Raw genomic sequence first — 57,609 nt, 5'->3', positions numbered from 1 at the left:
TTTCTAATATTCTTCTGACTAGCAAACATGAAAATAGCTGTAAATTTTAAAGTCTCTGAAAATAACATTTTATACGAATCTGTACACATCAATGACTTTAAGGACAGATTTACAATTTAAACACAAGTATCCATATTATATACGAAGAATAAACATAAGGTATTTTGAAAGTTTTATGCATTTTATTTTACAATATCACTATCTCTTCAACAGAAATTAAATATCTCTCTCCTAGGTCCAAAACTAATCACAATATGAAGTTTGCTTAATCATACAAAGGCTATGCCACCAGGGCAGAGGTCCAGCATAATGATTAAAATGTAACACAAAAATAAAGTAAAAGAGGTCAAACAAAAATAAAGCTATCAAAACTATTGGCAATTAGAGAAAGATCTTCAGAACTTAGTTATAGACAAAAGAAACAAGATATTTAATCTCATGGAATGTGAAATATTACAAATTTTATTAGCTCTGCAATGTGATGTCTCAGTTGTTTCCACACAATAATACGAAAGATAGATATTAACCTGTTGAAGTCTGTATTTGCATGACTCTATTGCCTTGTTATGTACGTACTCCATTACTCAGCAATACTGTACCATAGGTGCTAACCCATCAGAGGAATATCTGTGGAGAGGCCAGGTAAACATGGTGTTCCTGAAGAATGCCATAAGCCTTTTCAGTAATTGCAGGGACAACATTCTGGATGAGTGATGAGTCTGGCGTCGTAACGTTAGCCAACATAGTCTTGCTATGCTGGTATTGTAGATGGCTGAAAGCAAGAGGAAACCACAGCTGTTGCATTTCCTTAGACATGCTGATCTAGTGTATGGCTTAATGATGGAATCCTCTTGAGTAAAATATTATAGAAATAAAATAGTTCTCCATTTGGATATACAGGTAAGACTACTTAGGAGGAAATTCTTATCAGGAAAAACAAACAAATCTTGTGCTCTACAGTTTGGAGTGCTGAATTTTAAGATATCTTAATTGGGTAAGGTTAGAGAGAGTAAAAGAGAAATGGACTGGTTGAAGTTAGATATACAGGGAATGGCAAGACGGAGTTTGTGAAACCAGATATTAAACTGAAAAATACTTCCAGGGGCAGATGTGTACTCTAACTATAATTTATTTATTATGAAATGCAGAATAAATTGAAAAAAACTGCAGAAATATGCAAAATTAAGGAGATGGGACCTAGATAAGTTTAACAAGCAGATGCTGTTGATGTTTCAAAGACAGCATTATGCAACTGTTAACACAGCAGAAGACAAACTGGTAGTTTTGAGTCACGGTGTAGTGAAGGCAGCAAAGGAGGAACAACAGAATGAAGCAAGGCCACACAATAATCAGTGGTTATTACATAAGAAACTGAATTTAATTAGTGGAAGTAGACTCTATAACAACATCACAAGTGAAGCAGAGGATACTGAATACCAATGTACACAAAAGGAGATTGACAAAGTGCAACATGGCAAAGCAGGAGGAAAGGTAGATAAGAATTGCAGATATGTTTTGAGGCATGCATGATTCTGGGAAAGATAGGTTCGGCCTATTAAAAAAAAATAATAAATAAATAAATAAAATGAAGAAACGTTTAGAGAAAAGCAGCTGTGTGAATGTCAAGAGTTCTCCCGGCAAACAAATAAAGGAGGGCTATACAAAGGACAGAAAATTGAAGATTGTATTACGGAAAGGCAAGAGGAAGTAGATAAAGATAAATTGACAGATGTAATACTGCAAGAAGAATGTGACAGATCATTATGAGACCCAAGAAAACCTAAGGGAAAAGGATCAGAAGTACACAACATTCCCCCCAAATTATTGATATTCCTGGGAGAACAGCCATGGTACACTACATAGCACACAAGATGTACGAGACAAGTGAAATGCTGAAAATATTATGAAAAGAATACATTGCTACTCACCCTACAGAAGAGACACTGAGTCACAGACAGGTACAATGAAAAGACTGCCATACATTCCGGCTTTCAGCCGAAATGCCTTCTTCTGCATTAGAAAACAAACATTCACACAAGCACAAATCAGACACCCAGTCACTGTTTCTGGCCACTGAGGCCAGTGTGCGGACTGCAGCAGTGCCTCATGGGAGGAACAATCTCATGAGGGTGGTGGGGTATGGAGGAGGCGAGGGTGACGAGGTGGAGGGATAGGAGGTTACGGGTGAGAGAAGTTTAATGCTACTTGTGGAAGTGTGCAGGGATGTAGTGGAGAGAGTGTCATGCTGCTGGATGCGGAAGAAAGGAGAGAAGGGGACAAGTAGAGGAGGGAAAAAAGATTGGTGGGTGCGTTGGTACAACAGAAGGCTGTGTAGTATGTGGTGCTTGAGTTACAGCTGTCTCTTGGCCACAGTTTGTCAGTTGACACTCATACACGCAGACACCTTGTTGTTTGTCATGCCCATGTAAAAAGCAGCATAGTGGTTGCAGCTTAGTTTGACGATCACATGACTGCTTTCACAGGTGGCCCTACCTCTGATGGAATAAGAGATGCAGACTGGAGTAGATACTGGTGGGAGGATGTATGGGACAGGCTGTGCAGGTAGATCTACTACAGGGATACAGGCCATAAGGCAAGGAGTTGGAAGCTGGGGTGGAGTAGGGATGGGCAACGATATTGCCTACTAAATTTGGTGGGCTGCAGAATACCAGTGTAGTAGGGATGGGAAAATAGTGGGTAGGATGTTCCTCAATTCAGAGCTGAAACCCTGGTGGAGAATATGATCAGTTGCTCCAGTCCTTGGTGGCACTGAGTCACGGGAGGAGTGCTCCTTTGTGGCAGGACAGTGGGAATGCGAGAGGTGACTTGGAGAGATAAGACATGGGACATCTGTTTCATTACAACAGTGGGAGGGTAATTTTGGTATGTTTATTTGTTATATTTCGAGAGGGACTGCCCATCACTACAGATGCAATGGCCATGGGTGTCTAGCCTGGGAAGGGACTTCTTGTATGGAATTGGTGTAGCTGCCGAAGAGGAGGTACTGTTGGTGGTTGGTAGGTTTGTAGGTTTGCTATGGACAGAGGCACTGACAATGTAGCCATCCTTGAGGTGGAAGTCAACACTAAGGCAGGTGGACTCTGTTTGACTGAGGACCAGATGAAGCAAATGGGGAAGAAGGTGTTGAGGTTCTGGGAGGAATGTAAAGAGCATGTCCTCTCCCTCTGTCCATATCATGAGGTTACGTTATGGGCAAAGGGTTGAAGGTGCTGGTCCAAGTGAACAGAGATTCTCTCAGTGGGACACAGTAACTAGCCACAAGAGGGCATCCTGGGTGGTTGGTTTATGGACTTCAGGAAGCATGTAGACGATAGGAGTGCAGGGAGCAGCAGGGGTGCAGAGACAAATAGACTCAGGGGAGAGGTTCTGGGGTGGGCTTAAGAATCTAAGAAGGGACTGGAGATCCTGTTGGATTTCTGGAATGAACAGCAATTGAAGGGAAGCATTACCTATCCAAAACACTGAGACTTCCACTGACACTTTCTTGTAAGATCATCACTTTTTTCTCCTAACCATTTGCATCCCAGAAGTTGCTTTATATTAATATACTCTGTTCCATTTTTCCACCTAGAAGTCAATATTTAGTGATGTACATTACTCTTGCATGGACTTACCACTGGAGTATACAAGTCTGTATGCAAGAGATGTGGGGTAGAGGAGAGGAGAGTACACATATATTCCTGTGTTCATATATGCATAGAAAAACTTAAGTCTTTCACTTATATGGTTGACAGTCATTTTACACTCTTTCTTGATGTTAACAAATCAATGTCTAATTGATTCAGTTCTTTTAAAATCTTATAAAAACATGCACATAAACATGTACAAAATGTGCAGCTTTACACAGAACACAAGTATAGTAGTAGACATACAAGAGAAGGAACGAAGGTCATAATGTTAACAGGAAATTGTAATGAAAATCAGCTTTGATAATGAGCATATTAACTAACTATCATTACATACAATAACAAAGTCAATTCAATTATTGCCAAACCAACTTCTTCAAACATTATTTCATAGCTACACCACACTAAGATGTTTGACTGCTGCTCTTTGTATCAAGATTTATCTTTCTAACTGCAAACATGAAAATGCACTTACGAAATATGGCAATGTATCAGTGAGATAAGAAGACATCTTACATGTCACAAGAACCACCTTCTAGGGCTTTTGCACTCTGAATCTCAAACAGATACAAATTTTGTTTATAAAATAGTTGAAAAAACAGTTTAAATCGTGATGGTTATTTTATTTAAAATGACCAGTTTTGGCCTAGTCTTAGGCCATCTTCAGAACAGCACCATCAGCTGAAGTTGACAATGTCCAGAACAGTCAGTACACGTCAGTCGCTGAAACTGTTCTTTGTTTGTTGATAACATTAAATCCCTTGATATAATTTTATTGCTCATGCTCATGCATCTCCAAAGTACATGGAACATTTAAGTAACAGGCTAACTCAGACCCTTGAGGAAATTATATTCTTTTCATTGAATCAATGCTATCTTTGCATGATTAAGGTTTACTTCATATTAACTTACTTTCTCAATACCAGCCTTGTTATCTCAAGAAAAAATGTTATGGCTTCAGGAAGTATTAATAATGAGATTATGTAACATAAGCAATTAAGCCCTGGCTCTTTTTCTAACTGTTCCAACCAGTAAGTTCCATTATCATTAATAACAACATTAAAGACATAATGAGCTACTAATTTGTGCACTGCAGCAACAAATCTGCTTTTTAAAAACTAATTTATTAATGCTTCCTCCTTCTTCATTGAACATAAAATCACTACCTTGCAGATTCAATGCTTTCGTTACCTTTGCAGTACATTATACTTTGTGGTTGTATTTTCCTTGTGATGTCTACCACTTACATATAAACTTATGTCTTTAGGCAATGTTGCATTCCTGTGCTTTCTCCCCTCCCCACATTTTTCAGGAGGAGCTTCATTAGAAAATTTCACCACAACAGGAAACTAATTATTTATACAAAATGTATCAGGTAGTTACATAATGTAAAATATACTTACATATCCTTACCATACAATTACCTCAACAATAACATAACTGATAGGTGAATATTAAGGATAATTACAAATAACTGTAAAATAAAATATGCTGTTTACCAAAATATATTCATAGATTATGTACTGACACCAGCCTCCTATAAGTAACATAGCGAACAAAATGAAATGGCTGTACCAAAAGAGTAATTTTGTACTGTTAACAAATGCTGTAAATAATGCACAAGTAACTCATTTCCATTGTTAATATAATAATAATACATAATAACAGAGTGCAGATATATTCATTCTGTACAGTGTGTGCTAAATGCATTAAACCTGCAATAGTTTTCAACAAGATAGAAACTATAGTTAATAGACAAGTTGCAACAGTAATGGAGGGAAAAGTCTGTTGTAAGATAGATGTCTCTGTATTGTCTTAAAAAAGAGGATATCACAAAGATATTCTTTAATACCATGCACACACCAAACTATTCCATCTCTCAAAGCAGTCTGGTACAAATATCAGCAACAATCCAGACAGGAGATCAGTACGTGCTTATAAAGGAAAAGTAATGGAGAAAGACAAAGTAAAAAAGTGGCATGAGAATAAATTAATCTGTGTAGAAATAACAAGATGTTCAGTGTAACTGTTTCTAACAAAATGCCACATTTTAATTTTTGCTTTACTTTTCCCCTTCTTACATTTCATTCTAAAATTCTTGCTGCCATGCCCAAAGTGGGGGTTCAGTATATTTTTCCATTTGTGCTACTGACAAATATTTCTGTTTTGGGACTATTCTTTTGGCACTCATCTCCTGTTATTAGCAAAATCCACTTTGTAATTACTCTGTTTTGCTTAATGGTAAGCGCTTCATCTCTCCACAAGCTGAAAGCTGGAAACTTTTATTCATGCACAATTGATAAATCATGGGCTGCACCACCACCACCACCACCACCACCACCACCACCACCACCACCAGTCAGTCAAGTACATGTATATTATGGAGATTCAAGAGCATTTCCAAACACAGACACCAACATTACCACCAAAAAACATGTACAAAAGATTCTTGCACTCATAAGATATTTCAAAGCCATAGCCTTCACCAACAACAGCATGCCAGGATGGTCCAAACTTTTTATCCATTGCCTCCTTAATCATGCGAGCAGCCATCTATAGTCAATGATAAAAGAGTTCTCAGAATGTGTTAAACAAAAACAATACATGATATGCAAAATGGAAAACAGAGACAACTCCACTAATTATGAGTTAATTAGTTTTATCAAAAGATAGCACAAAAGTGAACACACATTATACTGGAAATGCATCAAAGCATAAGTTATTTTCTAAAAATTTATTTCACACTGCACCGAGGAACACACACTAGAATAAAACTGAGTTATGCAATTGCTTGGTTACGATGTCATGTTCTGCAGCTCAAATCTAAACAATTACAAGAAAAACATGTTGGCAATACTCTTAACACATTTACAAAATGGGATCAAAAAGATTGATGAATGGTATGACTGTCTCTTCAGAAGCAGAATGACTATTGGCGTAACTGAAATGTATCTCAGCTAGCCTTACTACACCTTTAAACACAATCACAGCTATGCTGAAAGAGTTCAGTAAGATTTACTCTGCTGGTAAGAAAGAATAACACTAATATAAGTGTTGAAGTTTAATATCTCACCAGCATAAAGATCATTGAGGAGGTGGGGCACTAGCTCAGCTGAAAAAGGAAGAGTTAAGATATAACCCATGGTCTTTTTACATGAGCCATCCAATCATTTTCCTGAAGATATTTATGGATATGGGCATTCAGTTACTCACAACACAGGTTATGAAGCAACAAGGAAAGGAAAACAGGGAAGGTAGCATGGATGGAGGCCTCCATCCTTGCTACCCTCCCTGTTTTCCTTTCCTTGTTGCTTCATAACCTGGGTTGTGAGTAACTGAATCTACTTTCCCTTCTTCCCTTTCTTTCCCCTCTCCCCTCCCTGATGAAGGAACAAAGTTCCGAAAGCTAGGAACGTAAATTTTCTGTTCTGTTTTGTGTATCTATCGGCTGTACTGAGCTGAGGTAAGTACTGGCCAGCCCCTCTATCTCTTTGTTAGTATAAGAATAGTGTTTGTGATGATGATGATGATGATTGGTGTTTTAGGGCACACAACAGCGAGGTTATCAGCGCCCGTTCCCAAAAGTTCAATTCCGAGCCAAATGGTGAGGAAATTGGTATCGTTCAAATGGCAAGATTGGACACAGCACAGCAAAACAGGGAGATAAAACTAAAAATAAAATAGCAGGACAAACAGGTAAAAATAATTAATGGTGGCTGAGTGACCACTTACAAATAATGGGTGACCAAACCACTGGGCAGCACATTAAGGCTTCAATCCCAATATTTTGGGAAGAAGGCCAGACATCACACAAAAACGTAAAACTCTAGCGACACTCGCCTCATTATTAGTTAAAATAGAGGGCAGGTCTGGTGGTAAATTTAAATCTTCCCTCAAACCTACATATAAAACACACTCAGTTAAAATATGTCGTATCGACAGCTGTGTCCCACATGTCTGACACGTTGGTGGCTCCTCACGACGTAACAGAAAATCATGTGTCAAAGGACAATGTCCAATTCTAAGCCGTGTAAGGGCTACTTCCTCAGCTTGTCGTTGGCGGAAGGAGGTGAGCCACGGTCGGACAGAATCCTTCACCGCTCGCAACTTATTATCCCTCACGTCCAGCCACTGAGCCTCCCACCAACGCATGACCTTCCGAGTCACGAAAGACGTAATGGCCTGCAGGGGGACGGAACAGCGAGCAGGAGGTGGGATGGAGCAAGCCTCCTTAGCAGCCGTATCTGCAAGTTCATTTCCAGGAATCCCTATGTGCCCTGGAACCCAGCAGAAAATGACATCCTTACCCTGCTGTTGCAAGAGCAGGAGTGCGTCCTGCACCTCTTGCACCATCCGATCTGCTGGGTACATCTGTTCAAGAGCGTGTAGAGCACTTTGGGAATCAGAGCAGATGATGAATTTCGTGCCACGATGTCGGCGCATATGCTCTAATGCTTGCAGAATGGCAAACAGTTCTGCATAGTAAACTGAGAACTGCTCTGGGAGCCCTATCCGATGAACAATATCGGGAAACACAGCAGAGCAGCCCATCAAATCCCCCTGTTTAGACCCATCCGTGTAAACAGTAATAAAATCGGAATGGCGTTCTAAAATCTCAGTAAGTTTAATTTTAAAAAGGTGGTCCGGGGTACAATACTTCCTGTAAGCAGCCAATAGTGTTTGTAAGATATTCTGTCTTGTCATTACAATTGGGGAAATGTGCGTTGAAGGTCGCCAGGGTGGAGTAAAGCATCTAGTCAGCCTTAGTAAGCTGCCATTTAGGTGTGCACATAGGTGGGGTAGGAGTCAGCAAACGGATAGCACATGGGAAATAGTCGCTCAAGTATGTGTCAGAGAACAGGTCACTCAAGGACAATGGTCAAACTGGGCGGTGCAGAAGGATAGGTCCAAATGGGAACAGGTGCTTGTGGAGTCTGAAAGGAATGTGGGTGTTCCTCTGTTAAGACAGAAGAGGTTAAGTTGATTGAGAAGATCAGCCAAGAGGGCACCTTCGGACAGGGTCTAGAAGAACCCAAAGGGAATGGTGCAGATTAAAGTCACTGAGCAGCAGAAAGGGGTGAGGTAGCTGCAAAATAAGTTGGAGGAAGTCTTCCCTGGTAACACTGAATGATGGAGGGATGTAAGCGGTAGAAAGGGAAAAGGTCAAGTGAGGAAGGAAAAGGCGAACTTTAACAGCTTGAAGGGGGATAGTCAGGGAGATGGGTTGATTATGATCATCATCCCTTATGAGCAGCATGACTTCCCCGTGAGATGGAATGGCATCCTTGAGGGGGGAAAGATCAAAACAGACCAGGAAGAATTGCAAGAGCTCAGAGTGGTCATGAGGATCCCATTTTGTTTCCTGAAGGCAGAGAACAAGTGGATGCTGCGATTCTAAGAGCAGCTGTAAATCCTCTTTGTTGGATCGAAGACTGTGAATGTTCCATTTGAGGAGAGTCATAATGAGGAACAAATGAAGGGGTGTCACCTCGGCAGTTGAAGAGTGCCAGCCTTCAAAGACTCGCAGATGCAAAGTGCCAGCCTTCAAAGCCTCGCAGATGCAAAGTGCCAGCCTTCAAAGACTTGCTGCTACAGGGCACAGAGGCAGGAGGTTCCTGCTTCCCGAGGTCTACAGAAGCGTCAGCATTCTCATGCTGTCGGCCTGTGGAGTCCAGGGCAGAAAAACGGTTGGTGGTGCACACCACCTACACAGATGTCGCCAAGGTGAGGATATCACATGGTGACACCATCAAAGAGTATCTTCAAGTCAGAGAGGGAGAAGACTGTTTGCCTTTGTTTGACTTCTTGGACCTTTCCGGCTGGCAGAGAGAAGCTCAGATGGTGATTGGCTGGAGGGACATAAGAAGTCTTCCTCAAAGAGGAGAGAGGGATAGGTTGGAAAGGTATAAAGGAAGGCCAGGTCACTTGTGTGCCAGTATCAGAAGAGACTCATCCATAGAAAGGACGTGTGGGCAAAAATTAAGTTGAAGGCAGTGAAATTAGTCTAGAGGTCTCCTTATTTGCACCAAGAAAGGAACTAACTGTTGCAAAAGTTATGATTTTGCTACAACTTCTACCTTCATATATGTCTATAACCTCATCTTCATTGTGCAAGAGCGTCTCTCATCGCCGGCCGAAGTGGCCGTGCAGTTCTAGGCGCTGCAGTCTGGAACCACGAGAACGCTACGGTCGCAGGTGCGAATCCTGCCTCAGGCATGGATGTGTGTAATGTCCTTAGGTTAGTTAGGTTTAACTAGTTCTAAGTTCTAGGGGACTAATGGCCTCAGAAGTTGAGTCCCATAGTGCTCAGAGCCATTTGAACCATTTGTCTCTCAACTTGGTGTCTGACTGACCTCACCTTACTTTTGAACTTTCCTGAACCTAGCCCTATCTCCTCCCAGAGGAAGGAACTGAAAGTTCCACAAGGTAGGCAGCATGTCAATTTTACTTTTATATGTGTCTACTGATCGTACTAAACATTGTGCCTTCTGAAGTAAGTACTGGCCAGCACCTGTATGATGTAGTTTATTAATTTTCTTGATTGAATTTTCCTTTAATTAAAAAAGCCCTCATATTATGGAATTCCAAACAAATAAAAATGACTTACATGTACCAGAAGTAGGCATCAATGGGATGAGGCTTCATTATAAAGTTTCTCAGCACCCAGATGGATAATAAACTGCAGTGATACCAGCACGTGGATAAGTTAACCATAAGGCTCAGTTCTGACTGCTTTGTACTTAGAAATATCTCTACTGTGTTGACCTGCACAAAGGAATGCTAGCATACTTTCACTCAGTTCTGCCCTATGACATAATTATCTGTGGCATTCCAGCTAATTTGAGAAAGTATTTATTGTACAGCAGTATGCAATGTAAATATTGGATAAACGTGATAATCAAACATTTGGCACACTCCACTTCATGCAACTATGCTAACACATAGCCCACACCCCACACTGGTATTTGTGGCTAATGACAAGTATGAAATTAGGGTGAATCTGCTATTCAAAACCACAATACTAGAAGTAGAAATAATTTACATAGAACTATGTATTCCTCTCAAGGATTCAGAATGGATTTTATATTCTGGGAAAAAAGTCTGCAACAGGTTTTCAGTGGACATTAGGCAGGAAATATACAATCCCCAAATATTTAACAACAAAGTAAAAGAATACCTCATTACCCATTCCTTCTGCGGTCACCTCATTACCCATTCCTTCTTCATGCTATCTGAATACTTGGACTCTGCATAACCCTAATATCTGTTTTAGATTTATCCTGATTTTGCCAGGGTATAGATGGCTAATTGTGAGCTGTGTGAGGTTATATACATGCTTTGTTTAATTTATTAGATGAAAACAGCAACGGGGTAGTATACGAGGTGGAGCAGTGGCTTTTCTCAAAGTAAGTTTTTTTTTTATCCTAAAACAAATACACACGTGCGCGCACGCATAGAGTAAAATGTGCCCATATAGCCATGTGTATTAGTGTCCGCTTCTGGGATTTGTGCATGCTGTGGTTTGAATCCACCTTGCAGATTAACAACTTGGTGAATCAGCCAGCCTGTATGTGCTTTTTACGTGGCTTCTCATATCAAATTAAATAAATACCATGGTCAAATACATGCTATGCAAATATTTAGGAAACATCCTACACTTGAATCTGAGATTTCCTTTAGATGCATACAGATGGCGTACATAAACTCTGTCCCAGGTATAGAGTAGTAGCGTCAGGAAGGATATCCGGGAACCAACTGTCACTTTGTTGTTGTTGTTGTTGTTCTTGTCTTCTGCCCAAAGACTGGTTTGATACAGCTCTCCATGCTACTCTATTCTGCACAAACTTCTTCGTCTCCAAATTACTACTGCAACCTACATCCTTTTGAATCAGCTTACTTGCATTCATGTCTTGGTCTCCCTCTATGACTTTTACCCCCCCACACTACTCACCAATAGTAAATTGGTGATCCCTTGATGTCTCAGAATGTGGCCTATCAAATAAACCTTTCTTTTAGTCTAGTTGTGACACAAATTTCTTTTCTCCCAACACTATTCAGTTCCTCCTCATCAGTTCATTACCTATCCATATAATCTTCAGCATTCTTCTGTACCACCACATTTCAAAAGCTTCTATTTCTGTTTGTTTAGACTGTTTACTGTCCACACTTCACTTCCAGATTTACATACATATTCCAAAAAACACTTCCTAACATTTAAACCTATATTCAATGTTAAAAAAATTCTATACTTCAAAAATGCTTCTCTTTCCATTACCAGTCTCCATTTTACATCCTCTCTGCTTTGGCCACCATCACTTACTTTACTCCCCAAACAGCAAAACTCATATAACACTTTAATAGTCTTGTTTCCTAATCTAATTTCTTCAACATCACCTGATTTAATTTAACTACATTCCATTACCCTTGCCTTGCTTCTGCTGATGTTCATCTCAGATCCTCTCAATACATTGTCCATTATGGTCAGCTGCTCTTCCTAGTGCTTTGCTGTCTGACAGAATTAAATCATCGGTAAACCTGAAAGTATTTCTCTCTTCTCCCTGAACTTTAATCTCTTCTCCATATATGTCTTTGGTTTCCTGTACTGTTTGCTCATTGCACAGATTGAATAACATTGGGGATAATCCACAACCCTCTCTCAACCCGTCCTCAACCACTTTTCCCTTTCATGCCTCTCAACTACTATACATCCATCAGGCTTGCAGAAGTTGTAAATGGCCTCTCACTCCCTGTATTTCATCCCTCCTATCATCAGAATTTCAAAGAGAGTATTCCAGTCAACACTGTCAAATGCAATAAACACAGGTTTGCCTTCCCTAAACCAATCTTCAATGAGAAGTCATAAGATCTACATTGCCTCATGTGTTTCTACATTTCCCTGTAATCCAAACTTATTTTCCTCAAGGTTGCCTTCTACCAGTCTTTTCATTCTTGTAAATAATTTGTGCTCTCATTTTGCCAGCTTATTAAACTGGTAGTTTGGTAATATTCATGCCTTTCAGCATCTGCTATCTTTGGAATCGGAATTATTACATTCTTCTTGAAGTCTGAGGGTATTTCGTCTGTCTCATACATCTTGCTCACCAGATGGAAGACTTCTGTCATGGTTGGCTCTCCCAAGGCCATCAGTAGTTCTGATGAAATATTGCCTACTCCCAGGGCCTTGTTTTGACGTAGGTCTTTCAGTATTCTGTCAAATTCTTCTCTCAGTATCATATCTCCCATCTCATCTTCATCTAGGTTCTCTTCCCTTTCTATAATACTACCTTCAAGCTCACTTCTCTTGTACACTTCCCGGCATCCCATTTGAGTCAATTGATGTATCAAAGTACTGCACTGAAAAGGTGTTTGAATGTTGTGCAGGTGTGGTTAAATTTAATGGAGCTAAACTTCTAACTGTTGTTATTTATAGATCCCCAGACTCGGATTTCACAACATTTTTGCTAAAGCTAGAGGAGGTTCTTGGTTCACTTTATAGGAAATACAAAAAGTTAGTTATATGTGGTGACTTCAATAGTAATTGTATAAGTGATTGTGCAAGGAAAAGGATGCTGGTAGACCTCCTTAATTCACATAATCTTATGCAAACCGTATTCTTTCCAACGAGAGTGCAAGGGAACAGTAGAACAACCATAGACAACATTTTTGTTCATTCCTCATTACTGGAAGGGCATTCTGTTAGCAAAAAGGTGAATGGCCTTTCAGATCATGATGCACAAATTTTAACTCTAAAAGATTTTTGTGCTGCAACACGTGTTAAAATATAGTCATCAGATGTTTAGGAAAGCTGATCCAGTTGATGTAGAGACCTTTGTAAAACTTATCAAGGAACAAGAGTGGCAAGATGTTTATAGCGCTGATACAGTAGGCGATAAATATAATGCTTTTCTCAAGACTTTTCTCGTGGTCTTTGAAAGCTGCTTTCCGTTAGAACGTTCAAAACAGGGTACTAGCACAAACAGGCAGCCTGGGTGGCTGAATAGAGGGATAAGAATATCTTGTAGAACAAAGTGGCAATTATATCAAAACGTTAGAAACAGTCAAAATCTAAATGCAGCAGCCCATTACAAACAGTATTGTAAGGTGCTTAAAAATGTTATTAGGAAGGCAAAAAGTCTCAGGATAAAATTAAAACCATATGGTCAGTCTCAAAGGAAGTGGCTGGTCTGCAGAGACAGGTCGAGGATATAGAATCAGTGTGTAGTGGGAATGTCTGTGTTACTGATAAGTCGCATATATGTACAGTATTTAACAATCACTTTCTGAATATAGCAGGTGAACTAAATAGAAACCTAGTCCCAACAGGGAATCATATAGCGCTCTTAGAAAAAAGTGTTCCAAGACTGTTACCTGAAATGCTCCTCCATGATACTGACAAGAGGGAGATTGAGTTAATAATTAAATCACTAAAGACTAAGAACTCTCATGGATATGACGGGGTACCTAGCAGAATACTGAAGTATTGTTCTATGTATGTTAGTCCAGTACTTAGTCATATCTGTAACTTTTCCTTTAGGAGTGGTCGGTTTCCTGACCGATTAAAGTACTCGGTAGTGAAGCCACTTTATAAAAAGGGAGACAGGGATAATGTTGACAATTTTAGACCTATTTCTATGCCATCGATGTTTGCTAAAGTTATTGAGAAGGTTGTATACACAAGGTTAATGGAGCATTTAAATTCACATAATTTGCTGTCAAATGTTCAGTTTGGTTTTAGAAATGGTTTAAAAACTGAAAATGCTATATTCTCTTTTCTCTGTGAGGTTTTGGGTGGATTAAATAAAAGGTTGCGAACGCTAGGTGTTTTCTTTGATTTAACGAGGGCTTTTGACTGTGTTGACCACAAAATATTACTGCAGAAGTTGGACCATTATGGAGTAAGGGGAGTAGCTTACAATTGGTTCGCCTCTTACTTTAAGAACAGAAAGCAGAAGGTAATTCTCCGCAATATTGAGAGTGGTAGTGATGTTCAGTCCCAATGGGGCACTGTTAAGTGGGGCGTTCCCCAAGGGTTGGTGCTGGGGCCACTGCTGTTTCTTATTTATATAAATTATATGCCTTCTAGTATTACAGGTGATTCAAAAATATTTCTGTTTGCTGATGACACCACCTTCGTAGTGAAGGACCTTGCGTGTAATATTGAAACAGTATCAAATAATGTAGTACATGAAATAAGTTTGTGGCTTGTAGAAAATAATTTGATGCTAAATCACAGTAAGACTCAGTTTTTACAGTTTCTAACTCACAATTCAACAAGAATCGATATTTTGATGAGACAGAATGGGCATATTATAAGCGAGACAGAACAGTTCAAGTTCCTAGGCGTTCGGATAGATAGTAAGCTGTTGTGGAACGCCCATTTCCAGGATCTTGTTCAGAAACTAAATGCTGCTTTATTTACCATTAGAACAGTATCTGAAATAAGTGACACTTCAACATGAAAAGTAGTCTACTTCGCATATTTTCATACGCTTATGTCGTATGGTATTATTTTGTGGGGTAATTCTTCTGATTCAAAAGGGGTATTTTTTGCTCAAAAATGGGCATGTGGAATGCACTCCCTTGACTCTTGTGCAGAAAGGAGTGCAGTATTCTGCTGCATCCATTTTCAATAAGCTACCACAAGAACTCAAAACTCTTAGCAGTAGCCCAAACTCTTTTAAGTCTAAATTGAAGAGTTTCCTCATGGCTCAGTCCTTCTATTCTGTCGAGGAGCTCCTGGAAGAGCTAAAAAATTAAGCAAATTCCAGTGTTCCATTGTTGATTTTCTTTATTTAAACTTATGACTTGTCACCTGAATATGTTTTTTTTTATATTTCATTTTATTTGTTTCTACTATCGTGTTATAATTTCATGTATTGACTCGTCCCATGACCATGGAGACTTCTCCTTAATTTGGTCCCACAGAACAATAAATACATAAATAAATAAATAAAAAACAGCCTATCTATATATTCCTTCCACCTTTCAGCATTCCCTTCTTTGCTTAGTACCACTCTTCCATCTCAGCTCTTGATATTCATACAGCTGCTTCTCTTCTCTCCAAAGGCCCCTTTAATTTTCCTATAGGTAGTATCGATTTTTCCCCTAGTTATATACAAATCTATAATCGTATCCTTACATTTGTCTTCTATCTGTATTGGCTATTTTGCACTTTCTGTCAGTCTCACTTTTTTAGACATCTTTATCACTTTTGTCTGCTTCACTTGCTGCATTTTTATATTTTCTCCTTTCGTCAGTTAAATTTAACGTCTCCTGCTATTGAAGGATTTCTACTAGGCCTTGTCTTTTTACCTAACTGATCCTCTGCTGCCTTCACTATTTCATCTCTCAAAGCTACCCATTTGGCTTCTACTGCATTCCTTTTCCCTGATTACATCAGTCATTGACTAATGCTCCCTCTGAAACTCTAAACAACCTCTGGTTCTTTAAGTTTATCCAGGTCCCATCTCATTAATTTTTTTACCTTTTTGCAGGTTATTCAGCTCTAATCAACAGTTCATAAGCAATAAATTGTGTTCAGAGCCTCCATCTGCCCCTGGAAATGTTTTACAGTTTTAAATCTGATACAAAACCTCTGTGCTGACATTATATTATCAATCTGAAATCTTTTAGTGTCTCCAGGTCTCTAGCATTGCCAAAAACCATATAATGATGCTACCCTATAGAGAAATGAGAAAAGCCAAGGAAGAGGAGGAACGACAACAACAAAATACACATACAAAGTAATCTCAAAGTAATTATGTGAATCATGAGTTTGTGTAGATAAGTGCAAGCAACAATTTGTTGTTATTAACACACTTCACAGTGTATTCAGAAGTCGTTACTTCTGCTTGTTAATATATACCTTGACTTGTTCCTCATCCATGAAAACTCTCTCTTGTGAACAGATATATGGAACATGATGTATCAATGAACTGATACTAAAATGGCCAGGCAAAACACATGCCTTGCAAGAAAGTAGTTATGACACTGATGCTTGCTTCATCACGTAGACAATGACATAAATATTTTTAGGAACAATTTTAACAATATTCCTCTGCATTATGGAATGAGATAAGTGTTGTACAGACTGTAAAAAACAGGTTGTTTTTCTTTTGTTGGCATCATTATATGGACAATGTGGAGCCTACGCCACTTGTTCCTTGGCATTCCCAGAATAGGGCAGGGCCTGTTTCTCTTCTCCCCAAATGCTCTCCCTGACGATACCTATTTCATGAAAATCAATTAAGAACAAGCATGCAGAAAATGCTTGCTATGGACTCTCTTGACGTTAAAAGGCAAGTATCTGAAGTATCACAAATAAGAGAAAACTAACAGAGACAATCACAAATTATTTGGGCAAAAAGTTCTGTAACCCCATTCAAAAATGCAAGCTATTCAATGCAGCAAACTGAGTCTTTAATAAAATGAATCCTGCTCCTTAACAGTATAGTGTCATTGAGAGCCAAAATCAGCAGTTCAGATTTTTGCTATGGTTGTTCACAGAACTAAGACGTTCTCTGAGGTAGCACCACTCTGGAACAGCCAATATACATTACAAACATAACTACTATCGGTGCTCATGCATAACCTACACAAATACTTATCTCAACAAATCTTAAATATTCAGGTTAACTACCTATGAGAGTAATGTTAACTACATTATCGCAAGCAAAAGATGAAATAAATAATAACTCACAATATACTAATAAAAAAACAATATATAAAGACTCACATTGTTGTCGAGAAGACAATAAGCTGTGACTCAAAGCTCGAGTGGAAAGAAAAGATTCATCACTGCAATCAGATTGTAAGAAATTGCATAAGAACACTCTGAAAAAAAACTTTGAAAAGTCAAAAATAAATATTCATGCAGGCGTGTTTTTATAGTTTGTGAACAAAAAAGCAATTTGTTCTTTCAGAACCATGCTAATTACTACAACTCACAAAATAAATTTCAGTATTACATAATATTCCCAAATATATTTAAAAAAGGAAGAGAGCAAAATAACAAAATATGAGAAACATTAGCTCAGAACATGCAGGCATCTATAAGAAGCAATAAAAACAAACAAAACAAAGATTGCCATGCCACTGCACACTGTATCACACACAAGTTTTGTTTGTATGCAAAAGTAACATCTCTCTTCACCTGAGCATTTTAATAAAAAGTCAACAAAATACTAAAGCAAAATAGTTCCTGAAGCAGGTTTCTTCCTTTTAATCACAGTGATGTCACCAGCAATGAAGGAAAAGTTCATGCTGAACAAGGATAAAGTAGGAAATCAACCACATCTTGTAATATCCCTTGGCCCATGCTAGCCAGTGGTCGTGGATCGATCAGCTGATCGGTTCAACGACCCTCCTACTATTATTAGTCTAAAGTTCATATATATCGCAAGGTGGTGCGTTTCAGCTGCATAAGAAAATCATAATGTGATGGGGCTTCGTTACAAGGCAGGATAACAAGAGGACATGTAAGGAAATGTGTGCAATGAAACGGTCATAGTTATTGTGTTTTCTGCGATTCACAAGCAATATGTGATGTTAATGTGGAGTTTAGTAATGGCCATAATACAGTCTGTTGCTTTTCAAAAGTAATTGTGCATATTTAATTTTGATCAAAGGATTCTGTGATGAACTATTACATACTACAAGCATGTATAGGACTTCAAACAATTGGTGGTCAATGTTTGCTGTAGAACCTGCTTCAACAACACGGTCAAAAGAGTAGAGAAAGTTTCCTCTGCTAAAAGGAACTCATTTCACTCGCAGACAATCATCGAATGACCAAATGCGAAAGGCAGTGTTCCAATTTGAGAAGATCCTATAAAAGTTTTCTTTCTCTTACATTACAAGAATTTTACAGGCAAAACGTCTGAGTTGGCAGCTGCTTCTCCACCACGAGAGTAACTTGTCTACGTGTACGAAATTATGTACATTGTGGGGGTCGTCGATGGTGCAAGGAATATTGTACTTTACAGACATACAAACAGAGATACAACACACACTAGTTCAATAACAATGAGTTTAATATTACCAGTTTAAAACATTAATTTCTCTTTTGAGCAGTAAAATATAGTAAAGTGTTTTGAAACAAGTCACCTTGACACCCAAATGCAGTAATGAATCAACCAAAAGTTGCCGTACCACCCATTTGCTTTGACCAGTGATATAACTGTGTTGTGTTACGTCATGATGGTGCAACGTACTTGAATCAGGTCATGTCTGTATGTGGTGGGTTGTAGTATTTGCTGGCACACTCTACTGTTAGATGTTTATGTTTCAAAACTATTTGTCAGATATGCTAGTGAGTTTTTTAATGTGAGTTGCATGTGTCAGGTTGTTATTGGGAGAATTTGTGCTGGTTTGCTAGTGAGTTACTTTTATTTTGCAAATTATGGCTAATGGATGTGTACTAGCATTTGGAACTATTAGCACTGTGTGTTTCTTGTGGCTGGAGCATTAATATTATTTTCCTTTTTTATATCTCTCAAACAGTCCATGGTTGTACTGCCGGTCCATACTGTCCAACGGGCACAATATTTTGGTGATCAGACATGTTGTCATCATCAGGTGCGCTGACAAACTGAGCTTCTGAGGGCGGGCGACCATCTTAAATCCCCTCCCCTGTAAGGCGTTCTCTCCGCGGTCCGCACCCGCGCCGTGTTTCAGCAGTCGCTGAGATGCTAGCATTGACGTCTATGGTGGCGTCGTTGTTATTGCCTCGTGTGCTCTGGTCGCCTGTTCATTTTCTTTGCTGAGTGCCTTTTTAATTAGGCTCAATGCTGGTTCCCATGCCTTGCTGAGGTTACAGCAGCAATCTTGGTTGATGGGTCCATCCCTAGTATGAATTTCGATAGCCTCTCTAACAACACTGTCCCGGTATTTAGATATCTGTGCCAAGATCCTGGTATGTTGGTAGTCCATTTCGTGATTTTCAGACAAACAGTGCTCTGCAACCACCGACATGTTGGGCAACGTAAGTCGAGTTTGCCTCTGATGTTCTTGGCATCGATGGTGCACACTGTCTGTCCAATGTAAGTCTACCCACACTGACACGGAATCTGGTATACGCCGGCCTTCCGCGAACCGAGATCATCTTCGACACTTCCCAATAATGCTCGTGTTTTATTGGGTGGGCGAAAGATGGTTCCTACTTGGTATTTCCTCAATATTTGTCCTATTTTCCCTGACAGTGCGCCAGTATACGATATATAGTCAGTGTCTATCTCTTCCTCTGTGACTTCATCTGTCTCCACATGCTGTACTGTAGACGTGGGGCGGAATATTCCAAGTACCCGTTTTTCCGGAATACAGTTTTGAGGTGTTCCAGCCCATGGGGCAAACTCTTTGCGTCAGAGATTGTGCTCACACTCTGCTCCAGTGTTTTTAGCACCTCCCATTCCTCTGCAAATGGGTGGTGGCAGCTATCTGCATGCAGATACAGGTCGGTGTGCATTTTCTTCCTGTATACCCTGTGGCTCAGGGTGCCATCCTCTCTTCCTTTGACCATCACATCAAGGAATGGTAATCTTCCTTCTGCTTTGGTCTCCACAGCGGATTTGATGTTCGGATGTATGGAGTTCAGGTGTGTAAGGAAGTCTAGGAGCTTGTCCCTTCCATGGGCCCAGATCACAAACGTGTCATCCACATAATGGAGAAAACAAGTAGGTTTCCATTTGGATGATGCCAAAGCTTCCTCCTCAAAGTACTCCATATAGAAATTCACGACCACAGACAAGAGTGGGCTCCCCATTGTGACTCCTTCTGTTTGTTCATAGTATTCTCCATTAAAGAGAAAGGGACTTAATTTTGTTCCCACACCAAGGTTCACGCCATAGTGTACATTGTCAAGGCAGTTGAACAGGTTGCTGCGCAACTACCACCTGAAGCGGCTGAAGAAGTACGCCGGGAAACCTGCTGTGTTCTGATGAGAACTAAACCAATCAAGTCAAATATTATCAGCAGTGGGAGAGCTGCCATTCGAGACCTGAGACAGAGCCCTGAGATTGTTTTCTTATTGGCCGACAAAGGCAATCCTAAGATTGTTCTTTCGCATATGGACTACATTGAGAAGATGCAGAGCCTCCTAAGTGATGAATCTTACAGGAAGATCAACACAGACCCCACAAAGAAGTTGGAGAACAAGACTAGGGCTCTTCTCAAGAACACGGATTTACCAGAGAGTGTCGCCAAGAAATTGACACCTCAAGGATCTGTAACGCCAAGACTTTATGGACTCCCTAAAGTCCACAAAGAAAGGGTGCCCTTATGCCCAACTGTCAGCAACATTAGGGCACTTACATATTTGCTGGCCAAATACCAAGCAGAATTACTAAGCCCTTATGTAGGTAAATGATATCACATTTGTAATTCTGTGGATTTTGTAAAACGTCTCACCAACTTCAAGCTGAAGGACTCAGATATCCTGGTGAGTTTTGACATTGTTTCATTATCCACCAAGGGTGTCTCTTTGAGAGTCAGATGAGCTTACTGCACAGAAATTTGACAAGAAGATGATCGACCTTTTCAGGCACATTCTGACCTCCACGTATTTTCTCTTTAATGGAGAATGCTATGAACAAACAGAAGGAGTCACAATGGAGAGCCCACTCTCGTCTGTGGTCGCGAATTTCTATATGGAGTACTTCGAGGAGGAAGCTTTGGCGTCTTCCAAATGGAAACCTACTACTTTTCTCTGTTATGTGGATGACACGTTCGTGATCTGGCCCCATGGAAGGGACAAGCCCCTAGACTTCATTACACTCCTGAACCCCATACATCGCAACATCAAATTCACTATGGAGACCGAAGCAGAAGGAAGATTACCATTCCTTGACATTATGGTCAAACGAAGAGCGGATGGCACCCCGGGCCACGGGGTATACAGGAAGAAAACGCACACCAACCAGTATTTGCTTGCGGATAGCTGCCACCACCCATTCGCAGAGGAATGGGGTGCTACGAACACTGGAGCACAGGCCGCGCTCCATCTCTGACGCACAGAGCCCGCCCCATGAGCTGGAACACCTCAAAACTGTATTCCGGAAAAACAGGTACTTGAAATGGCAGGTCAGATGCGCAATCCGCCCCACCTATACAGTACAGCGTGTGGAGGCAGACGAAGTCACGGAGGAAGAGAGAGCCACTGCCTATATACCATATACGGGTGCATTATCAGGGAAAATAGGACAAATATTGAGGAAACATTGAGTAGGAACTGTCTTTTGCCCACCCAATAAAACACGAGCATTATTGGGAAGTGTCAAAGACTATCTTGGTTTGTGGAATACCAGCATACACCAGATTCCATGTCATTGTGGGAAGACTTACATTGGACAGACAGTGCGCACCATCAAAGATCATTGTCGAGAACATCAGAGGCACACTCGAATTAGGTACCCCAACAAATTGGTGGTTGCAGACAATGTCTGTCCGAAAATCATGAAATGGAGTACTAATATATCAGGGTCTTGGCACAGTCATCCAAATACTGGGACAATGTCGTTAGAGAGGCTATCAAAATTTGTACCAGGGATGGACTCATCAACCAAGATTGTGGCAATAAACTCAGCAAGGCATGGGAACCAGCATTGAGTCTAATTAAAAAGAAACTCAGCAAAGAAAATGAACAGAAGACCAGAGCGGACGAGGCAATTACACCGACACCACCACAGACGCCAACACCAGCGTCTCACCAACTGCTGACTCATGGCCACAGGCGCGGTCCGCGGAGAGAACGCCTCGCAGGGGAAGGGGATTTAAGATGGCCGCCCAGACCTCAGGAGCTCAGTTCGTTAGCACACCTGATGATGGCGACATGTCTGAAGAAATTGATGAAATGTATGATGAGATAAAAGAAATTATTCAGGTAGTGAAGGGAGACGAAAATTTAATAGTCATGGGTGACTGGAATTCGAGTGTAGGAAAAGGGAGAGAAGGAAACATAGTAGGTGAATATGGATTGGGGTTAAGAAATGAAAGAGGAAGCCGTCTGGTAGAATTTTGCACAGAGCATAACTTAATCATAGCTAACACTTGGTTCAAGAATCATAAAAGAAGGTTGTATACATGGAAGAATTCTGGAAATACTAGTAGGTATCAGATAGATTACATAATGGTAAGAGAGAGATTTAGGAACCAGGTTTTAAATTGTAAGACCTTTCCAGGGGCAGACGTGGACTCTGACCACAATCTATTGGTTATGAACTGTAGATTAAAACTGAAGAAATTGCAAAAAGGTGGAAATTTAAGGAGATGGGACCTGGATAAACTGAAAAAACCTGAGGTTGTACAGAGTTTCAGGGAGAGCATAAGGGAACAATTGACAGGGATGGGGGAAAGAAATAGAGTAGAAGAAGAATGGGTAGCTCTGAGGGATGAAGTAGAGAAGGCAGCAGACGATCAAGTAGGTAAAAAGACGAGGGCTAGTAGAAATCCTTGGGTGACAGAAGAAATATTGAATTTAATTGATGAAAGGAGAAAATATAAAAATGCAGTAAATGAAACAGGTGAAAAGGAATACAAACGTCTCAAGAATGAGATTGACAGGAAGTGCAAAATGGCTAAGCAGGGATGGCTAGAGGACAAATGTAAGGATGTAGAGGGTTATCTCACGAGGGGTAAGATAGATACTGCCTACAGGAAAATTAAAGAGACCTTTGGAGAAAAGAGAACCCCTTGTATGAATATCAAGAGCTCAGATGGAAACCCAGTTCTAAGCAAAGAAGGGAAAGCAGAAAGGTGGAAGGAGTATATAGAGGGTCTATACAATGGTGATGTACTTGAGTACAATATTATAGAAATGGAAAAGGATGTAGATGAAGATGAAATGGGAGATACAATACTGCATGAAGGATTCGACAGAGCACTGAAAGACCTAAGTCAAAAAAAGGCCATGGGAGTAGATAACATTCCAATACAACTACTGATTGCCTTGGGAGAGCCAACCATGACAAAACTCTATTATCTGTTGAGCAAGATGTATGAGACAAGTGAACTACCCTCAGATTTCAGAAGAATATAATAATTCCAATCCCAAAGAATGCAGGTGTTGGCAGATGCAAAAATTACTGAACTATCAGTTTAATAAGTCACAGCTGCAAAATACTAATGCAAATAATTCGTTACAGAAGAATGGAAAAACTGGTAGAAGCCAACCTCGGGGAAGATCAGTTTGAATTCCGTAGAAATGTTGGAACAAGTGAGGCAATACTGACCTTATGACCTATCTTAGAAGAAAGATTAAGTAAAGGCAAACGTATATTTCTAGCATTTGTAGACTTGGAGAAAGCTTTTGACAATGTTGACTGGAATACTCTCTTTCAAATTCTAAAGGTGGCAGGGGTAAAATACAGGGAGCGAAAGGCTATTTACAATTTGTACAGAAACCAGATGGCAGTTATAAGAGTCGAGGGGCACGAAAGGGAAGCAGTGGTTTGGAAGGGAGTGAGACAGGGTTGTAGCCTATCCCCGATGTTATTCAATCTGTATATTGAGCAAGCAGGAAAGGAAACAAAAGAAAAGTTCGGAGTAGGCATTAAAATCCATGAGGAAGAAATAAAAACTTTGAGGTTCGCTGATGACATTGTAATTCTGTCAGAGACAGCAAGGGGCTTGGAAGAGCAGTTGAACGGAATGGACAGTGTCTTAAAAGGAGGATATAAGATGAACATCAACAAAAGCAAAACGAGGATAATGGAATTTAGTCTAATTAAATCAGATGATGCTGAGGGAATTAGATTAGGAAATGAGATACTTAAAGTAGGAAAGGAGTTTTGCTACTTGGGGAGCAAAATAACTGATGATGGTCAAAGTAGAGAAGATATAAAATGTAGACTGGCAATGGCAAGGAAAGCGTTTCTGAAGAAGAGAAATTTGTTAACATCGAGTATTGATTTAAGTGTTAGGAAGTCATTTCTGAAAGTACTTGTATGGAGTGTAGCGATGTATGGAAGTGAAACATGGACGATAAATAGTTTGGACAAGAATAGAATAGAAGCTTTCGAAATGTGGTGCTACAGAAGAATGCTGAAGATTAGATGGGTAGATCACATAACTAATGAGGAGGTATTGAATAGAATTGGGGAGAAGAGGAGTTTGTGGCACAACTTGACTAGAAGAACGGATAGGTTGGTAGGACATGTTCTGAGGCATCAGGGGATCACAAATTTAGCATTGGAGGGCAGTGTGGGGGGTAAAAATCGTAGAGGGAGACCAAAAGATGAATACACTAAGCAGATTCAGAAGGATGTGGGTTGCAGTAAGTACCGGGAGATGAATAAGCTTGCACAGGATAGAGTAGCATGGAGAGCTGCATCAAACCAGTCTCAGGACTGAAGACCACAACAACAACGAGGAGGAAGAGGCCCTCTTCCACCTTGCAGTCCTATTTAGATAAGTACCTTTGGTGGAAGAATCTTTTGGACAATTTTTGTCCATTTAATTGTTTATTGAGGGCTGCAGAGCAAATGTATAGCCCTAAGGTTGTTAGTTGAACAGATTTTTGGATGTTGGTGGAGAGGAGAGGGTGTGGTCAATTTGGTATGAAAGGTTGGATAGTTTTGAGGGAGAAACAGTTAGGAGTAATTTAGTGTTTTGTGTGGAGTTTCTGTTTTCTTTCTTTCTTCCTTTTTGTTATTTAAGGTACAAATGTTATTTTTGCTAGTTATAGTTTGGTTTTGGTATTGTGTTTAGTAAGGGTATTCGAGAGGAGATTTGTATTTTGGAGGTTTTGGGTATGGGAGGTATGGGTGGTATTAAGGATTTTATTTTGTTTTTTAAGCTGGGTGTGCGAGTGGGTACGTGTGCTGGTGTGTGTGTGTGTGTGTGTGTGTGTGTGTGTGTGTGTGGGGGGGTGTGTGTGTGTGTGTGATTGGCCAGCCTAGATTTATGTGAAGGTGGCTTTGATTGGCAAGTACTTATGGTTTTAGGGAGCACAACAGCTATGGTCATAGGGGCCCATTCTGTGGCTTAGCGAAGGGTAAAAACAGGAATGTAAATCAGCAGCACTGGGAACAAAACTCAAGGAGGGAAACTAAAAACAGAAGTAAACCTTAGAAAAGTGCGAGGGAAGGGGGGTTGTTTACCCTGAAAAGAGCTTCAAATGACTGATACCATCTCACTAACACTTATAAACTCAAGGAAGCAATCGGATGAGTGCGTATAATCCACTAAAAGGGAAGATGTATCGGGCGACAGCTGTAAACAGGCACGTAGCGGATTAAAATGGGGGCACTGAAGTAAATCGTGTCTCACCAACCATGATTGAAAGCAGTGAGGACAAAGTGGGGGAGGATCACCACTTAAAAGTTGTCGATGGCTAAAAAGACAGTGCCCAATCTGGAGCCAAATTAAAAGTACCTCATCCCAATGCCGAGGCCGGGAGGAAGAGGTCCAAGCACGAGGAAGAGGTTTTATGTCCTGTAATTTATTATCCTGAAGTGCAGACCAATGTGTGTGCCATAAAAAAAGAGTAACACAACATAAAATGCTCTGTAAATCGGTAAAGGGAACCATGCGAACCGCAGGCCAAGGATGAGAGACAGCAGCCTTTGCAGCTATATTGGCTGCCTCGTTCCCGCATATACCAACATGTCTTGGGATCCAGAGGAATGCCACAGAGATGCCCCCAAAGTGGAGCATATGATGGCAGTCTTGAATCCGGTGGATCAGAGGGTGGACGGGATAAAGAGCGTGGACGGTGAGAAGAGAGCTGAGTGAATCCGAGCATATAATATACTGTATACACTAATGGTGATGGCCGTATTGGACAGCCTGGAGAACAGCGTAAAGCTCTGCAGTAAAAACAGAATACTGGTAAGGAAGCCAAAAACTAATAGGGACGTCGTCAATAATATAGGCACTCCTGACACCAAATGTGGTCTTGGAGCTGTCAGTGTAAATAAATGTGGCATCCTCCATTTGTGCACACAGAGAAGCAAATGCCTGATGATGAGTTATAGGGAGGTACTATCCTTGGGAATCTTACAATGATCACAGAGAAGGCAGGTCAGGGGCGAAGCCTAGGTGGTGTCGTACCCCCATTTGTCAAGAAAGTTTTAGGAAATTGGAAGGAAAGTGAAAGCAGCAGTTGATGGAAGCAGACTCCTGGGGTGGTAGAGAGGAAGGGCTGCCTTCGTATCCTACATCCGAGGAGGCATCAAAAAAAAGGGCATGGGTCAGATGAGCAGGCATGGAAGACAGATGACTAGCGTAACAACTCACAAGAACAGCTCCCCGAATGGACAGTGGAGGTTCAGCAGTCTCAGCATAAAGGCTCTCTCCATGGGGCTAGTGTTAAAAGCTTGAGACGCCAAAAGTAGTCCATGGTGGTGGACAGAATCTAGACACCAAAGAATAGGTGGCCGTGCAGACGAGTAAACTATGCTTCCATAGTCCAATTTCGAGCACAATAAGGCACGATATAGGTGGAGGAGGGACCACTCAGAATACGGAGGGTGCTGAGAGACTGCAGACAGCGAGCCGAAATATATGAAACATGGGAAGATCAGCACAGTTTCCTGTCAAACGTAAGTCCTAAGAATTTGGCAATATCTGCAAATGGAAGGTCAACAAGGCCTAGATGTAGGGAAGACGGATAAAACGCCATACAACACCAAAAATTTACAGATGGTCTTACTGGGAGAAAATTGGAAGCCGGTTTCAATGCTCCATGAGTGGAGGTGATCGAGACATCCTTGAAGACGTCATTCAAGAAGACGGGTCCGTTGAGAGCTGTAGTAGATGGCAAAATCATCAACCAACAAGGAGCTTGAGACATCAGGAAGGTGACAATCCATAATTGGATTTATGGCAATGGCAAACAGTAAAACACTCAGCACAGAGCTCTGGGGCACCCTGTTTTCTTGGGAGAAAGTACGGGTAGAGTAGTGTTCAACCGTATCTTAAATGTGCGCTCTGGACTACCTCTTTTCATGGATGAAAAGGTAGTGACCTCGAAAGCCCCATGAGAACAGCGTGCGGAGGATGCCTGTCCTCCAACAGGTATCGTATGCCCTCTCCAGATCAAAAAATATAGCTACCATTTGGCGTTTCCTGAGAAAAAAATTGAAGAGACCAACAGGATGGTCAACTGCGGAACGATGCTTTCGAAAACTGCATTGGGCAGTTGTTAAAGGGTTTCAGGACTCCAGCCACCAGCCTCTACATCTACGTGATTACTCTGCTATTCACAATAAAGTGCCTGGCAGAGGGTTCCAGAATGGCAAGCGGGAAAAACAAGCCCTTAAATTTTTCTGTGCGAGCCCTGATATCTCTTATTTTATCATGATGACCATTTATCCCTATGTAGTAGGGTGCCAACAGAATGTTTTTGCAATTGGAGGAGGAAACTGCTGATTGAAATTTCGTGAGAAGATGCCGTCACAACAAAAAACGCCTTGGTTTTAATGATTACCACTCCAATTCAAGTATCATGTCTGTGGCACTACCTCCCCTACTTCATGATAATACAAAACGAGCTGCCCTTCTAACTTTTTTGAAGTCATCTGTCAGTCCCACCTGCTGCGGATCCCAGACCGCATAGCAGTATTCCAGAGCAGGGCAGACATGCATGGTGTAAGCAGTCTCTCTAAGTAGACCTTTTGCACGTTTTAAGTGTTCTGTCAATGAATAGCAGTCTTCGGTTTGCTCTATCCACAACACTATCTATGTGATTGTTACAATTTAGGTTATTTGTAATTGTAATCCCTGTAAGAATAACTTCCGTAACATGAGTGACCTGATCAATGATGCAAGGAAACTGACAGTCATCAAATGTTGCTAGAGAGGATAAAAGTGTCGAATCGGCTTGGGAAAACTTCCAGTGTCTTGGGTGCATAGATGGCAGTTGTGGCTGTAATCGGACACATGGAAAATGGTCACTAGACTGTGGATCAGCAAGAGTGAACCATTCAAAGTACCGAGCTAGCCGAACAGTACTGAGCGGAAGGTCCAAATGAGAGTAGGTTAATGTGGAGACAGACAAAACTGTAGGTTCTCCAGTGTTGAGGCAAACAAGATCCACTTGGTGGAAGAGGTCAATCAATAGGAAGCTTCTCGGACAAGGACACGGAAATCCCAAGGTGAATCCAGAAAGGGAAAGACATACAGCAACAGCTTGGAAGGAACTGTGTAATTGGATTGGGTGATCATGGATAGTATCATGGACAAGAATCTGAAGTCCCCCATGTGCCAGAATGCCAGCAACAGATGGGACATCAAACCAGACTCATTGGAAATTAGGGAAGACAAATGATCATGGGGATGTAGTTTTGCTTCCTGAAGACAGAAGATGACTGGGGAGTAGGATCATACGAGGATTGACAGTTCATACCGATTGGAGCAAATTCCGTGGATATTCCAATGGATAATTGAGCTAGAGTGTGCGAAAAAAGGAAAATCTCACCACAGCTGCCATCAACTCAGTGACTGCTGAGCGCTAGTGGCCAACGGCTTGGAATGACAGTCAGCCAGAGACAGAAGATCCTGATCCATAGGTTGTTTTGGGGCAGCCCCTGCTGCCAGTGACTGGCTGGTTGATCGGCCGTGAGCAGTGCGTCTCGCCAACACAGAAGACAGTCGAAGGCAGCTACCGCTTGGTGGCACTGTAGAATAGACACGCCATGGTGGAGAAGGAAAGGAATTGTTTTTCTTATAAGCCTTTTTGAAAGCTGGATGTTGAGATGAAGGAAGAGTTGATGGTTGTGAGGTCTGGGTACAGAAAAATCATCATGAGTAGGCTCTCTTTTGGAAGTCCGGTTGTCCAATTTTGTGGCCAGTGATTTAGCAGGAGACAATGCAGGTTGAGCCTTAGAGTGAGAGGGCGATAGTGGGGAGGCTGAACAGGTGATCTCTGGGCTGGCCGATCTGACAACCATGATGCTAAAGGTGAGATTGCAAGTCTGCATGGCTACCTCCATAGTAGGTCGAGGAGAGGCGAGGACAGTGCTTTATTTACCTGCTGGGAGCAAAGTGGGCTCTCTACTGGCTAATGACTTACGAGCAGCAAAAGTAGACACTTTTTCCTTCACTTGGATTTCCTGAATAATTTGTTCATCTTTAAAAATAGGGCAATCTCTAGAGGAAGCAGTGTGGTTGCCCATACAGTTGATGCAACGAGAGGATGGAGGTGGACAATCATGCTCGTGGGCATCCCTGCCACAGGTAACACATTTGGCCATATTGGAACACGACTGGCTGGTAGGATTAAACCTCTGACATTGAAAGCAATGCATAGGGTTGGGGATGTATAGCCGAACTGAAATTATCTCATATCCCACTTTAATGTTCGATGGAAGTTGAACTCTGTCAACTGTCAAGAAGAAAGTGTTGGTCGGTACCAATTCCTTTTCAACCCTCTTCATTACTTCATGTACAGCTGTTACTCCCTGATCAGACAGGTAATTTTGAATGTCCTCATTTGATAACTCGTTGAGTGATCTTGTATAAACCACCCCGCATGATGAGTTTAAATTATGGTGCACATCCACCCGGACAGGGAGGGTGTGTAGCAGTGTAGTTTGAAGCAATTTTTGTGCCTGAAGGGCACTCTTTGTTTCTAACAACATGGTGCCATTTTGTAACTGGGAACAAGACTTTACAGGAACTGCAATTGCATCAACACCTTTCTGAATAATAAAAGGGTTTACTGTTGAGAAGTCTTGACTTTCGTCGGACTGAGCAACAACTAGGAACTTTGGCACTGATGGAAGAATTTCCTGTGGCAGAGACTCATCTAGCTTTCTCTTGTGGGCAGAAGTTATAGAAGTAGAAGAAACCATTGCGAAAGTATCCCCCATGATTATCGGCGTCTCCGACAGCTCGCTCCTTCCTATTGGGGGCCCTCTCTGAGGGCACTCCCACATCAGGTGATGTTAGGTGAGGTGCATATTGGTTTGTAATCATTCGTTACGTTACATTTTTTTATATTAGTTACATGAGCGAGTTTTGTTTTATCGTACTGTGGACTTCATTTTAACTCGATAAGGTAAGTGAATAATGAATTTGATGATTTGTGTGTGTTGTTTCTCAGTGTCATCGGCTTCATTTTAGCTATGTAGCTCTAATGTTATTTGCAGTACCAACCCCTTTGAGTTGTGTGTGGTTTCCTGGTATTGCAAGTTTTGTCTGAGCTATATGGGTAAAGAGAAATTTGTAGCACCGTGTTTTGGAATTCTGTGTGGGTTCTTGGTATTGTGGGGTTCATTTGAGCTATACACATCATTGTTTGAGCTATACAGATCAAATTAAATTTATAATAGCAGTATTTTTAACTGTCTTTTTCCTTTGGGTGAGCTGATTGTTGACGTTTTTGTGTGCTTGATTTTTGGGTTAATATTTGTCTTGGAAGGGTGAAATTGTATTCAGTTTTTGCCCACTCAAAATACACTACTTCCTGTGGTTGTCTTGTTAGATTCATTCTATTGCTATAATCAAATACTCCGTGTGTTATTTATGTATGCTGACAGGTGTACTGAGAGACATCATGGTTGCCATAATTCATATGCCTCATACATAAAGAGACAGCCAGCTCGATGATGTTATGGTGTATCTCTGTAACAATATTATATTTTTGTTAGATTTTTTTAATTTGAAAGATATTTGCTTTATGACTGCAATGGTATCCTCCGTTTGGACATATCTGTCTAAGTTCTTTTACTGTCACCTTTTGAATTTTTTTTATAATTTACAGAAAAAAATTTCAAAAATGCCAATCCAGAAAAGTTAGATTTCTTTCTGCTGATTAGTACCATGTAGTACTATACTCTCTATAAAGGAGAGCTTCCACTTTTAAGTTGGGCAGGTTTTATTTTAAGAAATCTTTTTTTAACTTTCAAGGGTAATGTATGTCTTCACTGAAGTTGTTTCTTACTAATTTCTTTGTTACAATGTTGATTTCCATTGTCTTTGTTGCAGTTGTTTCTTGTCACTCTCATTGTTGCAGATATTTCTTTTCACTCTCATTGTTGCAGATATTTCTTTTCACTCTCATTGTTGCAGATATTTCTTTTCACTCTCATTGTTGCAGATATTTCTTTTCACTCTCATTGTTGCAGATATTTCTTACGCTTTGTGTAGTTCCTTCTCAGTTTCTTTGCCGTGGTTGTTCATTGCAGGTTTCTGTGTTGTAGTTGTTCAGTGCCAATTTGTTTACTGAAAAGGCTTCTAAGAAATCTGAGACCATGCAATGAGTTCTGGGTTTTCATGAGGAATTTGCCAATTGACACAGTTGCAGTCTGTTTTCTGAAAAGGACTGTTTGAAATGTCTTCTGACTGGGGCCACAGGTGAGTGAAGTGTGCATATCTATTTGCACATCCATAAAAGAGTGATATATAAGGCAAACAGACAGACTTTGTTCAGGCTGGGAATAAGTGTTCTCATCTGAAGACTATGTTTCAAAGTGAAGATGTTTCCAGTGACGACTTTTTGTGTTGTAAATGTTTTGACAGAATAATAACGATGATAGTATCTGAACAAGGTGAAGCCTCCCTTGGAGCAGATGATGCAGATTTTGCATCAATAGAGTAAGAATTAAATGCCCTGAACCAGTCAACTACAGAGGTAGGTGTTAATCCTGTTAAGAAACCGTGATCAGTGAAGTCGAGTCATAAGCTCTATGCGTCAAGAAAGCCCAGAGAAATTACTAAAACTATGGATGAATACACTACAGCAAAACTGACCACAATCTTCAAAGTAGAAATTCCATCTTCAGAAGAAAATGAACCAAACCCTTCTTGCACCTCTTGCCAGGAATGTTTCACAAATATCAATTCAGTTTTTGATATTGTGCGTCCTACAGTGAAAAGGTGCAAGTTTTAACTATTATTCTTGAGACGGTTTCAAAGAAAACAATTTTGAACCATGCTCCATCAGTATCAAAATACATGGCAGACAAATCAAGAAATGTGAGGCATGTAAAAGGAGTCTTTGGAAGACCGGATCCCTATTATGGTCATCCTGTAGAAGCCGCTCAAGTTCAAATAGTGCAGTCATTTTATCTGGAAGATAAATGGGGCTGTTCTCACTAGAGTGCCTACAAAAAAGACACTATAACTATAACAGTTGAAGATCAAAAAGTTGTGAAAGTGAAGAGGTACATGACTCGCAGTATTAAAGAAACTTTTGCAATTTATAAGAGCAACTAAACAACTTCACATATTGGAAGATCAAAATTTTATGCACTACAACCTTAGTGGGTAGTTCCACACTCGCCTAGAGATGACTTTTTATATGTGTACTGTGTGAATTTTGAATTTTGTGTGGTAATTTTGAAGAACGTACTGGAGCATGTTACATATGACACCTTGGTTGGGCGTGTGAACTCATTAGTAGTCTGTGGCACAAAGTGAGACACTTGTTTGTTTCAAGAATGTGGTGGCTGCCCTGGAACGGGAGGGACTGTCTTTACGGACACTTGGCCTCGAAGACGTATCAGGTAACTCTACAGAAATTACATACGTGGCATGGGAGAAAAATAAACTAATTAAGAAAACTGTTGCCTTTGATAGTTTCATTGATGAACTTGGTAAATGGTCAGTGAAAGCAGTAACACACCAGCATCTGAAGAAATTGTAACAACAACACATTGCAGAATTGAAAGGATGTGTACAGGCTGAAGAACTATGTTTAGTGCTTCATTGTGATTTTGCTGAGTAATGGTCTGCAATTCCCCCACAAGAAGTACAAGGGTATCATTGGAGTAATGACCAGGTTTCAATTTTTACAGGAGTGACATATTTTCAAAACAAGGCCAAAAGTGTTGCAGTTATAAGTGATGACACAGGACATGACTCAGCACATGCTTTGCTAGCAATGTGCAAAATTCTTAAACTGCAAACAAGGGCAGAGAAGACCATCGTTATTTCTGATGGTGTTCCGAGTCATTTTAAAAATCATTACCAGGTTTTTGAATCGAGTAAGTTGCTTGTGCCAACTGACTGGGTGTACAGTGCCACAGGTCACAGGAAGGAGCCTTTTGATGATGTAAGCGGCCTGTGAAGCATCTTGCTACAAAACATAATCTCTCCAGACCAAATACACCTGCGATTTAGAATGCTGAGGATTTTACGAGAGTCGTGAAATCTTACACATCCACAGCCCTCATTCTTTTGTCCAAAGAGGAAATCAAAGAATTCCGTGAGCAGAAAAAAGAACGATCCAAACAAACTAGGCCTATGAAAGAAATTCGGAACACACATTTTTGGACTCAAAGGAAGGGCAAACTCATATTACACGCACTTTAAAGTGCAAGAAAGAAGAAATTTCATTCACTCGGCCAACACCTCAGAAACAGCAGAATAATATTCAGATTCACAACCTGAAAAGGGGGATGTTTGTGGTGTGTATGTATGACTGTGGCTAGTGGATTGCAAAGATTGCAAACACCAGTTATGATTTAAACGAAATTGTAGTGAACTCTATGCTACCACATGGACCAGCTGCTGGATATAGGTTTCCAGGCGAAGGACAGCAACAATGCCATCAGTGCTCACTTCCTGTTCACAATGTTTTGAAGATTGTAAGTGCTCCAGTTCCTATTGGTTCAACAGAAAGGCATCATTCTACATCAAAGGAAGATACTTAAGCAGTGGAGCACATTTTTAGTTCATTGACTGGCTAATTTCAGTACTAAACAGAGGCTGTATAAATTGAAACCTTTAAGCCTTTGGACCTATCACATACATTTTAGAACCATTTAAAATGCTTGAAAACTAAGTCTCTTACTCATCTACCAAAACTTAGTTTCGATTTTTATGAGCGTGTTATGTGATAATGTGGTAATAAAAAAGGTTTTATGTATGGCAAAAATTTCAATTGTACATAAAACCTGTTCAGCCTAAAAATGGAAGCTCTCCTTTTCAGGGAATGTAGCACTATATGGTACTAATCAACAGAAAAAAAAAAATTAAAATTTAATGGATTGGCATCTTTGGAAAAAAAAAAAATCCATAAATTATAAAAAAATTCAGAACCCTATAGTAAAAGGACTTTGACAGATAAGTCCAAATGGAGGATTTCTTTGTACTCATAAAGCAATTATCTTACAAATAAAAAACCCCAACAAAAATCTAGAACTGTTCCAGAGATACAGCATTTTACATTTTCTTCCAAAATTCGCAACTTCAAGTTGGTACGCACAGTGTCATCTCTGGAGAGCTGTTTCTTGGAGCAGAATTTTTTTTGGAGAAAACAAAAAAATGTGTGTTCCTTACTTCGTCCTTCATTTTAACATATGCTAAATTCAATAACATCCGAGACTATGAAGGTAGGATTTTTTCCTAGCCTGCATGCATTGATACGGGCTATGTCTAATGCAGATTGGTATACTTTATGCAGCCAGCAGAGCCTGGAGTAAGTGAACTCTTATCTCTGAGCAGCAAATGCATGTCCCTTGCCGCATCTCAAGCATGTTACCTGCAATGTTACTTTCCTTATGTTTACAAGTACTTTGGGATCAACCAAAGGGTCTGATTCCACCTGTCTGCTTTGGTCCATCGTGTAACTGTGTTTTGATCCATGGTGTAACTGAGCTGTGTCGTGTGACACCTTAGAGGCACGGCATGTTTTGAAATGGATTCTGTTTGCAGTGCACATGATGGAGTAAATGGTGGTGTACTCTAATGTGAAATATTTATGTTTATAAATTGTTTGTGAGTGATGATTGTAAGACATTAGACTTAGTCATGTGTATTTGATGGTTTTGGGAGCTTGTTTATGTAGCCTTGACAGTGAGTTATTTTAATGTTGTTAGGTATTCGTACTGAGTTGTTGTTGATTTCGAAATTGTTAATTCATTGTGTTGTTAACGGTTTCAAAGTTATTTTTTTGATGTTTCGTTTGGTACTGTGTGTGGACCCTACAACAAAATTTACTAGTCATTCATTTATTGCTGCTATGCATGACAATATAGATTCTACAACTAAATTTCTCCAGCAATATGGCCTCTTGGCAGAATGTGTTAAGTGCCAGCAGTGCACAGAATTTATGAAATAGAGCAAAGTCTGTGTTTCTTAAACCAGGGACGAGTGTATGTTGTGGTGTTTTCAGTACCGGTTATCTTGGTTTGTGTGTGTGTGTGTGTGTGTGTGTGTGTGTGTGTGTGCCTAGATTTGTCAGCTGACTAAGGGTGTAAGCATGTTTTTATGTATTTCTACTCCTTGTTGTAGGAAGTGTAGTGTTTTTCTTTAAGTTCATAATTTTCTTTGATGTATGGGTATCGAAATTTCTGTTAGAGTTGTTCCTTTTTTATGATTTTTGCGGTTTGCATTGGTAACTGAAGTTCATATGTATTGTTTTATACTGATAGACATCGTGGAGTGTGTTTTGGTAACAGCTCTGCTAGTTGTGTCACTGCCTTTGTTCGAGCAATACAGGTTAAGTGAAATTTGTGATACAGTTCTGTGTGTGTGTGTGTGTGTGTGTGTGTGTGTGTGTGTGTGTGTGTGTGTGTGTGTCCCTGTTCAGTTTATTCTCAAGGATTTCAGATGTGTTATTTTTCAGTTCCGTTTGTTTTGGAATGATTAAATTATACATATTGTTGTATATTTGGCTTTTTTCAGCTGTAAACGCCCTATTTCCTGTAGTTGTCCCTTTTATTTCATTTTATTTTGGGAGTGAAATATTTTGCATTGTTTACATCTTTGTTCATGGGTGTATTTAGTGATGTTATGTTGACCACATTGCATTTGCTGGAAATAGGGGTAATCACCTTCTTGATGGCATCAGGGGTCCAAGCAGATGGATGAAATCAAAATTTTTGATATTGCCATAACATGTATCAAATCGTGGATATCACTGACAGACTATATATTATGTAAACATACCTATCACATGTCTTGCTGGTGAACTGGGAGGGCACAGGAAAACATTGCTATGCTTTACACATTGTGAAAGATGTTCAAACATTCTGGATAATATGGCTTGCCACTGTCTTGCCGAAGGTCAGCATTTAAAAAACACTGCCCTACATTTTTCAACTATTCCCAGTACATGCTTATCTTTATAGGATTGTCATATCAGAGAATCATGCTGTAATTCATTCATGCTAACACTCCCACCATGCGTGCTAGACCAACATGGTCTTAAAAAATAGACTTATAATAAAATAATCCAATCCATTTCCAACCATTTCTGTAATCCACAACTACAATTGTGACTGTTGTCAGTTCACATACCCTGAATGTTAAATACATCTATGTGATTACTCTGCTATTCACAATTAGTGCCTGGCAGAGGGTTCAATGAACCACCTTCAAGCTGTCTCTCTACCGTTCCACCCTCAAACGGCATGCAGGAAAAATGAGCACTTAAATTTTTCTGTGCGAGCCCTGATTTCTCTTATTTTATCATGATGATCATTTCTCCCTATTTAGGTGGGTCCCAACAGAATGTTTTCGCAATCAGAGGAGAAAAGTGGTGACTGAAATTTCATGAGCAGATCCCGTCGCAACGAAAAACGCCTTTGTTATTATGATTGCCACTCCAATTCGCGTATCATGTCTGTGACGCTATCTCCCCTATTTTGCAATAATACAAAATCAGCTGCCCTTCTTTGTGCTTTTTCGATGTCATGTCCCACCTGATAGGGCAGACAAGTGTGGTTTAAGCAGTCTCTTTAATAGAGCTGTTGCACCTTCTAAGTGTTCTGCCAATGAATCGCACTCTTTGGTTTGCTCTACCCACAATATTATCTATGTGATCATTCCAATTTAGGTTATTTGTAATTGTAGTCCCTACATATTTAGTTTAATTTACAGCCTTCAGATTTGTGTGACTTATCGCATAATCGAAATTTAGCTGATTTCTTTTAGTACTCATGTGAATAACTTCACACCTTTCCTTATTCAGGGTCAATTGCCAATTTTCGCACCATACAGGTATCTTATCATTTTGCAAGTTGTTTTGATCTGATGACTTTACAAGGTGGTAAATGACAGCATCATCTGCAAACAATCTAAGACAGCTACTCAGATTGCCTCTTATGTCATTAATATAGATCAGGAACAATAGAGGGCCTGTAACACTTCCTTGGGGAATGCCGGATATTTCTTCTGTTTTACTCAATGACTTTCCATCTATTACTACGAACTGTGACCTTTCTGACAGGAAATCACGAATCCAGTCGCCAGGTGATACTCCATAGGCACACAGCTTGGTTAGAAGACGCTTGTGAGGAATGGTGTCAAAAGCCTTCTGGAAATCTAAAAATATGGACTCAATTTGACATTCCCTGTCGACAGCACTTATTACTTCACGAGTATAAAGAGCTAGTTGTGTTTCACAAGAACGATATTTTCTGAAACCGTGTTGACTATGTGTCAATAAATCGTTTTCTTCGAGCTACTTCATAATGTTCGAATACAGTATACATTAGAAAACCCTACTGCAAATTGACGTTAGTGATGTAGGCCTGTAATTCAGTAGATTACTCCTACTTTCCGTTTTGGGTATTGGTGTGACTTGAGCAATTTTCCAGTCTTTAGTCATGGAGATTTCTGTGAGTGAGTGGTTGTATATAATTGCTAAATATGGAGCTATTTTATCAGCATACTCTGAAAGGATGCCTGACTAGTATACAATCTGGACCGGAGGCCTTGCCTTTATTAAGTGATTTAAGCTGCTTCGTTACTCCGAGGATATCTACTTCTATGTTGCTCATCTTGGCAGTTGTTCTTGATTGAAATTCAGGAATATTTACTTCTTCGTCTTTGGTGAAGGAGTTTCGGAAAACTGTGTTTAATAACTCTGCTTTAGTGGCACTGTCCTCAGTGACTTCACCGTTGTTATCGTGCAATGAAGGTATTGATTGTGTCTTGCCACTGGTGTGCTTTATGTATGACCAGAATCTCTTTGAGTTTTCTGCCAGATTTTGAGACAGAATTTCGTTGTGGAAATTATTAAAAGGATCTCGCATTGAAGTATGCGATATATTTCAAACTTCTGTAAAATTTTGCCAATCTTGGGGATTTTGTGTTCTTTTAAATTTGGCAACAATGATCTGACCCATTTTGTGTACTATGGGGGATCAATACCATCACTTATTAATTTCTGTGGTATATGTCTCTCAACTGCTGCCAATACTATCTCTTTGAAAACATTCCACAACTTTTCTACACTTACATGATCAGATTGGAAGGAGTGAAGACTGTCTCTTAAAAAGGCGTTAAGAGCATTTTATCAGATTTTTTAAATAGATATACTTTGCGTTTCTTTTTGATGGTTGTAGGTGTTACGGTATTCAGCCTAGCAGCAACTGCCTTGTGGTCGCTAATCCCTGTATTCGTCACAATGCTCACTATTTGTCCAGCATTATTTGTTGCTAAAAGGTCAAGTATGCTTTTATAACCATTTACGCTTCCACATCTGGAATGACTCCCCCTGGAATGCACACGGAGTGCACACTGGCTTCCTTCCCTTCCTTGCCAGCCATGTTCCTAAGGAACTCCATTACGCGCCTAACATTGGAGCTCCCAACTACCAGCAAACCCACCCTCTGTGAATGCCCAGACCTTTCGGGCCAAGAAGCTTCCTCTGGAACATGGTGGATGACTGCATCCAGCTCAGAGACATCGTCAGCTACAGATAACGCCCGAAACTTATTCGTCAAACAAACTGGGGAGGCCCTACAATCGACCTCTCGGAAAGTTTTTTCGATGCCTGCCAGACTTTGGAATGATCTCCCACTCAACCACAGGTGAGGGGTCAACCTCAGTGCAGGCAGTACCCGGGGTGGCCACAGCAGTGGACAAATCGGAGGACACGTGGGGCGTGCTCAACGTCCCTGGCATCCCCGCGTTCGATCCCCCACAGTGATGACCCTTGGCAGCAGCCTACAGCTGTGTGACGGAAGCCAAAGCAGCCTGGAGCTGTGAGTGAAGGGTCGCCAACTCAGCTCGCATCTGTACGCAACAATCACCGTTCCTATCCATTACTGCAGTCGCTCCTGTTTTAAGCTTGTAAAAATATGTAACAAGCGAACGGTGTACTCGCCTTATTAGCAGCAGGAACTAGTGGTGCTGCTCTTGCTGACAGTCTAACTGACACTGACACGTAGGAGACATCAATTTGATTTGATTCATTCATTCACACAGGGATCATCTCACAATGATATAGGAATTGTAATTATAATAGAAGTAAAAAGGTCAAAATATGCATATACTTAGGATATATAAGTATGTATTTATGAGGACAGGCAATCAGATGTGGCCTTGTTGAAGGAATCTTCCTCATTTGTGCCTGGAATGATGTAGGAGAACCTAAATCAGGATGGCTCGACCGATGCAGGTAAATGTTAACTGGCTGCACAAGTGCTACAGTGACAAATCAGGTAACTAACAAGACAAATTGCACATGTACATTGCTATTCATCAGGTCACAGCAAACAAAAAGGAACGCTCCCATGTAAATAAAACGTGTCAGATCGAACTTAATATTCTGTGACAGTTACCGAAACTACCATCTTACAAAATGTTTCCTCTGGACTAGGCTGATCCATTAGGTGAAAAAGTCTGAACGTCACACAGCTAATATAAAACGTGCCACTGACTAAAGTGAAACATGTCTCGCGAACAAAAATAAATTAAATGCAAAGCACAGATATGATGTGTCACAAAGGCTAAGACAACTAAGGGTTCATGCAAAACTCACTCAGTGTTGATAATTTACAAACATATCTTACATACTTCGTTGTTCGCAGCATGCTTCTCACATGCTGTTACACAAAGTTCCATTGCTTCTCCTCTCATCTCGTCAATCATATCGCAGTGCTACAGAACAGCATTCAAGCACAATATTAGTTGGAATGTCGCCTACAATAGTTTATGAATTACTCGCTGACGATGAACTCACCCTTACTAATGGATACGTATGGATAATTTTCTTTGTTTCTGCCTCTTCTTTCTTCCCTTCTGACTCGCTCATTATGACTTTCCACTTCTCACGCAATGTCAATATTTACAAACAGCCGCCACTTGCACCAAACATGTGTAAAGTCGTTAAGCTATATAAAATCTTTGCCAGGCTTCACTCAGTGATCACTATTTTGTTTCTTTTTTATTATTATTTTATTTTATTAGCTTCTAGCATACAAACTTTTTAGCCATCACAAATAAATGTACTGACACATATAACAAGGTAACCTTTGTTTCTTCGTCATACATACTGTTTAGGGCATACATTCACATGTTTTTAGATCAATATTATTGTAACCAGATTACAAAACATAGTTGACTGCTGAAAATGTATTTGTTAGTTAAGTTCTGTAGGTAAGTTCAATTCATTTTATAGTTTCATGTCTTATTTCGCTAGAAACCGGGATATGGCAATGTACTCCTGGTTGTGTCTCCGAGAATTGGGATCGTGCAAAGCGGCTGGCAGTGGCCAAGTCTTAAGAGCTCCTTTAAAAAGTCGACTCGGCCTTTCTCATAGCGTCTACACTGAAATAAGATGTGATTTACATCACCGATTGTTTCCTCTTCACATTGACAGTAGGGAGTCTCCGATACGCCGATTCTATGTCAATGGGCAGGGAAAGATCCATGATTGAGACGCATTCTCACAGTGGACGTCATAATTTTCCTTGAATGTTTGAAGTTCGCAAACCATGTCTGTGTTGGTATGAATGTCTGTATACGTTCATAGCTTTTTACCTCTTGTTTGTTGGCTTTCATTCCATTCTTCCTGCCATGAGAGAATCGCTTGTTGTTTTACTTTTATGAGGTATTCTGTGTATGGGAGTTTAATATCCATAGGTCTTCCACTGTTAATCGCATATCTCACTATTTGATCTGCTGTGTCATAGTATATAATGCCGGAATGTGATTTGACCCATACAAATTCTGTAATTTGGTCAGTCTTCTTAGCTTTGTGGTGTTGATCCAGTATGTCGAGGGTTTACTAGTTCTTTTGCCCCAATTCCTGTAACTAATGGATTTCAGCACGCTTTGAGAGTCAGTGATTATTACTGCCTTGGGGATTTTGAGAGATCTTGCATATTTGATTGCCTCTATAATAGCGAAAGTTTCAGCAAGAAATATGGAAGCATCACCTGATGGTTGAAACTTCCTTTCTTCTGCAGATTCTGGACAGGAGAAAGCACATCCGGTATGATTTTCCGTCCCCATTTTTGAGCCATCTGTATATAGTTTAAGATATCCTGCCCACTTTAATGCCAGGTGCGATGTAGGTGAAAACTGCACATATCCTTTTCCTTTCCTTGAATAGTCGACGTATGTTACATAAATATCGTGATAAGAGCTGTGATAATCATATAGGAACATTGGAAGAACCTCACTTCGATATACATTCTTTTGAAGATATTTCCAGTCTTGTACCACTTGTAGACATAAAACCACTTGTAGATATAAAACTGCTGTTTCCTGGCATTTCTGTTATTCCCGATTTGTGAGAGCGTTTCGCACTTTTTTATCAGTGGATGTTTAGTATCTGCGAACAGCTGTAAGATATAACGGTCTCACATCATTGTTCTGCGAATATGTAGAGGCATTTCTAATGCTTCCAGGAGAAGGGCATTGGTGGGAGAAGAATGCATAGCTCCAAGGCAGATGCGTAAGCTTCTGTACTGCAGTTTATCCAGTAGTGTTAGGTACTTGTTAGCAGCAGTGTAATAGACCGTACATCCGTAATCTATACGGGAACGTATCAACTTGTGGTAGAGGGTGAGCAGAGTGTTGGGATGAGCCCCCCACGATACTCTTGTCACTGATCTGATAAGGTTCAATGCTTTTTCACACATACTGACGACGTTTTGAACATGAGGTATCCAACTCATTCTGGAACCGAAGAGAACACCCAGAAACCTTGCCTGGGATTTTATTGGTATTTTAGACCAGAAAGTCTTATACTATGCAAGTAGCCTGGCATAATTTGGTTCGTGAAAGGAACAAGTAGAAATCTGTAACCCACAGCTACATAATGATTGATCCAATGTGTCCATCGACTTTGATAGCCCACACACAGGCTGATCCATTCCTTTGGTCGATACATACAAACAAATATCATCTGCATACTGGAGGATTTTATCTGGAAAAGGGATAATAGTCGCCAGCTCGTTAGTATATTGTGCAAAGAGCAGGGGGCTGCGGATAGCTCCTTGCGGAAGACCTGTTGTAAGACGACGTGGTCCAATTAATTTATTTTGGAACCAAACCCATATGTGTCTTTCAATGAGGAAAGTGCTGATTCCATAAATCAGTTGTGGCGGGATTCCAATAGTTTCCAACTTCTGTAGCAACACAGGTATCAGGACATTATCATACCCTCCAACTATATCCAGGAATATTGCTGTTACATTCTCTTTCCTTCTTGTTGTGTCATAGATCTCTGAGGTTAACATATTTAAATTATTTGTTGTTCCCTTGCCTTTTCTAAATCCATACTGATTCGATGATAGGGTCTGATTTGATTCCAGCCACCATTCCAAGCGCTTTTTTACCAGGCGTTCTTAAGTTTTACCGATACAGGCAGAAAGAGAAATAGGTTTATATGATTTGGCCTGCTCTTCATATTTATGTGGTTTCAGTATGGGTACCACTACTTGAGTTGTCCAATCTTCTATTAGCGTATCATTCATCCATATTTGATTAAGTATCTGTAACAGTTTTCGGAGTGCTATGTCTGGTAGATTTTCTGTCATCTGATAGTGTATATTGTCCTTACTGGGAGTGGGAGTTAAGCTCTTTTTAATGACATTCATCAGTTGTTCATACGAAAATGGTGCCACGAGCGGATGCTTGTAATCCCATTGCTCTGGGGGGGAGGGGGGGGGAAGCAATATGGCTGCTCAGCTGCGGAAGCTGGTGAAATTAAATTCACGAAGTCTTCAAGCCAAGCGTCACTTAATGGCTGATGCATAGTGGAGTTTTTGTTTTTGAAAAATCTTAATTTCTTCCAAGTATTAACATTGTTATTTAAAGATTCACAGAATTTTTGCCAGCTATTCTTTTTACAGTCTTTTAACCGCCTTCGAACTTTCGCTGCTATTTTCCAATATGCAGTGAAGTTTTCTACATTTTGTTGTTTACAGTAGTTACTGTACGCAAGTTTGCGCTGTGTTATGGCTCTAGAGCATCCTGGTGTCCACCAGGCTGTGGGCCATTGCTTCGAAACGATGACTTCCTTTTTTCTTGGAATGGCAATTGTTGCAGCATCTTCAGTAATTGAAATTAGCTGTTGGTAGGCCTCTTTCGGAGCTAACAAATTGTTAAAAGATTGAAACTTCGCCTGAACTGTTGCAGTATACTTCGACCAGTCAGTATCCTTTATTTTCCACCTGCTGATTGGGTAGATAATTTCTACTGTATTTGTAGGTAATTCTATTGTGATTCCCAGAGGGAAATCATCTGAGCCAAGAGGGTCTCATTTGACCATCCACTTTGTTACACGGTTGAAGTCAACAGAGCACAATGTCAAATCGACGGCCGACGGTCATCTGTTTGGGTTATGTATCGTAGTAGGAGAACCATCATTAGGAGAATCAAATTGAACTTTTCAAAAAGTGTAACAAACTCTATACCATCTGCGTCATCTATTACACAACCCCATAGTGAGTGGTGTGCGTTGAAGTCTGCACAAAGGAGACATGGCGTTTGAAGCTGGGCTACAATCTGATCCAGTGAAAGATCTTGTATTTTACACTTACGTGGTTTATAAATGGTGACGATGGTGAATGCGCCGTTAGGAGTGTAAATTACAGCAGCAACTACCTGGCATTCTGTTGTCCTAGTAGTGATGTCCAATTCTTCAAACTTAATCGTCTCTCTAATCAACATGGCTACTCCTCCTCCTTTTCCATCGTCTTTGTCGTTTCCTAGAAAAGCGTATCCTTTGAACTGTATTCGTTGGGTTGGCTGAAACCAAGTTTTGCAAATACAAGGTACTGGTATGTGGTAGCTGCTAAGCTCCCGATAAAGACTTTCTCTGTCCGAGATTGCTGACTTGCATTGCGCTGGAGTATTTTAAAAGCCATTGTCAGATTTTTAGAAGTCTTCAATAGCATTATGTATAAGAGCCTGCGTCATTAGCATGTCAGTTTCATTTTTAAGAGAAAGAAAGATCTGCATTATTAAAGCACAAAGGCTGTTAATAGTAGTTTCTCGACCAGTATAAGATGTAGCCAGAGGAGTGGGAGGATATGGATTGTTTTGTATTGAGTTCTGTGGACCCTGAAACTCGTATAACATATCAGAATAACCCTGCTTGTATGGACTGCAAGTAAATGGTTTATTTTTGTAAAACCTGGGAGCTGCAACCGACATAACCGCATGCTTAGGTCCCTGTTGTAACCTTTTGTCCGTCATGTTCGAACCTTTTGGTTTCTCACATATTTTAGGCCAGTCACTAGGAGAGAGCTCTCATGTTGTAGAAACATCAGCAGTGGTCTGCGCAAATGATGGTCGCGGTGACGAGACGGCAGTTGCGTAAGGAGCGCCATAGGCTTCACTGGACTTTATTTCCATGTGCTGCTGATAAATTGGGCAACAGCAATCAGTAGCGAGGTAGTTTCTGTTGCAATGCAAACACCTGGGCCCCCCGGCATGTGACCACTGTGAAGTCTCGTGGGCTCCCGTGCATTTGGCATCTAATGATTTTTCTGACGTTTCGCCAGCACGAGTGGCTGGCATTGTCAAAGCTTCACCCTCCATTGCCGGTGGTGAACTGGAGCCGAGCTCGCGGCCGCAGACTATATGTACCTGGCGCGCCAACGTCCGAGGGCTTCTCCGCGGCCATTTCCGGTGCGGTTCTCCTGCGACGGTCGTTCGCTGCAGTACGGGAAGCCAGGATCCGTTTACCTTAAGGCTTTCCTCTTTCTTGTTCAAACTGTTCGCGTGTTTTTGTATTTCTACAGCTTCTCTGAACATGCGCGTGTGATAGTGCTTCTCTACAGCCAGACCTTCCGTATCAGCGAATTTTATTACGTGGTCGGTCTCATTCAGTACGTGCTCTGCCACTGCCGATTTCTCCACCTGTCCCAACCTGCAATGTCGCTTATGCTCTTTGATCCTGGTGTTAACGGATCGTCCAGTCATTCCGACATAAACTTTTCCGCATGTGCATGGTATACGGTATATTCCCGACATTGCAAGTGGGTCTCTTTTCTCCTTCGTCGATCTAAGACACTCTTTGATCTTTCTTGTCGGTTTGAAAATTGTCTTTACGCCATGTTTGCGCAATATACGGCCGATTCTGTCCATCACTCTGGGAATGTATGGCAGAAAGGCCGTACTCGACATTTCTTTTTCTGGTTCCTTACTTCGCCGAGTGTTTAGCTCTGTTACACTTCTAATATAATTTGTGGAGTACCCATTGCTCCTCAGGACAGTTTCCAGGTGTTGCATATCTCATTTGAAGTGTTGCGGCTCACATATTCGTCCTGCTCTCGTTACGAGCGTACTGATCATGCCTCTTTTCTGGCTCGGGTGGTGGTTTAACAGTTTGTGCAGGTATCGGTCCGTGTGTGTCGGTTTTCGATACACGCTGTGTCCCAGGTTTTCGCCGGCCCTAGATGTGCTGGTCTACTATCGCAGCTATCGAGGTTCACGGCGTTGGCTCGAAGGGCGCATTCTTCGCTGCCTCAGACGCGCTATGTATCTGGTTTTGGGGGCCTCTGGTGAAGTGCATCGGCATCTCAATCAGCTGCGCCTCTGTGGTCGCACGGGATCTGCCGCTCCCTGTCTGCTTTCAGCGACGGTGCCGTCCGGACAGCGCCCTGGGGACCCGTCTACTGGCTCGCCTCAGCCCCAGGTGTTACCGACGATGCCTTCCATTTTGCCCCATGGCGACGCACCGTCGCCACCGCCGCCGCCTGTTCTCCCGCCGGCGACGCCCGCAGTGGACGCGTCGCTGCAACCACCGGGCGCCTCCCTGGGTCACGCGCCGCCGATCGCTTCCCGTGACCAGTTGTCCTCCATCATGGAACTCTTGCCCGCTCCGGACCATATGTCGTCCTCGCCCGTCGGGTGCCCCGGGCCGATGGAGGTCGACCCTTCGGCCCCTCCTGTCTCCCTACGGGCGCATACACCGCATGTTGGCGTGCACCCTGAAGCAGGTTTTCAGGCGTTTCCTAGCTCCCCTCGGTCCGAATGGCAGGGTGCGGGTGGCACAGCCTCGCCTGTTGTTAGGCTCCCCACCTCGTCGCATACGTCAACATGGGGTCCTCCCCACGGTGGGCGGAAGCCTTATGCCACAACCGTCCGCCGATTTGCGAGGGAGGAATGTGGTGTCACCGCCAGACACCACACTTGCTAGGTGGTAGCCTTTAAATCGGCCACGGTCCGTTAGTATACGTCGGACCCGCGTGTCGCCACTATCAGTGATTGCAGACCGAGCGCCGCCACACGGCAGGTCTAGACAGACTTCCTAGCAATCGCCCTGGTTGTACAGCCGACTTTGCTAGCGATGGTTCACTGACATATTACGCTCTCATTTGCCGAGACGATAGTTAGCATAGCCTTCAGCTACGTCATTTGCTATGACCTAGCAAGGCGCCATTACCAGTTACTATTGATGCTGTAAAACATGTACCGTCAAGAGCAATGTTCACCAATTATGGATTAAAGTTAAGTATTCTAGCAGCTATGTATTATTTTTGTTAGTCTCATTTCCTTGTCCTGTTCCAGACCTCACGCCAGCCTGCATGAGCTTAAACGCGTGCCTTTTGGCTTCCTATCATAGTGGATTGGCTGTCTTGTCAATCCACAACAGTTTGCATGGGAAGATGGACAGCTCCAAGCTAGTGTCAATGAGGTAGCTGATTGGCAAGATTGGGTTTATGGCACTCAGGTGCGAACGAGCCCTAGAAAGTTGCTGGGCAACCAGGCACATCTACTAGCATTTGCTCACTGTGTTTGGGTGCCATCTGCATGGCACTCTGCAGTTGGTGGTGCACTGCCAAATCGCTCACGATCCCAACACATGAACTTGGTGCAATACGAGTCTTCCAGCTCATTGGAACGGTAGGGGGTAATGCTCCTGCATGAGCATGCACACTAGCAGACGTTGTGAAGGGTTGAGGTATATTCACATGAGCCATGTGGGTAGTGACATCTATAGGTCTGACGTGGGGCACGGGCATGGAAGTGGAAGGGTGCAAGGCAGCAAGGGTGTTGATTAAGTTAGCCGTATCACTGCTCAAACTTGCCATGATTCGCACTAGATCTGACTGTGCTTCATGAACTATTGAATGTCCAGAAACCACTGCTGTTTGCACTTCAGGGAAGCTGGTGGGAGGGCCTGGAGCAAGGGTGGGGTGGCTGCAGTCAACGAGGGGTAGAGGGATTTGAACACCATATCTGCAATGTCAGGTGTGGCGTCGATATTTGTATGGTCTTAGGAAACAAGAGCCACATGGATTGCAGCAGGCAAGTGAGAATTCCAGATGTGTTATAAAAGCCTTTCCAGCATGGGGTTTGTCTAAGGCATGTAAGTGCTACAGGAGCTGGGTGACCTTCATGTCAGAACACTCCTCCAAAGAAAATAGTGCCTGAGAGCGCTTCATTTTGAAAGAGCCAGTCGCATGATTAGGCACTCTTTTCATTTATGGTAGCTGTCTGCGTAGGGCTGATGCTGCAAGTTTCTGCCATGACAGCGGTTTTGAGATTAGCAATAGTAAGAGCGAACTTTGTTGTGTCACTCATAATTTCAGATCTGGCAAATATCACCTCAGCGCAGGAAAACAATAGGCGTGTGACATGGGTGTCAAATATGAGGAGTTGAGCAGGTCTCTGTTTGACTGATGAGGCAGCAATTGGACCTGTGCCTGAAGTGTATGACAAACTTAATACTGAACACAGCAAGCATACGGATCGAGGTGCACCAAAATGCAATTGTAAGAATTAAGCCTCTTGCAGTATTAAATTTGGTTCCCAACAACGATTAATAAAATTTAAAATTTAATACTGAACAGAGCAAGCACACCAAAATATAACTATTAAAGCTTAATTTTCAACCTCTAACAATTGTGGCCGAGCTCACCCAGTTTGTTGCTAAACAATAACTACTGGATTTACGTTTGAAACCAGCACAGCCTTAGCCAAAGACTATAATTTAAGGAACAATTTAATATACCAAAATTTTCAAGACACTTCTTATTATCAACCTAATCACCTCAAACATTCGTTATTTTCTGAGCTGTTAAGCAGCGCACCTTAGGCAAACTATTGAAATAAGGGGGTTACAAGAACACTAGCTTAGATAGTTAATAACAATGTAAGAGAGTGTGTGTGATCGGCAACATGTAAGATTAAGCAGAATTCTAAAGCACACCAAAACATTAAACTCAATACAGTAGCCGAGTGCCGTCTTTCTTACAGTACTAGCAGACACATGTTTGTCTGTCTAGTCCACAATTAGGAATGGCACTCGCCACAACACACACCACTTCACCAGGAAGCAATTTAGTCCTTGTCTACAACGTACCAAGAATATATGATTAATTCTTAACGTGTACATTTTGCTGTTAAACACACTACAAAACTTCTCATCACAAGGATCAATAACAAATACAGCCCTAGAAATAATTGCTCCACAAAGTGCCTTATTCTCTCCAAAGTGACATATTGAATAGTGACAATTTTAGATAAACAAGGTTACCTCAAGATTTAAACATTAATACAGTGAAGAATAAATAGCCAGAACATCTCAACATATTTTTCTGTTTAAAGGTACTTGGAAGTAAAGCAAAGCTGTGAATCCTCTCTTAAGTTCCCCATCAAGCCAACAAACCCTGGTACAAAAACAAACAGCAGGCAACTTATCTCACTTCTGCTTTACTGCCTGTCCTCGTCACTACTGACTTTCTCTACACCGTCGGAACTGAGCTCATTCATGTGGTCACCGACTTAGTCCAAGCCACCACGTTCCAGCTGCCGCCATTGCTCCCCTTACATACATATCAAAATCATGTGACCACTGCGGGCGCCCCCTGGCCCGATGCAAGAGAAATCGATGAGCACAAAATCGACCTGAAGCTCTATGAGCATACATCAGAAAGTGGCTCTCCAAAGCGTCTTGGGAAAAGTAAAGGGAAAACGGCGCGAAAGCCTTAAGTCGATGTATAGGTCATGTTAGGGAAGCTATGGCACTCACAATCTATGTGCCCATAGCAATGCACAAGGTAGATCACCCAATTTTCCCATAAGTAGTCATTGTGTGGCAGTCCACGGGTCCTCGTAGAGAGCACTGGTCCAAGAGAAAGCACTGTTTCACAAACGGAAGCACTGGTTCATAAACAATAGCACTGGTTCGCAACAAAAGGAGGAGCATTTGTGTGGATGTGTCATTGACCATTCACCATCCAACCATGCTGGTTTTGCACGGAGACAGCAGTTCTGGGCAGAAGAATCGGTATACAGATTACGATTGTGGTAGTGGGGGCAGGGGGAGGAACATTCCAGTCAGTGGGTGTCCACATGGCGCTGGTGCTATTGAGCATTTCTAGATGCGACTGTGAGGGGACAATCATCTACTAGTGCAGAATGTGGGACAAGCCAAATTTTAGAATTTAGTGAGGCGTACAGTGGCATTCACATTGGCCACCACACCATGTCCTGTTGCATGCCTGCATCATGATGGTTTATTGGGAACAACGCTTTGATGGCTGATGTCATCGTCCACTGTTGATCACATGACCCCATGCTCATTTCCGCCCAATAAACAGCTATGGTCTCGTCCTCCACACTTCATTCCATTGAACTTTCACTATATTATGGTTTTCGTGGTTGATATCTGCTGTTATTCTATGTCTCTGTTATTCGTTCTTTGTTATTTGATGTAGATTAAAAACTGTTAAGAGCAGATATGTGAGCTGAGATCATGTGACTTGAATTGACTTGACCTGATGTGATGAGACATGATGGACATTGTGAATACACCCTGATGTGACTGTTCCATGATGTGACGGTGCTGTGACGCCAATGCGAATTGGCCTTTGATGTTTTAGGTTTTTATATTGGTTGTATAAAGCAGAGACTTAACTGACATTGGTTCTGGTACTATGGTTGATGAGAGGTATTAAAAATCTCTTCCATACTTCCTGATATTTTGAGCACTGTAATAAGATGTGTTTTGTATCTTCCTGTGTGATATCATCGCAGTTACAGCAGGGGTTTGGTTTATATGCAGTCAGTATATGTGCTCTGGGAATGTCCCACGGTTTAGTCTTGTTCTGCTTAATGCAGACATCAATAGTTGAGATCCATCAACGATCTCAAACCAAGGTCTTTTCAGAATTCGTGGTTGTGTTTGGACATAGCATGTCCTTTGTGTCATAAACTCTGTGTCTACATATCATGCTTGGAGTTGAATGCTGTTTTGTGCATGAGTTACCTATATTCTGTGCACAGAAGCTTTATGACTAGTGGTGTCCTGTTTCTTGCAGCCAGCTTTGCCGACTCATATGCTTTTTTATTGCCTGGAATTCCCCAGTGGGCTTCCACTCACATAAATGTGATTTGTTTCTGCATTCATAGCCACTCATAATACAAAAACCGAACTTGGAGTAGATATTCATTGATAATTTTTGAGACTTTTATAAAGTATTGCAAAAGATGAGTACTTCCGATACATATGATATGTATCACCTTTATTTCTGCAGTGGTCTCAGCAATATAGATTTCTTTGTAACTTACATTTTTGCATTAACTGCAATTGTGCACTGAATATAGCACATCTTATGCTATTTTCTTCTGCTGTCTTTGAACCGTCTGTGTATATGTATATTATGCAGTTTCCTGTTTACACCATTTGTTTTTGCAGTACTGTCGTTGTCTGTACAAAATCAGACCCCCTCTGTCATATGGAATAAAATGTGATCTCTGAGGATGAAATGGTCATATTGGTAGACAGCCCATGTTATGTTTGAAGCTATAGCTCGCACATACCTGCCAAACCATTATATGTCACAATGAAATCATATGGCTTTTTGCCCTGATTTCCTGGGATGCATGGAACAATCGTATAATTTGGTGTATTGGATGTTCGGAACATGATAGCTTCTGTACTACAAATTGTGCCATGAGCATGTTCCTTATTGTATGAAAGGGCACTTCTAGTGCTTCCACTAGCAGCGCATATATTAGTGTGGATTTCATCATACCTAAGCAGGTACTGAAATCTATCTAAGTACTCTAAAAGATTGCCGTTTGTGTATTCATAAAACATACACCCGTAATCCAGTCTCGTTCGAATAAGAGAGTGGTACATTAATAATAGCACTGAAGGATTTGCCCTCTACCATACTGCAGTAAGGGATCTAATAATATTAAGCATTCAATTGCTATTTTCAATTGAGGTATTAATGTGCACCACCTAAGTAAGCTTACTATCCAGTGTTGTTTCTAAAAACTGAAACTACACCTTCATCAACAAATTTAAATTTCATAGAGTGCCTAGCACACGACTTAAAGTGCTATTTGTGGTGACCAACATTAACTTGGCCACTATATTAAAGGTGGCCAAAACATTGAGAGAAACCAGAGTATTATTTGTCTGTGTGGAAAGTGAACTGCTTTGTTTCATAAATTGTTTAATTTTGTGTTGCAATTTTTTCAGGGAAATCTAACATAGAAGTGGACAGCATTTCTGATGCAGAGTGCGTCATCAGTGACATCATGGGTTTTCCTCATCCCTCCTCCTCTGAGAAAGGCCAATTTCCCTATATACCCAGATGTGGGAATTCAAATTTAGATGGGATATTCAAAATTTTGGTGGGAAATTAAAAAAATAGTCTAGTTGCAGTAGTATGTTTCCTATGGGATTAGGGCTGAAAATTCAAAATGGTGCATTGTCATGCTGGCTGACTTGGAATATGAACACCAGCCTAACTATGATCTCTCAGTCCAAGATGGTCGTCCTGGAATGCAAGATGGTGACTGAGGCATTCTGATGCTGCTCTATGATGTCACAATCCAACTCGACCTGTCGGCCTATTTATAACACTGTGGATTTCTGGCATACTGGCCCAGACTTGAGTTACTGGGATAGCTTCTATGATGACAGAATTCACAGCACTATGATGTCTTAGACAAAGGATGTTTGTGCAGGCCCAGTCCAGTGACATGTTTTCCCCAGCTACTATTCACTCAGAGGTGAATTGTCACTGCTTCTCCTAATTCTATGTTTGGTTCTTTCCAGTTTATATCTTTAACACCACACTGGGAGCGAAAGGCTCTCACTCAGAGGTGTATGGTTACTTACAGAATTCCTGCATACTGCTTCTCCTAACTACAATTCCTCTAGCTCATACTGGAGTCGCACCTATGACAGTTCCATGCTCAGAGATGTAATATGCATATTGTTGATTTAAGTACCTCACGCAAAGTGGAGGATAGTGATGCACCTCATCACTTCTCCTAAGTTTAACTCAATGTGTGCACCTTTAAAACAACTGCAGGGAACAGAATAGTAATGAATAATCTTTGTTTAAGCAAATACACACCAGATCAGGAGAAGAGACCATTCTGTGATCGTGAAGTTTATGATCGAGAAGTCTGCCTGTGGTCACTAAGAGCCTTGTCACCGTGCATCACTGCTGACATTGGAAGGCAGGGCTGCAGGATTAATTGCACTGTGTAAGGCATAATCATCCTGAGTTAAAAACATGGGGAAGATGAAAACACTTATACTTTCACTAAAGTGATAGGTGAGGTTGTAACAGTAATGGGTACAACAAGAATGCTGGGATTGCGAAGCACCACAATGTTGTTCCAGCCAAGTCTACTCAATAGCGAATGTGCTGCGATGGTTAGCATTTAGAAGTACCAGAGAGTTGCCATTGCCAAGTCTACTTCACAAGGAATTAGAGAGGAATGCTGGGACTGAGAAGCACCAGGAAGTTGCTCTAGTCAAGTCTACTCAACAGTGACTAAGAGACAAATGATGGGACAGCTAGCGTGAAGTATCAATAATCTGTAACACATTCATACAAACTGGATGTAAATTAAAAATGAAGAGACGCACATTGGTCTCTTGGTGGTGCAAACTTTTGCGCAAGTTTGTAAAAAAAAAAAAAAAAAAAAAAAAAAAAAAAAAAAAGAGAAGAGAAAAGAAAAGGAAAGAACCACAATACTCATATATCACATTTCATGATGAAAACATGAACTGCCACCAACAACAACGTCCAGCCCAGCCTGGTGGTAGATGACTGTAGAACCGCTTAGCGACACACCACAGGTTGTTAGTTTCATTTGAAGGAGGGAGTGTGACTACAACAGCTCGGAAGTGCTGTCGGATACCTAATAGGGACTACGCAGTGAAAGTGGCAGCACTCTGTAGATATGTTATGACTCACGCGCTTTGTCACTCTGGCGAGCAAGACCCACAAAGAGCAACATTGAGTGGTAGCGTCACTCCGACACACAAGTCTAACACATACTGGTAGCTGATCACAGCCAACCGAATTGTACATATCCGTAAACATTACAGGGGCGGTTCTGCGCTACATAAGAAGAGAATGTTCCTGATGGCACACACACATTTCGAATTAATCATGCCAAACATAGAATCCATCCTCGAATGCGTATTATTTTACAATAAGAGCTCCACTTCACGAAATCAAAGAACTTTGCAACTGCAGCTGCAAAAGGTTTTGATGATCACAATCGTGTGACAGGAAGTGGGACTAGATGTTTCCGTTGATTTCTAGGTCAGACGTCGAAATATCGCAAGTAAAGCGGTATCGTTTCTACAGAAGTCAGAAAACATGATAATTACTGTAATTTCTTGAGAAATGGGAATATCGGTATACATTACAGCGTCGATTCTGTGTTACACAATGATGAAATCAACGACTCTATATAGGTCGAAAGGAATGGAATATATGTTATTGTTATTCTTTCCAGAAAAGGCACAGGACGTATTAAAAAACTGACAGGCAAGTAGCGATATAGACCTTTGGTTGTGTGCACCGACTTGGTGATACCTCACACAATACATTTTTCATCTCTACTATAATTTCGAATCTGCAGAATGGGTGTATTTCCGACATATGGCAGACCATCCAGTGGATTATCACATTGAGGGATTCACATTTCTACCATAGACTCAGGATTTATAAAGGTTCCCGTGAATGTAGTCGTTTGATGAAAGGTGGAACTTCTGTTTGACGACAGGGTAAATTTTTGAAAGGCTTATATGGCAGAAGCATTTGTAAAAAATTTCGGTGTCGTTCGATGAGCTGACAAGATCCTAATATCATCTCTCTGTTCAGAATGACTCTGGGAGAATGCAGTGTTTCGATTCCACTGATTACAAAGGAATTCAAAGGCGTGTGTACATTTAATTCGCGGAACAGCGAAACATTAACGCTAAACTTTCCAGAACCTACAGTTGAGACACCTGAGCGATCAACATCTAATATAAACCCCTCGCTAAAGTATTGTTAGTCTGTGTTGGGGGTGGCGATGTGATTACAGAGATCCAAACACAATGGTCGCAAACTGTAAGACAACGAAGCTACTACATTGTACATCAACTACAACTTCGATTCAGTCTGATATAAACCATTTATAAGTTTCCATAGGTGTACAAGGTCAACTATTTAAGAAATTCACATCCGATTACGTTCGGAAATTATGGTATGTTCACAACATCCCCTATATAAAACATCGTCGGTGATGTTACATGTGTGTGACGAAACAGCACCATCTTACGAGAGTAATAGTCTGTTTCCTTCTTATCCACGACATTTCTACACGGAAAACAGTCGCTCCTGTCAGACACCAAACCACAGAGTTCCCTGTAGTCGCAGGTTCGAATCCTGCTTCGGGCATGGATGTGTGTGATGTCCTTAGGTTAGTTAGATTTACGTAGTTCTAAGTTCTAGGGGACTGATGACCACAGATGTTAAGTCCCATAGTGCTCAGAGCCATTTGAACCATTTTTTTAGTTCCCTGTATTTACCCCTGCCCAGAAGTCAGTCACTTTATGTTCCAACACAAGCGTGACAGCATAATCGAAGAGCATTTAAGATATATCCACCATAGATAGAGCATTTCCATAGCTATCCATATTGCACAGTACAGCTCACACAGGTTCACCACAACTGAATGCTTCAAGTTACTTGACAGAGACATATTCGCTTCCCCATTTTTCCATATGCAGGTGGAATAGCAGAAGGGGTCAAACCTCTTCTCTGTCTCCCTCATTGTAAATGTCAAGTATATCAAGAGATGCACATTCATCCTCCTGATTGCGAGCCAGTCCCTTCTTATAAACAAGATTCAACACGAAAAACAGTCAGCAGTGCCCGACACTAGACCACAACGCTTCCTGTATTTCACACCAACCTGAGGTCATGAACGCTGTCTTTGTGTTTTAATAAATGCTTGACAACTCAGTTGAAGAGCAGTAAAGATATGTCTACCACCGGTAGTGATCCATAACAGACTGCAAGTTGCACAGGTTCAGCACACTTGAGTACCCGAACGCAGTTTTGGGTGTGTGCGGTCTAAGGTGGGGTGACATCTCCCTGTCACAAACATCTTGTGTGTTGTTCACTTCTTCAATGCATATACACTCCTGGAAATTGAAATAAGAACACCGTGAATTCATTGTCCCAGGAAGGGGAAACTTTATTGACACATTCCTGGGGTCAGATACATCACATGATCACACTGACAGAACCACAGGCACATAGACACAGGCAACAGAGCATGCACAATGTCGGCACTAGTACAGTGTATATCCACCTTTCGCAGCAATGCAGGCTGCTATTCTCCCATGGAGACGATCGTAGAGATGCTGGATGTAGTCCTGTGGAACGGCTTGCCATGCCATTTCCACCTGGCACCTCAGTTGGACCAGCGTTTGTGCTGGACGTGCAGACCGCGTGAGACGACGCTTCATCCAGTCCCAAACATGCTCAATGGGGGACAGATCCGGAGATCTTGCTGGCCAGGGTAGTTGACTTACACCTTCTAGAGCACGTTGGGTGGCACGGGATACATGCGGACGTGCATTGTCCTGTTGGAACAGCAAGTTCCCTTGCCGGTCTAGGAATGGTAGAACGATGGGTTCGATGATGGTTTGGATGTACCGTGCACTATTCAGTGTCTCCTCGACGATCACCAGTGGTGTACGGCCAGTGTAGGAGATCGCTCCCCACACCATGATGCCGGGTGTTGGCCCTGTGTGCCTCGGTCGTATGCAGTCCTGATTGTGGCGCTCACCTGCACGGCGCCAAACACGCATACGACCATCATTGGCACCAAGGCAGAAGCGACTCTCATCGCTGAAAACGACACGTCTCCATTCGTCCCTCCATTCACGCCTGTCGCGACACCACTGGAGGCGGGCTGCACGATGTTGGGGCGTGAGCGGAAGACGGCCTAACGGTGTGCAGGACTGTAGCCCAGTTTCATGGAGACGGTTGCGAATGGTCCTCGCCGATACCCCAGGAGCAACAGTGTCCCTAATTTGCTGGGAAGTGGCGGTGCGGTCCCCTACGGCACTGCGTAGGATCCTACGGTTTTGGCGTGCATCCGTGCGTCGCTGCGGTCCGGTCCCAGGTCGACGGGCACGTGCACCTTCCGCCGACCACTGGCGACAACATTGATGTACTGTGGAGACCTCATGCCCCACGTTTTGAGCAATTCGGCGGTACATCCACCCGGCCTCCCGCATGCCCACTATACGCCCTCGCTCAAAGTCCGTCAACTGCACATACGGTTCACGTCCACGCTGTCGCGACATGCTACCAGTGTTAAAGACTGCGATGGAGCTCCGTATGCCACGGCAAACTGGCTGACACTGACGGCGGCGGTGCACAAATGCTGCGCAGCTAGCGCCATTCGACGGCCAGCACCGTGGTTCCTGGTGTGTCCGCTGTGCCGTGCGTGTGATCATTGCTTGTACAGCCCTCTCGCAGTGTCCGGAGCAAGTATGGTGGGTCTGACACACCGGTGTCAATGTGTTCTTTTTTCCATTTCCAGGAGTGTAGTTCCA

The 57,609-nt window shown here is 41.5% G+C and overlaps 1 protein-coding gene across 9 annotated transcripts; it reads right to left on the bottom strand.

The window, feature by feature from the left end:
* Positions 1–229: 229 nt before the first annotated feature.
* On the bottom strand, positions 230–40,671 carry LOC126166989 (dynein axonemal light chain 4-like). 9 transcript variants are annotated; one of them, XR_007535444.1, is made up of 4 exons: positions 40,501–40,670; positions 40,331–40,418; positions 17,383–17,444; positions 230–772 (listed from the first exon to the last, which is right to left on the bottom strand). XR_007535444.1 is itself a non-coding variant. In XM_049920446.1 (3 exons), exons 1-3 carry the CDS (start codon positions 40,570–40,572, stop codon positions 6,036–6,038), a joined length of 321 nt encoding a protein of 106 aa, XP_049776403.1. In that variant the 5' UTR covers positions 40,573–40,671; the 3' UTR covers positions 5,995–6,035. The 9 variants fall into 9 exon arrangements, 1 of the variants encoding a protein (XP_049776403.1); XR_007535442.1 differs by having other exon boundaries at positions 40,335–40,418; XR_007535448.1 differs by lacking the exon at positions 230–772 and adding an exon at positions 5,995–6,200 and having other exon boundaries at positions 40,501–40,671.
* Between the last annotated feature and the right edge of the window lie 16,938 nt (positions 40,672–57,609).

Source organism: Schistocerca cancellata, chromosome 1, assembly GCF_023864275.1.
Source record: "Schistocerca cancellata isolate TAMUIC-IGC-003103 chromosome 1, iqSchCanc2.1, whole genome shotgun sequence".
NCBI classification, from domain to species: Eukaryota; Metazoa; Arthropoda; class Insecta; order Orthoptera; family Acrididae; genus Schistocerca; species Schistocerca cancellata.
Note: the sequence above shows the minus strand (reverse complement) of the source record. Positions and strands in the feature narration are given on the sequence as shown.

Bases quoted from the DNA above. Each gene is read 5' to 3' on its own strand.
- LOC126166989 (XM_049920446.1), bottom strand. From the start codon at position 40,572: ATGAGCGAGTCAGAAGGGAAGAAAGAAGAGGCAGAAACAAAGAAAATT. The intron at 40,419-40,500 runs GTGAGTTCATCG...GCTGTTCTGTAG, and splicing joins ATACGTATCCATTAGTAAGG to CACTGCGATATGATTGACGA. The intron at 6,201-40,334 runs GTATGTAAGATA...CATTGACTATAG, and splicing joins AGCATGCTGCGAACAACGAA to ATGGCTGCTCGCATGATTAA.